The sequence below is a fragment of the Castanea sativa genome, chromosome 2 (assembly GCF_040712315.1).
Source record: "Castanea sativa cultivar Marrone di Chiusa Pesio chromosome 2, ASM4071231v1".
NCBI lineage: Eukaryota > Viridiplantae > Streptophyta > Magnoliopsida > Fagales > Fagaceae > Castanea > Castanea sativa.
The window spans coordinates 8,842,140-8,907,518 of record NC_134014.1 but is presented as its reverse complement, the minus strand read 5'-3'; the positions used below and the strand labels follow the sequence as shown (position 1 = coordinate 8,907,518).

Genomic DNA, 65,379 nt, shown 5'->3' with positions numbered 1-65,379 from the left:
CCGACACCAAAGAACCCGGACTTCATGGTACAGTTAGGGAATGGCACGGTCAAGACCAATGGTTAAAGGGGTGAACCCCTGCATGCCCCTGAAGCACCGGTGTTGAAGAAATGTCAAAAATGAAGGATGCTAATTCCGCATTAAAGACCCCGCACCTACCACCCCCGCATTAATGGGGAGGTGACACTTGAACAAAGCTGGAAGGAAACTTCTAGTTACCGTTCAAAGGCACTAAGAAAAGAAATATCTAGGCTAAGGGAGGAATCGTGGGGCAACACGTGTATAAAGTATTAAAAAGAGGAGTATTTAAGGAGGGACCTGGAATGTAAACGGACGGAACTTTTTTGTAACCTAAAAAGACAAAAGACAAAGGGAGAGATATAATATAAGAACAGCTCTCGGCTTACGTCCGAGGAGGCCCAGTTACAATATTCCTTGTTGTTTTCAATTGCTTGCAATCTTTAGTTTGTCATTTAATCCTCATATACTTCTAACCTGGGTTTCAAGCCCACACTCTACAAATTCTTATTGTTTAAGGCTCATTGGGCCTGAGCCCATAACTATTCTTGGGTCCAGGTGCAATTGTGCACTTACACTCACGATCACGAACATGTTCACAAAGACATACAATTTTTAATCTATTCTTGTTTAATAGTCAAGTTTAAACTTGTTCTTCAGCTTGACTTGTTTCTTATACCAAAAAAAGAAGAAGAAGAAGAAGAAGAAGAAGAAGAAGTAAATAAGCATTTTCTTGAACTGAGCTACAATTGCTCAATAAACAACTTGATTCCCCTCATGAAGATTCTAAAATAATTCTTGGTAAACTCAGAACAAAAAGGTCAGTCTAAAACATATCATAAACAAACAATTTTCCCCATAATCTGACAAACAAGTAATATGCAAATTACAATGAATCTAGAGGTACTGCAATTTTTTTTTTTTTTTGGGTCAGAAGGAGTACAAGAAAGAAACTAAGAAACACTCATCTCAGTACAGCGCCTAGCCACACTTGCCCCACCCCAGTAAGATCAGTCTCAACCAAACCAACCATATCCTCAGGGGGACTCTTGAAAACAATGAAACTCTGGTCTTGAACCGTCCCCTTCCTCGCCATGAAGTCCGCACATGTATTGACTTCGCGAAAATATGGTGTACCAACAAAATAAGAAAAGTTTATGTTCCTTCATGCGTCACCCATTTTACGACTCTACAGAAATAACTATGCAGGATCCTCAAAAAGATACATCAGCTCTTTTAAATAATAATAAATAAATAAAAAATAAAAAAAAAGAGCCCAACCAAACGTCTGGTTGGAAGAAATTGCATAACAAACGCCCTTTAGATGGTTCTCTTCTCCAAGCTCAGTGAAACAAGCACCAAGCACTTGGCAACAGTTTGGATTGGATCAGCTGCAACCTTGGACCTGATTTGAAGTAAGTTCAATACCAAAGAATGAAATGGAAACAAGTAATTGCTTGGTTAGCTTGAGAGATCCAATTTCACTTTCTACATTCAGTAGGTAAGAAGTTTGCTCCAAAAAATTTGTGAGTTTATACAAGAATAAGTTTTCAGGACTCTCAGAGAGTTTTGCTCCCTCCTCCTGATTTCCACCAAGCTAGTGATAGGTTTTTGAGACTTAACAAGCCAATTGACTCAATAGTACCACCATGTATATTTGTGCTTTGGTTTCACAAATTGGATTTAGGTGCAGTTATTAATCAATGAGTTATGTTTATTACACACAAGCGTTTTAAACTGAAATTATGACTTCAAGTCACTTTACGATTTCAGTTTAAAATGTGCGTGTAAGTTTGTGTGTGTAAGAGTCATTTCCTTTAATCAAATGAGATAGCTACCAGCATTTCTCCCCCTCTCACCACCCCAGCAAAGAGAAACAAAAAAAAGCATAACATGGACATACGTACACACAAAGGGATGAACCTCACATTATGAGCAATCCAAATAGCAGCAATATTAGGGAAGAACTATTTGGCCCAACTAGCACCGTATAGAAGCTCCATAAATCAAAGGAGATGTTACAATTCTAAGGGGGTTCACTCACAAACATGAGAAAACAAAATTCTGTCTTATAGAAAGGATTGCACTCCATATACAAGACCTCACAGCATATTCCATATAAAATAGGAGCGTCATACAATTACTTTTACTCAAATGGTATCTCCTTCTCTTATAAGATTAAGATCGAAGGTGATGTTGTGACCCACCAAATGCAAGTGTAAGTTACCAACAAAATAGAAAAGAGAGACAAATTGAACAAACAATACATCACTGAGCTTCTACAAGAGTAACTACATAAAATTACAATAGCTGGGATCATTCAACACAATAAAAACAATGGGAACAAGTTAACAGTCACATAAATTATAATAGGGTGTAATTTTTTTTTTATTTTAAATAAAGGATTTGAACATTAGCCTAAATTAATTGCAACCTTGGACAAGACTAAAGCAAGTCCAAGAACAATGGGTTCAACTAACACAATATGAGCAACATAAAACACTTGGATCCATGATTTAACAATTATAATAGCCGCACCCAAGGCTCTCCTCCACTTTAATAATTGTCTGGATACGAGTTAGCACCTTATTTTTCTTAGAAACAACTAGCGGGATACATATCACTTGCTCAAGCACACATAGCACTGTTTCTGTACACGGTAAATTTATTAGCACGAATTCTTATCTGAACAACTCATAATACACCGTTTTGTTTTCACCTAAACTACTTCTGGATTGTGTTATAAAAGACTAGTGTCACACTTTGTGTGAACAGCTGTAAGTCTTCTCTCTCTCAGCTGCACTCAGACTTGGACTAAAGCAAGTAGAGGATGAAAAATTCAAAGGGATTTTAAGTAACAAATAAGGAAATGCAAACAGGTACACTCTGTAATCATTATGCATTTGCTGCATGATGCGCATCCCTCTTAACCAGCTCCCACTTTTGTAATATCCAAGTTTTATCTGTATACATTCTGCAGATGAAAGAGACTTCCTATTTAATAGTTCACAAACTTGAACAAGAACAGGTCTTCATCACCCTCTTACATGGTAGTCATAATGAGATCTCTATTACTAAAGCATTTGATACCAGAATTAGGATAACACCAAAGCCCTTAAAATCACTCTCTTCTCTGAGCTGTGGGCTTTTAGGCACAACCATAGACTCCCCTACTCGTTCATTTCATACTATTACAGGTTGCTTGGCATGTCAGAGTTGATAAAGTCCATTTTTTTCAAGTAGAACACAAAGTATTGTTCTAAAAGGATCTCAATTGTGCAGAATTTTTCACTCATAATAAAATTTAGCTGTATATAAAAGATTGGGTTGAAATTTAATTAAAGGGCAAAATGCCAACTTGCTTACTGCACAGAACCTGCTAAGAGAGTTAAAATAACAACTGTCCAATTGAAAGTCAAAGTAAGATGTGATGGCAGAACATGGTCCAACTAGGCCTCATGATATATTAAGTGACTTGTAAACAAATTTAAATCCCTCTCCCAACTTACAAGAAAGCTGGTTGCTGGATTTGTCCACTTGGTTGACATGAATTTGACTCAAGCCATTAAGATGAACAGCTTAGAAAGCAAGTATTTTTCCAATTATATTCTCCTGTAGAACAAAAGAAATCCATGTACTTTGTGCTGCTCTTTCTTGTAGCCATCTGAACATGCAGTGCATTCCAGATAGGTGCCATAGAAGAGCTTTGCAAATCAAAACAATGTAAAAAATTCTGCAAATCCTGAGAGACTTTGCTCACAAACATGCTAAACAGAATATTGTTATGTATCTTGGAATGCACACAATATGTGAGACTTCACCATTGTATCAATATATAATCAGTATAACTAACTTGAACTAGCAATATCACAGTCTCAAAATTGCATGCACCAACACTGCAACACCATCAAGTAACAAATGCATAGATAGATCACATAGAGCTAGATGCCCTTTTTTTTTTTTGATAGGTAGAGCTAGATGCCCTTTTTATGGCAACAAGATGAAAGAAATCAAATTTCAGTGACAAAAGTTCCACAGATAAATCATATTTTAGTTACAAAAGTTCAGCAATGGAACTAGTTGCAGACTTATGCCCATGTATAAAGCAAGAACAGATCACAATATCCTAGCAGATGATTATGCATCACATTTTGGAACTCGAGTTTCAATGGTTAAACAAATTAAAAAGAACTCACATTTCCAATAAAAAAATATGGATTAATTTCAATCTTGGAGCTCAACTAAAGCAAGTAATCCAACAAGCTATTCTCTTCTCATTTAGAAGAATCCAATTTTCCCCGCTATAGCTTCAACAGATCAGAAGCTTCCTCATGAGGCATAACAAACTTCTGCATAAATGTCTTTTCAGAACAAACAAAACACGTACACATTTGAAAATCCTTCTTTACCAAACCTCTTGATAACAAAACTTGAAAAACCAAAACCCTAGTGGGGTAAATTGCTTGGCCAGGGAGTTTTTGTCTTTTTATTTTGTTTTGTTTGTTTATTTATGTGAAATGCTAACAAACCTCCTTAGGGTATTGGTTAATAATCCATTTAAATAAAGTTTTTATGAGAAAAAAAAAAACAATTAAATTTGACAGCTTTTTTATTTCCTATAAAAATTGTATAAAAACTTTCCTAAAATAGATTATTAACCAATACCCTAAGGGCATTCATTAACATGACCCTTTATTTATTTATTTATTTTTGACAAATTACAACTTACCCACCAGTGGTTTGACCAAAATTTTTAGTTACCTATATGTAGTTTGAAATTTGGCACTTTACCTACTTGAGATTAGCCCAATTAGAATTTTGTAACTCACCTCTATTAAAAACAGAGCTAAATATGTAATTTTGTTTCACTTTTATGTCGCTCTTTTCCAAAAACACAAATATATATATATACACACACACACACTCAAAAGAACAAATAAGATAAAAAATAATCTAAGAGGACAATTGTATCATAAGATTTCAAATCACATGTAAGCAACTTAAATTTTGGTCAAACCTCAGGTGGGCAAAGTGTCAAATTTCAAACTATGGGTAGGCAACTTAAATTTCGGTCAAACCACAGATGGGAAAGTTGTAATTTGCCCTTAAATCTATTATATTATAGAAATCTCATAGGAGAGAACATAAAGTTCAACCATGTAGCGCATTTTTTTAGATTTCTTTATTTAGGTTTACACATCGATAGTTGGTTCCAGTTAGCTCAACTGATAAAGTCTCTGATACTTAAATAAAAAATTTAGAGTTCAATCCTCGCCTATACAAAAAACCGATTGAGAATTAACTAATGGAGTAACTATATATATTAATTATATGTAGTTGATTAGTTATACTTCAATTATTTATATTAGACTTATCAAAAAAATATATTTATATTAGAAGAATTTAAATAATTATTTCTTTTGCTAACAACACACTACCATTGGGCCCCACTAATACACCATAATTACACTTCTGCCACTAAAACTCAAAATTTAAGATTTGGAAACTCCAAAATCTTGTTCTCAGTTTCATTACTCAAAAAAAAAAAAAAAAGTTTTGAGTAATGAGAACATGACTAAAAAATTATGCCAAACAATCATTTCTTGCATGGGTCACACATATTTTGGGTTTTGGGTGATGAAAATTAAGTTATATAACTCAGTTTTCATCAATCCAAACACTCATTTTGACAAAAATTGACACAAAAGGCATAAAAAAAAATTAAATATTTGTGAATTCACTAAAATTACTCCTAACCGTTTAGATTTCTTAACTTCTTTTAGTGATATTATATACATAACCAATATTGTAGTATTTATTCTATGTAATTAAAAAAATTACTAATATGATAAATAAACATATTTTTCATATTAATTACTTTAAGTGGTTCATTAATTATTTAAGTATTATGAAATTTTGATATCAGTTTTCTAAGATTTATATTATAAAAAATTGATTAGAAATATGGCACTCCTGCACAAAATTGATTACTAAAGATTTTTACTCTTTCGAAAATAGATGATAATAATTAATAACAAAAGTGTAGTAATTAATAAGTCATATTATTTGAATTATTAGATAGATTGATTGCCATTTAAGAATTTACAAAAATTAGATTCACCTACTTGTATTGTTAAAAACTATATATAATCTTTACAATGAAATGAACTATCTATATTATTGATAAATTATGAATAATATGAGAATTTTATTTAGAAACTTACACAATCTAATACTAAGCCTAAATTAATATATTTTTAAACATGAATACTTATAAACATAATAATATTATATGTATTTAAATCGAGCCTTATACTACCACCGGGTCTTCTGGCCTAAGTGGTACCCAGTTCTCCTAGTGACCGTCAACTCAGGGGTTCTATCCCTTGCATAAACAATTACCCAGCCAAAAAAAAAAAAATCAAGCCTCATACTCACGAACATATTCAAAAAGACATAATTTTTAATCTATTTTTGTTCAATAGTCGAGTTTAAACTTATTCTTCGGCTTGACTTGTTTCTTATACAAAAATAAATAAATAAACATTTTCTTGAACTGAGCTACAATTGCTCAATAAAGAACTTGATTCCCCTCATGAAGATTCTAAAATAATTCTTGGTAAACTCGAAACAAAAAGGTCAATCTAAAACATATAATAAACAAACAATTTTCTCCATAATCTATCAAACAAGTAATATGCAAATTACAATGAATCTAAAGGTGCTGCAAAATATGTTGTACCAACAAAATAAGAAAAGTTTACGTCCCATCATGCGTCACCCATTTTACGAATCTGCAGAAATAACTTTGCAGGATCCTCAAAAAGATACATAAGCTCTTTTTTTTTTAAAACGAGCCCAACCAAACGTCTGGTTGGAAGAAATTGCATAACAAACGCCCTTAAGATGGTTCTCTTCTCCAAGCTCAGTGAAACAAGCACCAAGCACTTGGCAACAGTTTGGATTGGATCAGCTGCAACCTTGGACCTGATTTGAAGTAAGTTCAATACCAAAGAGTGCAATGGAAACAAGTAATTGCTTGGTTAGCTTGAGAGATCCAATTTCACTTTAAAGATTCAATAGGTAAGAAGTTTGCTCCAAATAATTTGTGAGTTTATATACAAGAATAAGTTTTCAGGATTCTCAAACAAACGAGTCACTCTCCTCTTGACCAACAGTCTCAATAACAGAAATTGAATAACATAAGACCATGAAATGATTCTATTCTTTAAGCACAGGCTAACAGTGAAAAAGGACCTGGGGTTTGGCAAGATATTGGAATTTTAATTAGCGGCACTCTGGACTCAAACTAAAGCAAGATTCATATTAACGGATTCTAATGGATAAAGTAACTCAAAACAAGGGAAACTTGATCCTTAATGCGGGCTATAACAGTATAACTACTTCATATCACTCCTTACTTGATACATATCCTATTCTGTAGTCATTCTGGAGAAATCAATCTTTCCTTGTATAACTGCAACAATTTAGAAGCTTCCTTCTCATAAGGCATCACAAACTTCTGCAGAAACAACTCCTCCGCATACTCAAACACAGCGGGCAAGTAAAACAATTTCTTAACCAAACCTTTCGATTGCAAAACTTGAATAACCGAAGCCCTTGGAATAAGTCGCTTCTCCAAGCTAAGAGTAAGGAGTTGTGGGCGCTTGACAATAAGGGAAGCCTCCAAGCCCATTTGGTTGACCAAAAAATCCATCACCCGCGTAATCTTATCCTCAGATGCCCTAATACAATGTGGGCTCCTTCCAAATGCTACAAGAATCTCTTCCTCAGACAAACCCCACCTCTTATAAGCATTGACCTTCCTCTCCCAAGTGGATTTATTCATTCCCCCCATTGCAAAAATAGCCAAAATAAAACTCAACCCCAAAGGATCAAATCCCATTTCCTTGACTTCCTCTACAATCCCTTTAAATCGAATAGCACCTGTCGTAATAAATCTAGGATATTTTTTAATTGAGGCACATATATTTGATTCAGGAACTCCATTTGCTCGCAGAAGATTGATATTAGGAACCACATGAGTGTCGAGTTTAATGATGAGAATACCCGGAAAACGTCTAACAGTAGCATTAGTGTTCCCATCAGTTCCAAGCAAATTCTTAAGGAAAACAAAAGAAGGGATTATTTGGTTTTTCAAGCTTCGTTTCAATATTCGTGAATTTCTAGATAAGACTGTGGCAATGTCAGAGGTTGTAAAGCCTTTGGAGTGGAAAAACTCCAATTTGGGCAAAAGGGTCTTGTGAGGATCTGATACCAGCACTTTTGGGTGTTCTCTGATGGCGTTTGAGATTTGGGTTTGTGAGAAACCATGGTGCTTGAAAAAGCTAATGACCAAGTCTGCTTTATGTGGGTTTTCAAAATTAACATATTTGGAGGCTGATAGAGCAGCATCTGGTGAGAACCCACATGAGTTTATGAGGTATGAGACAGTGAATGAGTGTTGATTTGAAGTTGAAGTGCTTGAAATGTATCTTAGTCTGCCAGATGATAATAATAAAGCTATGTGGGTTTCAACAGTACAACAACTCCCATGGTGAATAGCTTTATAGAGAAAATTCAACATGTCATATAAGCGGTACTGGAAGAAAAACTCACCTACTGTATAGATTCCGTTTCAGAAGAAGACCTCCGCTGTGGCTTGTGAGTGAATGAGCAAGATTCCCAAACCGCCAAGGCCAAAGCTTTGCATTGCGTTTAGGGTTCTCTACTTCTCTCTCTTGTCTCCAAAGTGCACCGTTTTGATATCCTCTGTCCCAAAAATGTACCGTTCGGGACATGTTTCTATTTGTCCAATGAAATACTTCGGTACGGTACCGGATTGTTCTGCCACACCATTTTGGGTTATTATTTATATAAAAAGTAAAAGATTATTTGAGAACTAAAAATGTATAATATTATTTTTAGTCTAAGAGTAGAGCCACCTCCTTGGATTCAAATGATATCCTAAGCACATTTGTGACGTCTAAAGTTGAATCTCACCTCACTATTTCCATTTTTTCTTTTCTATAAAAAAGAATAAAGAATAAAAACAAAATAGAAAACAAAAACTACTTATAAGATTTAGACTAATGCCAAGCATTACCAATCAGTCAAACACTTTGATTTTTTTGATAATTTAATATTGGGAATGAAGAATTTAAATCTTGAACATTTTTGTTACTGACACTATAAAATGTCAATTGAGATACAAAACTCTTGGCCAATTATTTATGATTTCAATGGACTTTTAGTAAAGAATGAGAAGATCAAACACCCATCTGTTCTAGATATTTGGTATTCCTTAATACCCCGACATTCACTTCGGCTCTGAGGTGCAAGAAATTATTTGTGTCCCATCTTGTCGTGAGTTAGGAATTGGGTCAATCATTTCAATTTTCAACTGACCTTTTTTAAAAAACTTGTTAGGCCAATCCCGGGCCTTGTGGATCCTGTCAATTCATGGGCCAATTCAAAGAGTTTTGCTTCCTCCTCCTGATTTCCACCGAGCCAATTATAGGTTTTTGAGACTTACCAAGCCAATTAACTTAATAGTACCACCATGTATATTCGTGCTTTGGTTTCACAAATTAGATTTAGGTGTAGTTATTAATCAATGAGTTATGTTTATTACACACAAACATTTTAAACTGAAATTATGACTTCAAGTCACTTCACGATTTCAATTTAAAATGTGCGTATAAGTTTGTGTGTGTAAAAGTCATTTCCCTTAATCAAATGAGATAGTTACCTGCATTTCTTCTCTCTCACCACCCAGCAAAGAGAAACAAAAAAAAAGCATAACATGGACATACGTACACACAAAGGGATGAACCTCACATTATGTGCAAATCAAAATCAAAGGAGATGTTACAATTCTAAGAGGGTTCACTCACAAACATGAGAAAACAAAATTCTGTCTTATAGAAAGGATTGCACTCCATATACAAGACCTCAAAGCATATGCCATACAAAATAGAAGCGTGATACAATTACTTTTACTCAAACGGTATCTCCTCCTCTTATAAGATTAAGATCGAAGGTGATATTGTGACCCACCAAATGCCAGTGTAAGTTACCAACAAAATCAAAAAGATAGACAAATTGAACAAACAATACATCACTGAGCTTCTACAAGAGTAACTACATAAAATTACAATAGCTGGGATCATTCAACACAATAAGAACAATGTGAACAAGTAAACAGTCACATAAATTATAATAGGATGTAATTTAAAAATAAATAAATAAAGGATTTGAACATTAGCCTAAATTAATTGCAACCTTGGACATGACTAAAGCAAGTCCAAGAACAATGGGTTCAACTAACACAATATGAGTAACATAAAACACTTGGATCCATGATTTAACAATTATAACAGCCGCACCCAAGGCTCTTCTCCTCTTTAATAATTGTCTGAATGCAAACGAGTTAGCACCTTATTTTTCTTAGGAACAACTAGCAGGATATATATCACTTCCTCAAGCACAAATAGCACTGTTTCTGTACACGGTAAATTTATTAGCACAGATTCTTATCTGGATTTGTGTTATAAATGACTTGTGTCACACTTTGTGTTAACAGCTGTATGTCTTCTCTCTCTCAGCTGCACTCGGACTAAAGAAAGTTGAGGATGAAAAATTCCAAGGGATTTTAAGTAACAAATAAGGAAATGCATACAGATTTGGGTTCACTGTGTAATCATTATGCAATTGCCGCATGATGCACGTCCCTCTTAACCAGCTCCCACTTTTGTAATATCCAAGTTTTATCTGTATACATTCTGCAGATGGGAGACTTCCTATTCAATAGTTCACAAACTTGAACAAGAACAGGTCTTCATCACCCTCTAACATAGTAGTCATACTGAAATCTCTATTACTAAAGCATTTGATACCAGAATTAGGATAAAACCAAAGCCCTTAAAATCACTCTCTTCTCTGAGCTGTGGGCTTTTAGCCACAACCATAGACTCCCATACTCGTTCATTTCATACTATTACAGATTGCTTGGCATGTTAGAGTTGACACAAGTCCATTTTCAAGTAAAACACAAAGTATTGTTCTAAAAGGATCTCAATTGTGCAGAATTTTTCACTCATAATAAAATTTAGCTGTATATAAAAGATGGGGTTGAAATTTAATTAAAGGGCAAAATGCCAACTTGCTAGCTGCACAAAACCTGCTAAGAGAGTAAAAATAACAACTGTCCAATTGAAAGTCAAAGAAAGATGTGATTGCAGAACATGGTCCAACTAGGCCTTATGATATATTAAGTGACCTGTAAACGCAAATTTAAATCCCTCTCCCAACTTCCAAGAAAGCAAGTAACTGGATTTGTCCACTTGGTTGACATGAATTTGACTCAAGCCATTAAGATGAACAGCTTAGAAAGCAAGTATTTTTCCAATTATTTTCTTCTGTAGAACAAAAGAAATCCATGTACTTTGTGCTGCTCTTTCTTGTAGCCATCTGAACATGCAGTGCATTCCAGATAGGCGCCATATAAGAGCTCTGCAAATCAAAACAATGTAGAAATTCTACAAATCCTGAGAAAATTCACTCACAAACATGCTAAACAGAATATTGTTATGTATGTTGGAATGCACACAATATGTGAGACTTCACCATGGTATCAATATATAATCAATATAACTAACTTGAACTAGTAATATCAGTCTCAAAATTGCATGCACCAACACTGTAACACCATCAAGTAACAAATGCATAGAAAGATCATGTAGAGCTAGATGCCCTTTTTATGGCAACAAGATGAAAGAAATCAAATTTGAGTGACAAAAGTTCCGCAGATAAATCGTATTTTAGTTACAAAAGTTCAGCAATGGAACTAGTTTCAGACTTATGCCCATGTATAAAGCAAGAACAGATCACAATAGCCTAGCAGATGATTATGCATCGCATTTTGGACCTCAAGTTTCAATGGTTAAACAAATTAAAGAGAACTCACATTACCAATAAAAAAATATGGATTAATTTCAATCTTGGAGCTCAACTAAAGCAAGTAATCCTACAAGCTATTCTCTTCTCATTTAGAAGAATCCCTTTTTCCCTGCTATAGCTTCAACAGATCAGAAACTTTCTCTTGAGGCATAACAACTTCTGCATAAATGTCTTTTCAGAACAAACAAAACACATATACATTTTAAAATCCTTCTTTACCAAACCTCTTGATAACAAAACTTGAAAACCGAAACCATAGTAATCAATCGCTTTTCCAAGTTCCGAGTATTTCATAATGACGGAAGACTCCATGCCCATCTTGTTGACAAGAAAATCCATTACCCTCATACTCTTGTCTTTAAGCACCATCATACACCACGGATGCCTTCTAAATGCCAATGAAATCTCATGCTCAGCCTCAGACCAACCCCATTTCTTATAAACATCAACCTCATTGACCACATAACATGTAATGCCTTGGCAAACTTCATCATCAAAAGGATTGAATCCTATTTCCTTTACTTTCTCCAAAGCCTCTGTAAACTGAACGGGATTGACCCTCAATGCTCTTGGTTGTGCTTGGGGTATTCCTACTCCGTGCTTGGATGCTTGCTGCGTTCGGATGTACTTATCTCAACAAGGAAAAAGATGGCAGAAAGATATCAAGGATGTTTGTTGAAATCATAAAAGAAGAACAAAAAGAGGTCCATGTTTCTGAACCAAGCCCTATGCATTAATACTCATGCCAAATTAGGAAGCCTATTGAAGCAAAGAGGGAGCTAGTCCTCAGTTACATGCTGGAAACAGGTGTAATTGTGCATGTGTTCGATTATACTGAGACTAGATAGAAGGTTCTAGATCAAAGCCCTTGGTCATTTAATACAACACAATTATTTTTGAGAGGAGCTTGGACAGAAAGGGAGTCATCTGTGCCTACAAGTGGAAAAATGTGAAGCTTCAGTTCTGGTTAGCTCACTTGTTTATCAAATTTGCTGGTCTATCATACTAATAATTTTTCTAAGGACAGGCTTCCAGCTTAAAGAATTTCCATTGTGTAGCAATGGAGCTAATATTAATCAAAAGGTGGAAAAATATTGCCATAGGAATGGTAGTTGTCTAGTAGATTGTTGGAAGGACCTTCAAGTCTGTGGAGTGGTTTAGTTTCTATTTTATTTTTCATTTCTCCTTCTCCTTCAGAAGCTATGAGGTTTTTCTGTCTAGGGGTGTTTTCTATTTATTCTTCATCAATCTAAACAAAAATAATTGAAGAAAAAACTTAAAAATTAAAACTCCTTGATAGCAGTTAACGATTTTGTTCGCTGTGTAATAGATACTTCTTAATTATAACCTTCTATCTATGCACACCTTTAAAGATATTTGCGTTTACAATTATCAAATTAAAATATGAAAATTATAACTTCAAGATTACCAAAATTTCCGTTATAGGATTCATTTAGATGGAATTATTACAACTTATCTTCACTTTTGGCACAAGTTGGGCTTTTACAATTTTTATATTGTCGAAGTGAATGTTATTACATCTCACTTGTAAGTTTTAGCCCTCAGAAAAAGATGCTTGGCAAGAGCTGTTGAGTAAAATAAAATTATTGGTAGAGGCTAGCTTTAAGGCTCAACCTATGTTAAGCCAAGGGATACAAACCACCTTGAGGATTCAAGGTGTTTGTCCCTAATCTAAGACCATTGACACAGATTCAAACACACCCTTGAGATGCAAAGACAGTTTCAATGAGTTAAGTAAGGGCATTACTGTTTCTATGACTTTGGCAAGTTAGGACAGGATATTATCTCAGTTTGGCAAGCGTCAAATAAAATTTATTCATAAATATAATAGCTTTCTGCCCCCCAAAAAAAGAATAAGAAAATCTTGTTCAAATCTAGATTACAACCACCACAATTGTATTGGCCAAGAACAAAACTATTAGCAGCCTTTGTGACAAAACAAGAAAGGGTGGTAAATGATCATCTGTGCCAAGTGTAGTAAAGGCCCTTTATGATCATCTAGCTACCAAAAACTTGTGTCTTGTCACATCACATGCAACATTTTGTCAAAACAATTGCAAATCTGAATTAAATAGACACACACAAAAGAAGAAGAAGTGGTAGTAAGTTTAACAACTTACTTAACAGTTGACAGTCAAAAATAGTCTCCAATTTCCATCAAATAAACTTGTACTCTTTAACTCCACCCATTTTTGTCTCCAATCTCCATCCAAAAAAGTTGGTTTCTAAATCCAACCTACTTAGAGTTGTTGCCAATATGGTGCTCTTCTTGGATAACATCAGGAGGTGATGAAACCTACAAATATACCACCAAACATGTTTAAGTATGGAGAGGAGGAGGAGGGGACTAACGCTTAGGTTGTAACAAAAAACATAAGGAATATATATACCTGATTTAAACCATATAAATATTGAAAGTAGTGTCCAACAACATAATCTTGAGAAGTTATATCCTTATGGGAGTCAAATCCACTATTACTCTGTAATACATCTGCATGAATAGCTTCACCATGGACCTTTACGCAACCTTCCATACTCTCGGAATAACATTTCTTTCTCATCTCTTGCAAATCTTTCAATAAATTTTCAAAACATCTTTTGGCATGTTCATACATCATCTCACTCTCTGCTGCAAGTGTGGAAATTTCACGAAATTTATGACTCAAATGAGAGTAGCGCTTTCCTATCGATTCTTGAGTATTACCTTTAATATAAATGCCACGATAGTCCTTGATAGAACCTACCTTTGCATCTTTTGTCCATCTTTTCAATATATAATGGGCTGGAAGTCTCCTAATATTTTTCTTGTCAAAAACTTTCAAAGCATGGACACATAGAATTCCTATGAAGTTGAACTTCATGCAACTGCATTCCACAATAGTTGCCAAGGCTTCATATTTAACTAGGTGCTCCTGTTTTCTCTCCCTATACGTGACTTTGTATTCTTTGATAGTATCAGATTTACTAACCCTATAAATTTTACAATCCCCCATCTTCAAATATTCATCTTGAAACATTGGGAATATTTCTGGGGTGTAAAACTCTACAGCATGTCCCAACATCTCTAAATCAACTCGTAAAACAGGTTTTGTTCGCCTCATTTTGAACTCTGCTTGTAGTTCTTGATGTCGCTTATCAGCCAAAACTCTAGAGTATTGTCCCGAAAAATGCACAAAATCAAGTTTAACATTCAAGTATTTCTTCAACACATTATTCATTGACTCACTGCGTTGGGTGCTTTTCATATCAGCAGTGAACATATGCCGCCCATATACCATGGCCCATTTCTCCTTCACATCAAATATCCCACCTAACCATTTATTATCAACAAGAGCATATTTCTCAAGCATATTATCCCATGCAACGAGCCATTCATCTTCATCTTCATAACCATACACACAATCACTAAAATCATTTGCAAATTCTTGAAATGAATCAAATACATGACTTAAATGCATAGTGGCCTCCTGATAAATATGCCATACACATAAACGATGATTCGATTCAGGAAAGACCTCAGCTATTGCTTTAGCCATTGCAGTAGACTGATCTGTAAGTATAGTTCTTGGTTGCTTCCATGACATTGCACTCAAAAAAGTTTCAAACAACCATTTATATGACTCTATTGTTTCACTATAAAGTAAAGTCGCACCAAAGATAATTGTTTGTTTGTGATGATTAACCCCAACAAATGGAGCAAAGTGTCGATCGTATGTGTTTGTTCGAGAAGTTGTGTCAAAACATATAACATCTCCAAAATGTCCATAATCAACTATTGATCTAGCATCAGCCCAAAAAATGTTCATGATTTGATTATCATCATCAACTTGTATTGAATAAAAAAAAGATGGATCTTCTAATTGCATCTTACGAAAGTATTCCATCACAGTACAACCATCTCCTTTCTTCAAAGCCGTCTCCCTCTCATTATGTACAGAATTCTTATAGTCAACATTCATAAACTCAAGATTTTCACCACCCCCTGCTTGCATGCTCAATGAATCAATGGCTTGTGTTATTGATATTCCAGGCCTCTCTACATCATTTGCAATGGCTTTTTGAGCAGGTGCAATTTCTCTCTTTGATCTTGACATATGTTTTATTGGCGAAGAAGCAAGCTCGTGATTATGTTGTTCATGAAAAGAAACAACTTCTAACATACCATCCTTTTGGAGTTGACAAGTCATTTGTGCTAAACAACCCACTCGTGAAACTGGGCGGCGAAAAGATACTTGTTCTCGGCGTTTGTCAACACTTCGCTCACCCTCTTTTGAGCAACAAAATGTTCTCCTTTTAAGTTGTCCCGTCTTTGCTCGCTTTACAAATTGTTTCCTAACACTAAAGCCAATCCGTTGAGCATATTCTTTGTAAAATTCATATGCACTATCATCACAATCAAACTTCATGCCAACTTTTGATACTTCTACATTTTGCTTGTCATGTCTACTCGGAGTGTTTGATCTGCTTGGACTTCCATGAGTAGGTTCAACTTGAGCCTTCTCATGTTGATCAACTATGACAACACTCAAATCATTTTCCAATACAGAGCTTTGGCTAGAATCCATTATCTATAGTCAAGATAGCACATTCAATATTCAGAACCCAATCAAGAAAAGAAAGAAAGAAAAAAAAAGTACTCCAACTAACAGACAGCTTAATATATAAACAGTCAGAGTATAACCCATCAAAAAATACTCTCAATTCATTACTTACAAACACTAAGCGTTTTAGAATGTCTGAATCCAGAAACCCAAAAAAAGCACCTATTTAACTACCTGGGTTGCTTGTATTTTCGAAAATCAAGTCAAAATGAACAACAATATCAAAAACCCACATTCATAATCAAACACGACTCATTCACAAACTTTTTTTATTTTATTTTATGTAACTACAAAATAATTGAAAGAATCAATGATCAAAATTCAAAAGAATAAATCACAAGCCAATACATAACATATGAATAGTTTTAATGGAAAACCAACCTCGGAAAAAAAAAAAAGACTGATCTCTCTGTCTTCGTCCGCGAAAGGCTAATCTCCACACTATGAATGAGCAAAAACTCGAAACCCACAAACCAGTCCGAAGCAGTAACTCCTGATAAATTCAAAAGCCCTCATTTTTTTGGTTGTTTTGAACATTGTCTTTTGAAAGACATGAAAACTGCTATTTAAACAGAATTTATGTATTGGACTTGGATCAGATGGGCTTGGCCATAATGGACCTTTCCCTAACCCAAATATATATATATATACAAGTTTAACTACAATTTGTTGGAACTGTAATTTTTATTTTATCCAAATTAAATTTAATCATTTCGTAGGATTGTTTTGACTAATAAATTATATAGTTGAATTTAATTATTTTTTCAAAAAGATGTGCTACATTTATTAATAAATTCAAATGATTGAATTTAATTGAGAATCTTATGTGGTAGATTTCAGTTAGTTCAACTAGTAAAGTCTATGATAGTTATATAAGAGATTTGGGGTTAAATTCTCTCCTACACCAAAAATTGATTGACTTCTTGGTCTGATGATAAATAGTTATCATTAGAAACAGATATCATAGGTTGAAACTCTCTCACAAAAAAAAAAATCTTATGTGTAATATACAATATTTAAGAAAATATAACGAACTTTACACAAAAATTAATTTAATATCTTGTTGCACAGACCACTGCCCTTTTTTTTATAAGCACAAACCATTGCCTTGATACTCTTGCTCATGCAAGCCATTCAACTGAACATTGGCTTCCATATAAAAAAATTAAAAAAAAAACCTGAACATCGACATTAGTACCTCTCACTAAAAAAGGCTAGTTCTACGTAAATGAAACACGATGTTGAGCAATGTAATCTTCCCTAATCCTGAGAAATATTATATGGAATTTTCTGTTTCTTTTATAATTAATTTAATACTAGGCGGACTCGTTTTTATACTTGAACTCTAGGTTTCACTACTATTTATGCTTTCATAAAAAATGTAACTAGAAATGTAACTGGCTTATAATTTCATCGTTTCAATTTTTCAAATTTGGTCCTATTTGGTCCATTCTGTCCACTTTCGTCTTATTTGGTCTTATTTAATCTACTTCAGTCCACTTTGGTCCTATAAGGCCCACTTCGGTTTATTCTGTTTATTTTGGTCTTATTCGGTCCTATTTTATGCACTTCGGTCCAATTTGGTCCACTTTGATTCTATTCGGTCCATCTGTCCACTTTAGTCTTATTCGGTCCACTTTAGTCTAATTCTGTCCATTTTGGTCTTATTCAGTACTATTCAATCCACTTCGGTCCACTTTGGTTCTATTCGGTTCATTCTATTCACTTTCGTCCTATTCAGTCCATTCTGTCCACTTTGGTCTTATTCAGTCCTATTCGGTTTAATTCGGTCAACTTTAGTCCAATCAAGTCAACTTTGGTCCTATTTGATCCAGTTTGGTCTTATTCACACCTATTCGGTCAACTTTGGCTCTAATCGTTCAAATTTGGTCATATTCTATTCATTCGCTCTTATCTAGCCCACTTCAATCCATTCTATCCACTTTGGTCTTATTCAGTCCACTTTGATCCAATTTGGTCAACTTAAGTCTTATTCTATTCACTTTAGTCCTATTCACTCAAGTCCTATTATATTCACTTTGGTCCTATTTGGTCCACTTAAGTCCATTTAGTTTCTTCAATCCATTTTTGTGCGCTTGCATAATGGGAGAAGATGGGTTTGGAATGAGAGCACATATTCTAAATTCAAATTTGTTAAATATATATATATATATATCTTAAACTTGTAATATTAAAATCTTAAACATAACATTTATAATTATTTCACTCTTATTGAGTCACGTTAACATAACATTTCGATTCACTTTAGTCTGGCTAATTTAAGTGAAAGTCTTTCTAAAATTGAAATATATGAATATACAAATGTAATCTTTTGAATAGTTACTCATTTGTTTTAATGTCATTATTTTTAAATGAATTACATAAGGTTGATTATACCTTCAAGCAAAAGATATATATATATATATATTTATATAAGTTTTATGTAATGAAACATATAACGTATTTTGCATTCACTATTTTTTATTATATTAGTTTTATATAATCACTATTTAACCTATAAATTTTACATTATATTCTTTTATAATAATTATATTACATTTTCCCATGCATAACATGAAATATTTAATAGGGAAAGCTAATAAAATGTATGCACATGAGAGCGTTACCTGCATTTCTCCACCTCCCTTAACCCAGCAATGAAAAAGAAAATGAATCCGTTCACACACAAAGGGATGAATCCCACATAACAATCCAAAATAACCGCAATATCAAGGAACATCTATCCATCCCAACTAGCACCATATGGAAGCTCCATAAATCGAAGTAGATTTTACACTTCTAAGAGAATTCACTCACAAACATGGGCAAACAATTTTTAACAAAATGCTGGGTTTTAGAAAATGAATTGTACGCCATATACGACTCACAGCAGCTTCCATGTAAAATTGGAGCAGAATACAATAATTTAGCTCAAATGGCCCCTCCTTACCTAACAAGAGTAAGGCAAAAGATGAGGCTGTGACCCACTGAATATGAGTGTAACTTACAAATAAAAAACAGACAGCCAAATTGAACAAACAATACTTTGATACCAAGACCAATAGACCACTGAGCCTCTACAAGAGTAACCACAAAAAATTAGTTACAGGGTAGTATTCAAGATAGCAATAATCAGTTCATCTTGTTAAAATGAAAGATCGATCATGAGAAGAAACAATTGAGGATCCATGATGTAAGCAATTACAATAGCTGGGATCATGCAACACAATCACATAAAATAGAATCGGATGTCTCTAGACAAAACAGCAAAGGATTTAAACTTTAGCCTAAATTAGTTGCAGCCTTACGCATGACTGAATGAAGTTCAAGAACAATGTGTAAACAATAAGAAAAACACAAAGCACTTACATCCATGATGTAAACAATTATAACAGATGCATCCAAGTCTCTTTTCCTCTTAACAATTGTCTGAATACAAGAAAGCACTTTATTTATTTTAAAACAACTCAGCATGATATATGTCACTTGCTCAAGAACACATGACACTGTTTTTGTATTTGCTAAATTATTTATCACAAATTCATATCTGAACAACTTGTAATACACCTTTCTGTTTTCACCTAAACAACTCATGTCACACATTGCATTAACAGCAGTAAGTCTTTACTCTAGCCAAAAAATTCCCCAGCTCCTCAACAACCCACCCCTCCCCCCTTTGCACGCACACGCACTTTCTCTCATAACTGGACTTGAACTTGGAACAAAGCAAGTTTGAGGATGAAAAATGTAACTAACAAATAAAAAATGCAAACAAATTAGGTCACTGTGTGATCATTATGCAATTGCTGCACTATGCACTTCCCTTTTAACCAGGTCCCACTTTTGTAACATCCAAGTTTTATCTGTATATATTCTACAGATGGGAGGACCTTCTAAATGACAGTTCCTGAACTTGAACAAGAATGAGTACCAAAGCCCTTAAAATGAGTCTCTTTTCTGAGCTGTGGCTTCTCGACCACAACCAAAGACTCCAATACTCGTTCATTTCATACAATACTCGTTCATTATGCAGGTCCATTTTCAAATAAAACAATAAGTTTGGTTCCAAAGATCTCAATTGTGCACAATTTTTCAGTTATAATAAAATTTACTTGTATATAAAAGATAGGGTTGAAATAAAGGGCAAATGTCAACTTGCCTAGCCACTTAAATTCTGGTAGAGTTAAAATAACAATTGTCCAATCAAAAGTCAAAGTAAGGTGTGATGGTAAAACATGGTCCAACTAGGCCTCGTGATAGGTTTAGTGACTTGCAAACACGAATTCAAAACACTATCCTAACTTACTTTCACCACAAGAAAGCTGGTTGCAGGATTTGTCCACTTGGTTGACATGAATTTGACTCAAGCCATTAAGATAAACAGCTTATATAGCAAGAACTTTTGCATTTTGTTAAATTCTGTAGAGCAAAAGAAATCCATATACTTTGTGCTGCTCTTTCTTGTAGCCATCTGAACATGCAGAGCATTCCAGATAGGCGCCATATGAGAGCTCTGCAAATCAAAACAACATAAAAATTCTGCAAATACTGAGAGAATTTGCTCACAAACAAGTTAAACAGAAAATTGTTAGGTATCTTGGAATGCACACAAATTATGAGACTTCACCATAGTTTTAATATATACTCAGTGTAACCAACTTGAACAAGCAATATCAGTCTCAAAATTGCATGCACCAACATCACAACACCATCCAGTAATACAATTGCATACAAAGAGCATGTATCAGGGAGCTAGGTGTCTTTTTTATAGCAACAAAATGAAAGGAATTAAATTTCTGTGACAGAATTTCCACAGATAAATTATATTTTAGTTACAAAATTTCAGCCATGGAACCATTTGCTGAATTATGCCCATTTATTAAGCAAGAACAGATCACAATAGCCTAGCAGATGATTATGCATTTTGGAACTCAAGCTAGAACGTTCAAACAAATAAAAGATAACTCAAATTACCAAAAAAAATTAATATGGGCTAATTGCAATCTTGGAGCTCAACTAAAGCAAGTAATTTAACAAGGTTATTCTCTTCTTATTTTGAAGAATCCAATGATCCCTTGTATAGCTTCAACAGCTCAGAAGCCTCCTCCTCATGAAACATAACAAACTTCTGCAAAAACGTCTTTTCAGGGCACTCAAAATACGCATGCATTTTAAAATTCTTCTTCACCAAACCTTTTGATAGCAAAACTTGAAGAACCAAACCCCTAGGAATCAATCTCTTTTCCAAGCTCAAAGAAACAAGTATTGAGCGTTTCTGAATGAGGGAAGACTCCATACCCATCTTGTTGACAAGAAAATCCATTACCCTCATAAGCTTTTCCTCAGACACCGTCATACACCATGGATGATTTCTAAATGCCATAGAAACCTCATCCTCAGTCCAACCCCATTTCTTATAAACATTGAGCTTCCTTTCCCATGTCGATTTGCTCATTGACCGCACAGCATGTACTGCCTTGGCAAACTTCATCGTTGAAGGATTAAATCCCATTTCTTTTACTTCCTCCACAGCCTCTCTAAACTGAACAGGATTAACCCTGAATGATCTTGGCTGTTTTTGAAGTATAGAAATGACAATCGACTCCGGAACTCCACTCTCTCTCAATGTATTAATATTGGGCACCACATAAGTTTCAAGATAATATGTAAACATACCCGGACATCGTTGTATAGCTTGAAGAGTCTTATCCTCAGACTGAAGCAAACTTTTAAACAAATCAAAGGAAGGGATAATTTGTTTCTCTAAGCTTCTTTTAAAAAGATCAGGGAACACAGTAAACATTTTTGCGAGGTCAGGACTAGGAATCCCTTTAGAGGAAAAGAACTCCATTTTGGGCAAAAGGGTTTTCTCAGGATTACATGTGAGCACTCCTGGGCGTCTTCTAACAAGATTCGAGATCTGGGTTTGAGAGAACCCACGGTTCTTCAAAAATTTAACCACAGCATCTGCTTTTTCAGAGATTTCGAAATGAACATATTTGGAAGCTGAAAAAGCAGCTTCTGGTGTGAACCCAAGTGAGTTTATGAGGTAAGAGACAGCAAATGGTTGCTGATTTGAAGTGCTGGAGACGTAGTATTTCAAAGATAAAGATGGGTTTTGAAGAAAACCCAGTTTGTGAATTAGTGTTGGAGATCTACTATTAATGTGTTTCTCACCATTTAGAATGGTTTTGCAGAGACAATTAAACATGGGTATTGAAAAACGCACCTGTTTAATTGTGTAGAGGCAATGACTTCTGTGCCTGACTGAATTTTTGAACTCCACAAGTAGTAGAAAAACTGAAAAAAAATGGAGCTGGGAAGGGATTTTAACTAAAACCCCCTTGAGGAATTGAAAAGAGGTCTATGGTTTTTTGACAAAGAACACGCAGAACAGACGTCGTTTGTGACCTATGCAAAGAACACCCAATATTTAATTTGAATGAATTCTGTAATTCTTTTTCTATTTGTACTATTTGTACAATTTGTTATGTTATTTTATAATCAATTGATTTTTTAGACTGATTCTCAAAAAAAAAAAATTTAGACTTTTAAAAGTGGGAAAAAAAAAACTAAAAAAAAAGGACAAAATTGAAGACAAGTTAAACTTAGAAGGTGTAATTAACCATTTTTAAAAAAAAAATTCAAAAAAAAAAAACTCAAATTTTCAGTTTTGTATATTAAATTAACACAATTTAAAAAAAAAATATACGCAAATCAGTATGTTCAATGTACACAATTTTTCAAAAAATATACATAATATAGTACATTAAACTTACTTAAATTTTCAAATAATGTGTATAATTCTATATATTCAATTTACAAAAAACTTTAAAGAATGTGTACAATTCAATATATTCAATATATATAATTTTTCAATTCTATAAATACTATGTACACAGTATTTAATATAATGTACACAATTACAATCAATAGGCACAATTTTTCAAAAATATATACAATTACATAAATTCTGTGGGGGTGAAAGGACTCAAGTGGGCATATGGGTCTTTGGACTGTAACATGGAGGGCCGACCTACTCCAGAATTAAACTCTATGAATTGGCCCATATGCCGAGGATCCGAGGATACAGCCGAGAACGAGCTTCTCCGCGGATAAATCCAAGAGAACTCAAAACTTCATTATGAAGGTCAAGGTATAACTCTGGAAAGACTAATGGTTAAAAGGGGATACCCTAAACCTTCTAGATGTACCAGTGCTGGAGAAAATATCAAGTGCAAAGGCTGCCACCTCCGCATTAAAGGCTCTGCATCTACCTCCCTGGCCGCATTAATGGGGAAGGGACCCCTGAACAGTAGGGCTGAAACTTCTAGTCACTGTCCAAAAAAGCATCAGGGAAGGAAGTATTTAAGGGGGGTGAAGGCCAAAGGGAAAAGGAGGTCGGGAACTAAGAAAGAAATTAAGAATTGTAACCTTTAAAGAAAGAAAGAGAAATAACATAGAAGTAGTCCTCGGCTCACACCCGAGGAGGTCTATTTGCAATTATCGTTTATTGTTTACAAGTGTTTGTAACTTTTAGTCTGTCATCAAGTTCTCAGTACTTCTAACCTAAGTTTCAAGCCCACACTCTACAAATTTCATTGTTTAAGGCTCATTGGGCCTGAGCCCGTAGTTGTTTTTGGGTCCAGGTGCAATTGTGCACTTACAAATTCAATGTACACAATTTTATTTAATAAATTCACATGATTTTTAAAAAAATATACACAATTCTATACATTTTAAGTACTCAAATTTTCAAATAATTTACATCATTTTGTTTTTTCAACATATATAATAGTTCAAAGAATTTACAAAAAAAATTCAATATTATTGTGTGGGTCTTTTTTGCAAATGTTGGGCTAGGTCGCTTGCTGCTACACTAGGCCCAAAGATTTCTAGATCAAGGAGTTGGGACCGGTTGAAGAGCAACTCTCCTTGGTCCAGTTTGTGCGCAAACGATGCCCCTGTTAATCAGGCTTTAATCACATACCCATGGCAGACAGAATTATTACATTAACTATGGCAGGCATATACAATAATGAAAATTCCTTTACGATTCAGACAAAAGTGAATAATGGGCTTTGATAAAGAATGCCCGTTTTATGAAATAACAACAAGAGGGTAGGTATTGAATGAACAACAATAAGCTTATTAAAAGAAATAAATATCAATCTGCCGCATCAAGTTGCGTTGTCAAATCTAAGTCAAGAAGGGGAATCACCTTTTCAACGCGATTAACCTCTATGAAGGAGAAATTAACTACTTTGAAGGGGCGAGTCTGAATGACTTGTGTTTAGTTACTAGAGAACATGGGTTGGAAAGGGAAATGGAGATTGACCCATTCGGTGCATGCTTACCACTTTGCTCTCTCTATTTTTATTACTCTTCTCTCTATTCCTTAGTTCTTTCCTTTTGTTCTCTTCGTTTTTACTCTCCTTTCTATTTTCTCTAATTCTGTCTCTCTTTTCCCTTAGTTTTTTACTCTTACTTCCTTTTTAATTCTAGTGATTTTACCCTCAGAGGTTGTCGTTCCTCCTGCCGTGCACAACAAAGGCTCCTTATATAGTGCCAGTCGTGGCGGGCTTTTACCATTTTAGCTCTTAATCGTTTTTGTCTGGTGCGGGTGTCCTTGCCGACCATTACTGACTGGCCAGTTACCCAGCCAGCACCACTTACTTGCGCTGGCCGTGCCATCCCACCTCACCAGACAAAGAAGGCTCTTTTGTTTGTTTGCCTGTTGTGGCATTCCTACCTGTCACAGTGTAAGTACTTTCCTTCTCTCCATCCCTCATGGCATGCACCTAGTGGTTCCAACTCAGCTTTACCTCTTTTGGGTGATATGTCATCCCAGCAGGATATTGCCTCCATAAGAGCTTAAGCAGGAAACACGAAAATGGGTTTTTCCCCCTCCCCATCGCCAGACCATGCCCTCTTACCTTTGACCCATGACCCACCATTTCCTGTATTGGCTGAGTACAAGCTGGTGGTGTCTAGGCCTTGCACGGCCCTTACCTCCATGCTCGTCCAAATTCTGTCTGCTGCTCATGTGTTTGCCGCGGTCTGAAGGTACCTCTGCCTATTTTGCCATTCGTCTTTGACTTCTTATAGCGTGGCCTGCTTTCCCTGACTTCTCATTTATGACCTGCTTCTTTACGGGCTGGGTTTTGCCCGATCATGGGCTTTTCATGCTTTATTCTCAGCCTTGTTATTTGCTTCCTGCCACATCATTCTGTTATGCCTGCTGTGAAGTTTGCGCGACCCAAGTCTACTGGGCCTCTTCGGGCTTTTCCATTCATTCCTTCTTTGAAGGCCCAATAAACTCATTGGGCCCTTTACTACTTGCGGGCTCCCTCGTCCCACCTACTCTCCTTTGGCATCCTTGGCCCGTTTACTTTCTTGAGGCATCCTCGGCCCTTTCCAATTCTATGCTTCTCATGGGCTTTCACTAACTTCTTGGACTTCCCTAGCCCAAGTGCCTCATACTTCATCCTTGGGGCTCATGGATTCTCCATTACCCCTTACTCTCTTTACTTACATTGCTTTGGGTCTTCTGTGACAACCGTGACCCATTCTCACTTTTCTACGTCCATACTGCTCATGGGTTTGCTATTTCTTTCTTTCGGGCTTTCTTAGGCCCATTTACTACTTCAGGGTTCATTTGTTTGCTTTACGGACCCATGATCTATTATTCCTACCACTTGGGCTTAATGGCATTTTCATCCCACTCTCTTCTGCCCATGTCTTTGGGCTTTTCCTCCTAATGGGCTTCTAAAAAATGAGCATCTACAATTATATATTCAATATACACATTTTCTCAAAGACTGTACACAAGTTTTAAATTTCATACATTCTTGCATATACATAATGTTGTACATTCAACGTATACATTTTTTTTCAAGAACTGTACACAAGTTTTAAATTTCTTACATTCATTGCATATAATTTTTCAACGAATATTCACAATTTGGTACATTTATTATACATAATTTTTCAAAAATATTACATGAGTTTGTATATTTGATGTATACAATTTTTCAAAAATTGTACACAATTATGCATATTTAACTACAAAATTTTTTAAAGAATGTACAAAATTTTGCATATTCAATTTATACAAATTTTCAATTATATACATTCAAGGTATACAATTTTTCAAAGAATGTTACATTCAATGTGCATAAGCTTTCAAAGAATGTATACAATTTTTTACAATCAGTGTACACAATTTTTAAATAATATAAACAATTATATATACTCTATGTAAACAAATTTCCAAAAAAATTGTACACAATAGAGATATCAATAGTTAGTTGGTCATTACATTGTTAAAAATTAAAGTTCAATTATGAGAAGAAATTGAGGATCCAAAATGTCAGCATTTACGATAGCTAAGATCGTGCAATACAATCAGAACAATTAGGCCAAGTAAACAATCACATAAATTAGAATAGGATATCTCCAGCAAGCCAAAAAAAGAAAAGAAAAGAGAATAGGATTCAAACATTAGCCTAAAGTGATTGCACCCTTGGACATGACTGAGCAATTAAAGGAACAATGGGATCGATTAACACAACAAGGGAAACATAAAGCACTTGGATCCATGATTTAAACAATTCTTAACAGTTGTATCCAAGGATCTCTCCCTCTAAACAATTGTCTGAATAGAAGTAAGCACTTATTAATCATTAGTTCAGAAAAATCACAGCACTGTTTTTGTATATGCTAACTTATTTAGCACAAATTTCTCTCTATTAGCTGCAGTCAGACTTGGGCTAAAGCAAGTTGAGGATGAAGAATTCAAAGGGATTTTTAAGTAACAATAAGGAAATGCAAACAGATTTGGGTTCACTGTGATCACTATGAAATTGTTGCAATATGCACTTCACTCTTAACCAGCTCCCAATTTTGTAATATCCATGTTTTACATTCTGCAGATGGGGAACTTCCTATTTAACAATTCACAAACTTGAATAAGTTTTCATTACCCTCAAACATAGCAGTCATACTGAAATCTTTGGATAAAACTGAAGCCCTTAAAATGACTCTTCTGCAAGCTCTAGGTTTTCAGCCACAACCAAAGACTCCCATGCTCTTTCATTACTATTTCAGGCAGATTGGCATGCTTGAGTTGCATTATGCAGGTGTTCCAACAAGGGTTTGAACTGTGTAGAGTTTTCCACTCGTAATAAAATTTAGCTGTATAGAAAAGATGGGGTTAATATCTTATAAAAGGGCCAACTGACAACCTGCCTAGCAGCAATTTCCCAGTAAAAGCGTAAGACAGTTTAATTAAAAACTGTCCAATTAAAAGCCAAAGTATGTGATGGCAAAACATGGTCCAGCTAGACCTCTTGAAAGATTGAGTAATTTGCAAATATGAATTCAAAACCCTCTCCCAACTTACTTTCACCCCGAGAAAGCTGGTTACTGGATTTGTCCACTTGGTTGAGATGGTTTTGACTCTAGGCATTAAGATAAACAGTTTACAAAGCAGGTACTTTTGCAAAACTTTTTTTTTTCTTCTGTATAACAAAAGAAATCCATGCACTTGGTGCTGCTCTTTCTTGTAGCCATCTGAACAAGCAGTGCATTCCAGATAGGCACCCCGTAAGTGCTCTAAAATCAAAACAATGTACCAGCTCTGTAAATCCTGAGAGAATTTGCTCATAAACATTTAATACAGAATGCCGCTAGGTAATTTGGAATGCACACAATATATAAGACTTGAGACTTCACCGTAGTTATAAACTCAGTATAACCAAATTAAACAAGCAAAATCTGTCTTGCAGTTGCATGCACCAACATTACAACACCATCAAGTAATACGATTGCATAAAAAGATCATGTTCAAGGAGATAGATGCCTTTTTATGGGGGAAAAAATGAAAGAAGTAAAAATTCACTGACAGAAGCTCCACAGATAATTCATATTTTTAGTTACAAAAGTTCAGCAATAGAATTAGTTGCAGAGTTATTCCCATAAATAAAGCAATAACAGATCACAATAGCATAGCAGATAATTATGTGTCTCGTTCTGGAACTCAAGCTTCAATGGTCAGACAAATAAAAGAGAATTCATATTACAAGTAAAAAGAAAATGGATTAATTGCCATCTTGGAGCACAACTAAAGTAAGTAATCCAACAAGGTTATTCTCTTCTCATTTTAAAGAATCCATTTTTTCCTTGTATAGCTTCTGCAGCTCAGAAGCTTCCTCCTTATGAGGCATAATATACTTCTGCACAAATGTCCTTTCAGGACACTCAAACAAAGGATATATATTGAAGTCCTTCTTCACCAAACCTTTTGATAACAAACCTTGAAAAATAAAACCCCTTGGAATCAACCGCTTTTCCAAGCTCAAAGAAACAAGTCCTGGGCATTTGATAAAGAGGGAAGAATCCATACCCCTCTTGTTGACAAGCAAATCCATTACCCGCATAATCGTCTCCTCAGATGCCATCATACACCACGGATGCCTTCCAAATGCCAAAAAAATATCATTCTCAGACAAACCCCATTTCTTATAAACGTCAACCTTTCTTTCCCATGTTGATTTGCTCATAGCCCGCAATGCAAATACTGCCAGAGCAAACTTCAACCTGGAAGGATTGACAAGTCATTTGTGCTAAACAACCCAGTTGTGAAATTGGGCGGCAAAAAGATACTTGTTCTCGGCATTTGTCAACACTTCGCTCACCCTCTTTTGAGCAACAAAATGTTCTCCTTTTAAGTTGTCCCATCTTTGCTCGCTTTACAAATTGTTTCCTTACACTAAAGCCAATCCGTTGGGCATATTCTTTGTAAAATTCATATGCGCTATCATCACAATCAAACTTCATACCAATACATAACACATGGAAGTTTTAATGGGAAACCAACCTCGAGAAAAAGGCTGATCTCTCTGTCTTCGTCCGCAAAAGGCTAATCTCCACACTATGAATGAGCAAAAACACGAAACGCACAAACCAGTCCGAAGCAGAAACTCATGATAAATTCAAAAGCTCTCGATTCTATGTTGAAAAATCGAGTCCAATAGACTCGATTTCTAATTTCTTCCATAGTTTTGAAAATGTACTAACTAACAAAATGGTTTGAAAATCAGTGTTATTTTGAAAAAAAAAAAAAACCCTCATTTGGATTTTGGTTGCTTTGAACATTGTCTTTTGAAAGACATGAAATCTGCTACAAATTTATGTATTGGACTTGGATCAGATGGGCTTGGCCATGATGGACCTTTCCTTAACCCCAAAAAAAAAAATTAAAAGATAAAATTTCTTGGTATTGTAATTTTTAGCTTATCCCAATTAAATTTAATCATTTCGTAGGATGTTTTGACTAATAAATAATAAATTCTATCTTGTATTAAAAATAAAAAAAATCATCTTTTCAAAAAGATGTGCTACATATATTAATAAGTCCATATAATTGAATTTAATTGAGAATCTTATGTGTAAAATACAATAGTTAAGAAACTATAATGAACTGTACACAAAAAATTAATTTAATATCTTGCAGCACAGGCCACTGCCTTTTTTCTATTGATAAGCATAGACCACTGCCTTGATGCTCTTGCTATTGTAGGGCATTCGACTGAACATTGGCGTTAGTATCTCTCACTAAAAAAGGCTAGTTCCACATAAATAAAACATGATGTTGAGCAATGTAATCTTCCCTAATCCTAAGAAATATTAGATGGAATTTTCCGTTTTTGTTATAGTTAACTCACTACTAGCTGGACTTGTTTTTGTACTTTTTTTTTTGTTTTGTTTTGGCTTTAGAAAAATGGGTTGAGGTGGGTGACCAGTGTCAATGTGGCTTTCCTACCTAAGCGTGACCAAAGTATACCCGCTCCCAGGCAAAACCCCATACTCCCTCATTTTTATACTTGAACTCTAGGTTTCACTACAATTTATGCTTTCATAAAAAATGTAACTAGAAATGTAATTATCATTGTAATTGGCTCATAATTTGATCGTTTCGAATTTTCAAATTCAATCTTATTTGCTCTATTATGTCCACTTTGGTCCTATTCAATCCACTTCGGTCCAATTTAGTCTTATACGGCTCACTTTGGTCTATTCTATTTACTTTGGTCTTATTTGGTCCTATCCAATCCACTTCGGTCCACTTTTGTTCTATTCGGTCCATTTTGTTTACTTTGGTCTTATTCGGTCCACTTCAGTCCTATTCTTTCCACTTTGGTCTTATTCGATGTAATTCAATCCACTTTGGTTATATTCAGTCCATTCTATTCACTTTAATCCTATTCAGTCCTATTCAATCCCTTCTGTCCTATTCAGTCCACTTTGGTCCTATGTAGTTAAATCTGGTCTTATTATGTCCATTTGGTCCACGTAGATCTAATTTAGTCCTATTCGATCTATTCGGTTCACTTCGGTCTTATTTCGTCCATTTTTCCACTTTGGTCTTACTTGGTCTTATTCAATCCACTTGAGACTATTCATTTCACTTTGGTCCTATTCGGTCCATTTGGTATATTCAGTCCTATTCGGTCGAATTTGGTCCTAATCGGTCCAATTTGGTCCTATTCTGTTCATTCGGTTCATATCAGTCCATTCTATCCATTTTGGTATTATTCAATCCATTCGGTCTTATTCAGTTCATTTTGGTCCTATTCGGTCAACTTAGGTCCTATTCAGTTCACTTTGTTCCTATTCAGTCCACTTCAGTCCATTTGGTACATTCAATCCATTTTTGTGCGCTTACATAATGGGAGAAGATAGGTTTAGATTGAGATCACATATTCTAAATCCAAATTTATTAATTAATATATATATATATATATATATATATATATATATATATATATATATATATATAAAACTTAAATTTGGCTAATTTAAGTAAAAGTCTTTCTAAAGATGAAAGGTATGAATATACAAATGAAATCTTTTGAGCTGTTACTCCTTTGTTTTAACATCATTATTTTTAAATGAATTGCATAAAGTTAATGATACCTTCAACAATATATATATATATATATATATATATATATATATATATATATATATATATATATATATATATATATATCAGCCTTTTATTTTGTAATTATATGGCCTCAGTCGGCATTTCCCTTAGTTTGTAACTTAACAACCAACTTGATTGATAAAATAAAATGTAACTTGGCCGGTCGAAGTTGTAAGTTACATTTTATTTTATCAATCAAGTTGGCTGGTAAGTTACAGACTAAGGGAAAGGTTGACTGAGGCCATATAATTACAAAATAAAAGGCCGACTGAGGCCATCTGGCTACAATTGTAAAAATCGACTGAGGTAATACAAGTGTAGTGAAGTGCCATCTAATTACAAGTGCTGGGTTGTAAAGAGGAGGCAAAGCTGAGTAATCCTAGAACTGAGGTAATTGGAACTGCAATTGGACCTCTTCTAAATGGACCTACTTCAGAATGGAGTCCTAGCTACCTTATATAGCCAAAGGAAGCTTTGGAGTCTTCTGCCAATTGCTGAAATTACGGAAGGGGAATTGCTTTTAATTACCAGTGAAAACCTTTTCCACCGAAAGCTATCCATTTCTTCTGGAGTTTAGTGCTGACCACTGTTCATGAATAGTAATCGTTATTGTTCATGAATAGTATTTTTGTCTTTTGTCTTTTGTCTTTATCAGGCTTCTTTTGTTCGGAACTGTTCATCAATAATGACAGGTACTGTAGATGAATAGTGACTTATCTGGAATATTAACTGTACATCAATAGTGACTGGCACTGTAGATGAATAGTAGCCTGTCTAGAATTATTCTAAATAGTGACTTGTGCTATCCAGGGTTAATTGCTATCCAAATTATAACCATCATACGGATCTTGGGAATCCTAGAAGGGATCAATCGGACTGCGGTTAACTGAAGCTTCTGAAGAGGCAGGAGAAACCTTTCCTTCTAACTCTAGTTGTTCTGATCGGTGAATCAACTGCTGAGCAAGATCTTTTAATTCTATGCTAGATTTTTCGTCGATCTGGACGGAGTCTAAACTAGACTGGGATCTTGTGACCATTCTCTGAACTGGAGGAGGAAAGTCTGGAACTGATTGATGATTTGATCAATCTTAAGGCTATCCATCCACGTTGTCATTTCTTTAATCAGTATCATAAGCATCTGATGAGTATCCATCATAAGGAGTCCATAAAGGATCATCATTGTTATCATGCTCATGATAAATTGCATATTGGTTGCATAATCCACAGTATATCAATAGTTCATAATCTGGTTCCATTGTAATGAATTGACTGGGATTAATATAACCACTCCTGTGGAAATCTGGGATTGTAGTGGAGTAAGGCTTGGTAGTAAAGACAGAAATTCTTCCCGTGTTTCCTACATGATGATAATCTTTCCATAGATCTTGAACAGTTTCAAGGACTTCATTGGTGAAGTAATTTCTCTAACAATCTGCAAGAGCATATGGATTATCGTACGACAAGTAGGAGTTTCCTTCATACCAGGGGCCTTGGTGAGTGTACCCATTGATGAGTACTAAGTGGTTGGAGGGTTGGACATTCATCCAGTTGTTTCTATCCTATAGTGGGATTGTGCTCCAGCATCTAATAGAAACAAAAGGACTTTTAATCTGAGTCACAACCTGTTTGATGATTTGTGGAAACTGGATGATCTGATGATGGCTTGATAACTTAATCATTCTTATGAAGCCATATTCAAACATTCTCGACAACCAGCTAGGATCCCATTCCGTGTCATTAGACCCAGTTCATAAGAAGTCCTGGAAAGGGATGCTTTTGTTCATATACTCTGAGACTGCTCCCAAAGTAGTCTTCCTAATTTGCTTGGACAAAGATGCCATCTGTGTCATCTGAATTGTCTCCATAGACTGGGAAAGTAGTAGTAACCAATATTTTGAAATGTTCAAACCATTTGTCAGATGATTCAAACATTGCCTTGGATCCTAAAATACTTATTTGTATCTCAGGAAGCAAGTTGGCAACAACACTTCTTAAAGTAGCTTGAGTCTTAAGACTAAGTCTTGCATAATCAGTGCCTATAATAGTCTTTTTATCCATGGAATGGATATCCTCTTTGCCAGAGAGTTGACTAGTGATTGCCTCATTTCTTGCCTCAAGGTTAACTAGGTGGATTTCTAGTGCTTTAAGGGTTCTTTGAAAAAAGCGATGGAGTGAAGGCTGATTGGAGGTTATCAAGGATAAATTTAATGGAGGGTGGTAAATCTGTATAGGCTCCATCATTGAATTGTAAATTCCTGGATAAAACTTCCTTTAAAACAATGACCATGTCACCACTGGAATATGTCACCTCTACCGAGACAAATTCCTGAAGGGATGTTGATCCTCTTTGGTTTCCCTTAGAGGATGCACCTTCATGCGTTACAAAAGACTGTCCTGCTGGAAGCCTCTTGTCTTAAGGATAGCCCTTTGCGGGTGCTTTCTCCTTGTTTTTCTTCTCTGCCGAAGAAGTCATTATCTACTTACTAGTGATTTTAAAAATTGCTTTCTCCTTAACCTGCCAAGAGATATTTGGACATGTTGAGATTTTCAAATGATTGTTTAAAAAATTCTTATTCTTGAAAACAAAGGATGCTGAGAAGCAAATACGTTTATGATGAATGAATGATGATTTTTGGGATTGAATGGAGCCAAAAGGATCATCAATTGAAATGAATGAATCAAGGTTCTCAGCTTGATCATTTAGGATGGTAGGAAAATCAAGGTTCTTTGCTTGATTGATACCAGATGAAGTTGTTGGTAGAAATGGATCAATGTTCTGGGCAAGTACAATGGGGTGTAATGGATGAAAGAGTTTGGGTAGTGACAGTACTGAGAGTTTTGGAGACAGAAACTTTCTAGAGGGTGCTCATCTCACAGGATTCTAGGCTCCTAAGGAACTTAAACTTTACCGGCTGACCAAAAGGATGGGTAGTGATTCCTTCACTATCTGTGATGAAAGGGTATAGCATACACATAAAAGGGTTTCCTAAGATGACCCTATCCGTCATGTTTTTGACAAGGACAAATGTGGTCTTGAAACATATGTTGTCCTGACAAATATAGGCTTTTGGGAATTTGAATTCAATCTGCATTTTTCCTCCACTTGCGGATGTCAATCTCTCTGTAGTTTTCTTGAAATACTTGGAGGGAATGATTCCTTCTTGAATGCAATTGAGATCAGCACCTGAATCTATTAAGGCTATGACCTTGAATTCAAAATCTTTGCTAATGACAATCCTAACTTTGGAATGCCATTTCTAAAAGTTAATCCTACTGATAGTATCTAAGAACTTCTCACTGGACGATTCTTGGGCCATATCAGCTGTAGGGTTAACCGTTTCATCTACTTCTTCATCAAAAGGATTCTGATATGAGGGACCTTCCTCATTGCCTTAATGAGAAGTGATTTCCAATTGTTGGACTCTTTGGTTGAGGAAATTGTGATCAACCCTAAGAATGGTTATTGCTTGTTTTAGGGTTCTAATTTCTGATTTTGTCTCCTTAGCTTCCTTTTGAAGGTCATTGATCGTGACTTCCTTCTTGGACTTGGTGAGCCTATTGTAGATTTTTTCTAAATCTACTTTGGGTTGCTGGATCCTTAGTTCAGGTTTATTGGTTTCCTTTACTAAGGTTTGGTGAAATTGGATAAGCTTCCGAGCTTTGATGACTGGGTCTTCAATTGCATCTATAAGGTCTAGAAGATACTCTTCTTGCTTAATGAGGACATTGATAGTTTTGTTCCTACAACAACTATCTTTACAAGGTATGGGTTCATCTGGGCCACTAGAGGTATTGGAGGAGGCTCTAGAGGTTTCATAGGATGTCTGATATAACTGTTGGATCTCTTGGTCACTAGAACTACTTGATGACTCACTATTAGAATGGTCAAGTTCTAATAACTTAAAGATCTTATTCTTGTTGGACTGGTCATTAACAAGGGTGTTGATAAGGGATTTGGCCTTCGCTTTACACTCTTTTCTAAAATGACCTCTTTTTCCGCAATTGAAGCATTTTCCTGATGCTTGTGGAATGGGTTCTCCTATTCTCTTAGACTTTCCTTTCTTATAGAAATCAGTAGTCTTGTACTTCTGTTTTCTATAATACTTGGATTTGGTTTTCTTCCTATGGAATTTCTCAGAGGATTCCTTTCCTCTGTATTTGGATTTCCTTTTGGAAGGGTTAACTGAGGGTAAGCCATACTGTGTACAAAAATGTCCAATTTCGTACTTGGCTTTGTTCTTGTTGACTTGGTTTTGGATTTTCAGATCTCTGCACATCTTCATTCCTTCACTTCGAATGGTGCTAGAGATATCTCCATAGGTTAGGTTATCATAATCTATGACCCCTAAGGGGCTGCAAAGGGTTTCTTTGACTTTCTGGCCAAAGAGTGTGGGTAAGTCATCGATGAACTTCTCCTTCCAATATGGAGAGTTACAATCGCTCTTATGCATGACTCAGGTAGTAAAGACATCTTCGTACCACCTGTAGTCACCTAGGGTTTTGCATCTAAGGTTACTCAACTGTTCATAAATCCTAGGTGTGATGTTGCTGGGTTTTCCTACGAAGTGTTTCATAATCGTATAGATCAAGGTTTTGACTCCATCAGGAATTCCTCTATCTATGCTATCAAAGATGGGGGTTCCTTCCTCATCTTTTTGGATTGCATGCTTGATATCTTCCTTAGATTTTTCTGTTAGGCAGTTATTCCACCATTGCAGAAGTTTTCCTGTGAATCCTAAAGCTATCATCTCAATGACCTCTTTGTGAGGACGACCTTCGTCCAAGTAGTTATTAGCTACCATGGTCATATGCTAGATCTTGTTTAGGATTTCCTGTTCTGATAAACCATCTATGTTCTATTCATAGAGTTTACCAAAGGATACTGAGAATTGGTTACTAACATTCCTTTCCTCGAACTGGAGGTCAGGGGGTGTTGGTCTAGGGTACCAATTCTTGGTTAAACTGGTTGGACTTACTTTGGGGTGGTAAAGCCTTTTTACCTGTAAATCTTGAAACTGGTTTTCTAGTTGTTCTATTTCTTTGTCAGACTCTTGGAAGGCTTGACTAGAACTACTAGAGGTTGTATAAATGTCTAGGACATTGAGCTGGGGATTCTTACTGGTAGAAACCAGTGAAAGGGTGACTGGTTCTTTCTTCACTAGTTCTTCTAGTTTCTAAGCGACAATTTCTAAGGCTGTTTTGTCCTTAGGTCTGAGGCTAGTGTGTCTGGTTGTAGGTAGCTTGACTAGAGGCTTCTCTAAGGTTTGGATAGGCTTGCTAGAGTTTCCTGGCTGGAGGATAACCTAGTTTTCGATCCTATCTTCTATCCTATCAAGTTGTTTTCCTATAACATCTAAACATTGGTTGGTGTAGTTATTTTTCCCTATCACCTTTTTGACTGGTTTTTCCTCAACTATGGGAACCTTGAAAGGAGAGGCTACTACATCATTGTTACAGTGTTTAAAGGTTATGGCTTCTAGGGGTGGATGGCTGGACCGAACAACTTCTTTAGTTGGTCCCTCTTTGGTCCAAGCTTTGGTAATGACATAAGACTGTTTGTGCCTTTGAAAATAGTTTTCAAAGTATTCAAAGAAAGGGACATTGTTGGATATTTCTTTGATGAATGCTTTCCATCCTTCCAAAACTTCTATCTTTTGCTCTCTAGTATGGTTGGCTCTATAGGCTTCTCTTTTGACTCTATTTTCTTCAGAATCAAACTCCTTTCCTAAAGCTACTAGGTCAGGGGTGAAGTTTCTTCTAATTACCATGAGCTGGTGATCTATTGGGGGGTACTGGTGTTCTTGCTGAAATGGTTGTTCTATATCAGTCCCAAATGGGGATGGAGGGGATTGTTCTCTGTTGTCTTCCTCATCGACAACTGAGTCCTATTTGGTTGTGTAGCATGGTGTGCTAACCTGAGATCTGGTCCTAACTCCTTGGAGTTCTAACCCTAAATCTCTTCTAGACTTTGGGCATGGTGCCAAAGGTTGGGTTGAGCTACACTGGGATGCAAGTTTATCCCTAAGAAGAATAGGTGAGTGTCTAATGGGTTGGTGTAGATCTATTGGGGATCTAAACCTTGATTCTTCTAGAGGTGATCTAAATCTGGATTCATCATATCCTACAGGGGTTCTAAACCTAGATTGGTCAAAGCTTAATCTAACCGTACCATCGGCTAGCTGTTGGACGAAATCTAAGTCTAGATTCTGATCTGGATCTTGGATTTGTAGATGATGATTCTCATTCTCTAGAGTCCAGTTTGTTGGAAAAGTGACCTCAAACCACTTCAGGGTTCTTGGGACCTGAATCTTGGCTTTAGGGTCAGTGGTTTGGATGAGAATGGTTTCTCTCATCTTTCTTTTATCATGTGCTTGAACGTTCATGTTCGTTCTAATGCACTTGTAATAAATCCTATATATCAAGGCTAACTGAGAGGTTCCCTGCACCATGAGGGTTCCTTGGGTCTTGATATTTAAGGTGAGAGTTTTCATGATATGCGGGTCATGAAGATGAACTGTGAAATTGGGAAAACAGTTAAAGTGAATTGGTCCGTTACTAAGACTGGACTGGATGGTTCCTAAGAGGTTGTCATCAAATCTTATGTGACGAGTATCTCTGAGGGCCATAAGGATTGAACAATTCAAACCTTCTCTGATCAAGGGTTTAACTTTGACTTGGACTAAACCTATGTGAAGGTAATTGTGTCCTTTTTTCTTATTTGCTTCTATAGCAGATGGTGATAACAAGTAGCATGTCTCATACTCCTTGTTAATTCCATAAACTTGTTCTATAGTTATAACATGGTAATCTGTCTTGAAAATTCTTTTCAAGGACCATAAGGACTTATAGATCTGGTTGGTGGGACTTTGGGGATATTCCAATCTCCTAGTTTTAGATCTACATCTAATAACTCATAAGACTCAGAATTAATAATTCCAGCATCTTGTGGAATCTGGGGAATCTCTAGGAGGGATGATCTAGAATTGGTAGAAGAGTAACTTCTAAACAACCTATTCATTGTTCTGGATTAAAAGCTTAAACAAACAATCACAACATAATCACCTCTATCCTCAAACTTCTGGATCTAACCTTAGATCTGAAACAGGGTATACAAACAAGACAATCACCTTATCTTGTGCAAACGCAACCTCCTATTGCCACAACCACTCCAAACTGCAGGACCACCCTAAAACACCTGACACACGGCTAACACGGGCTGACCAACACAGACCAGAAGGGTACCGGGACTTACTGGATTAACAAACAACATAGATCTAGTCTTACGAGTCTCAACAGTACACATCTGCAACAAACTTTGGGGTTAAACACAGAAACAAGAAGCAGCAGATTACTGGGATGTAAAGGTTAGTTTAAACAAATGATCACAGAATAAAAAACAGATATATTAAGAAGGAGGCTCAACCTACCAACGATATAGACAGAAGAAGATGATGAAATGGAAACAGATGAAGAATAAATAAATGGGAACGGAAGAGTTATCATGAAATAGATGTAAAACAAAATATGGGGAATGGGAGATATATCCATGAAAATAATTATAATGCTCAAAATAATTGGATAACTGTGGCGGTATAACCAGCCAACTTGATTGATAAAATAAAATGTAACTTACAACTTCGACCGGCCAAACTTGGCTCTGATACCAAAAGGGGCGTAAGTTACAGACTAAGGGAAAGGCCAACTGAGACCATATCAAAAGGGGGTTAAGTTACAGACTAAGGGAAAGGCCGACTGAGGCCATTTGGTTACAGTTGTAAAAACCGAATGTGGTAATACAAGTGTGTGTATATATATATATATATATATATATATATATATATATATATATATATATATATATATATATATATATCTGTGTGTGTGTGTGTGCGTGTGTTTTATGTAATGAAACATATGACGTATTTTGCATTCACTATTTTTTATTATATAAGTTTTATATAATCACTATTTAACCTATAATTTTTACAATATATTCTTTTAAAATAATTATATTACATTTTCCCACACGCATAACATGAAATTTGTGACTAGTCTATATATCTAAAAGCTGAAACGTAGCATTTATTGTTGCTACGCTCTAGTTGAGCCACATCAGCGTCAATGTCATTATCTTTTTTATTTTCAATTTTCCTATTATTTTTTTAACATTACTCATTCACTCTTTTTTATTTATTTATTAATATTTACACTTTCTCAAACCTTTCTCATTCCCTTACCTTTACATCTCCCCACTACCCTCTACTTTAATATCATGCTTCATCTTTCTCTTTATCTCCCTTTATTTTGTCTTTTCTTATTCTCACTCTCTTACTATAAATTTGTCATTTTTTTCTTTCATTTTATGCATAGTTTTCTCTATAAAAAAAAATGTTATTTCTCTCTCTCTCTCTCTCAATTATTTGGTAGTTTTTTTTTTTAGTTTTGGTGATTTTGAGCCTTTATGATTATTTAGTGTAATTTATGGTCCAATTTACAAATGATTTGATAATTTATGCACGATACAAGCTTAAAATGATAATTTCTATCATTTTTGTTTGTTGCAACATGGTGTCTCCAATGCAAAATTGATGAATATTAAAATTTCAGGTACATGGGTGCTCAAGAAGTGTTGGTACATTTGCAATTCAGATAGCTAAATACCATGGAGCAAGTGTGTTTATTACTACAAGTCCAATATCACTTTTCTTCTAATGCATAAGTTTGGTTTCCAAGTATTCCAATATTTTTAGATTGTGAGTGGCAATGAGTGATGAAAAAATGGTTGTTTGCAAGGATCTTAGGGCTGATGTGTGCATCAATTACAAGATAGGAGACTTTCTTAAAATGGTAAAGGAAGAAACACGTGTATTTTTTTTTTTAAATATTGAAACCTCAATTTTTCTCAATGTCTACAGAGATTGATGTTTTTCATTATTCTTTTTGCAATGATTATTAGGTGAAAAGAAAACAACTAACTAAATGTTCAATGGCAGGAGTTTAAGTTATTCTGCTTCTTAGGCTCTAAAGACTTTTCTTAATTTTTTTTTGTCCATTTTTCTTTTTGGATTCACAATTATGCAATTTTGTTCTCTCACCATATTTCATTATCCTTTATTTATTCATTATATTTTTGTTTTACATTTCATGTGGCATATCTGCTATAGATAGCTCCACATCTAATGGTAAAAGTGATTTTGTGGGGATAAATGTCCTATTGAGAAGTGATTTTTTTTTCTTCTAAGTAAATAGTTTCTTAGTATATACTTTTTTTATACCATTTTTCAACTTTCCATCTATTACTCCATCAAGCCAAATCTATTTCCATTTTCTATTCTCTCTCTCTCTCTCTCTCTCTCTCTCTCTCTCTCTCTCTCTCTCTTAATTAATGTTTCCTAACTTTTCAACTTTCCATTTACTATTCTATCAAACTCAATATGATAATAGTTCAAACTCCCTTCAAGTCTATGACTCTCCTTCTCCTCAATCAAGTAGCTATGAAAACCATTCAATTGCCACCCAATTAGTATTAAAAAAAAAAAAAAAACTACTGATTTGTTGCGTGTGAATATAAATAAATAAATATATATATAGTGAGTTTTTTTTTCTCTCTCCTATTCTCTAGGTATTCCCGATTAATTTTGTTGGCGATGTGCCATCGAGGATCTCAAGTGCCAACAACATTGGCTCCCATAAACCAACCAAAAAAACTCTCAAAGCTATGGTGAAGAATATAGTAAAAGAATTGTAGTAGGGTTTGGCTACTATAGTTTATGTGGTCGTTAACCAATGTTTAAAAAGTTGTGTCACAGATAGAAATGTATATTCAATTTTCAAGTAAATTGTAAATGTATTCACCATTATGGATAAAGTATTCCCTTTGTATATGCATAGCATAAATCAGTTTTTTTGTACATACATATTAGTTGTAACATGAATATTGATGCATAACTTAGTACAAAATATGTTACTCTTTTTTTGGTTTTGTATTGTAACAAATTTAAATATTATTATGGGATGCCTTTGCTGGAGGACTTTGCCTCAAAATCCATGAAGATCAATTGGATTTAAGAAAATCCAAGAAGACGTATGCTTGGTTAGCTATCTAAAGAAATTGAATTTGGATAAAATATGAAGAAGACCAATTGAATTAAATTGAGTTCCCTTTCATAAATCCTCTCTCTTCCTCTTATTGTTTTGATTTAAATTTTGTTTGAGTTATGACTTAGTTATTTTGAAAGTGAGAATTTGAATTTATATCAAAATACAATCTTGGCTATGTATGAATGTGCCTATTGGTTATTTTAGTAATATTAAGTGTAATTTTATAATGAGTTTTCATTATCATGATAGTATCGTTTAACAGAATGAGAAATTTAAATAATATATTTGAAACTAAAAAATTTTATTTATGAATAAAAAAAAATTGGGAAAACATAACGCAGTATAACATAATTTAGAAGAATATTAACCACCTAAAACATGGATAAATATCAATCGAATAAACCCAAAAATAATAGAATGATTTATTTGTAGAGATGATGGAAAATAATTTTAAAAAATTGTTTAATTTTTATGGAAAACTAATTATCTTCAACAAATTTAGGAGAACAAATTAGACATAATATCATAATTACAGAATACTTATCTATTCCCACGCATTGCGTGGGTCTGCAACTAGTTATATTTAATAGGAAAAGCTAATAAAATGTATGCACATGAGAGCCTTATCTGCATTTCTCCACCTCCCTTAACCCGGCAATGAAAAAGAAAATGAATACGTTTACACACAAAGGGATGAATATCACATAGCAATCCAAAATAGCAGCAATATCAGGGTACATCTATCCATCCCAACTAGCACCGTATAGAAGCTCAATAAATCGAAGTAGATGTTACACTTCTAAGGGAATTCACTCACAAACATGAGCAAACAATTTTTAACAAAAATGCTGGCTTTTAGAAAAAGAATTGCATGCCATATACGATTCACAGCAGCTTCCATGTAAAATAGGAGCAGAATACAATAACTTTAGCTTAAATGGCCCCTCCTTAACTAACAAGAGTGGCGAAAGATGAGGCCGTGACCCACTGAATACGAGTGTAACTTACAAACAAAAAACAGACAGCCAAATTGAACAAAAAATAGTTTAATACCAAGACCAATACATCACTGGGCCTCTACAAGAGTAACCACAAAATATTAGTTACAGGGTAGTATTCAAGATAGCAATAATCAGTTCATCTTGTTAAAATGAAAGATCAATCATGAGAAGAAAATATTGAGGATCCATGATGTAAGCATTTACACTAGCTGGGATTATGCAACACAATCACATAAATTAGAATCGGATGTCTCTAGACAAAACAGAAAAGGATTCAAACTTTAGCCTAAATTAGTTGCACTGTTACACAACTGAATGAAGTTCAAGAACAATGTGTAAACAATAAGAAAAACACAAAGCACTTACATCCATGATGTAAACAATTATAACAAATGCATCCAAGTCTCTCTCCCTCTTAACAATTGTCTGAATACAAGAAAGCACTTTATTTATTTTAAAACAACTCAGCATGATATATGTCAGTTGCTCAAGAACACACGACACTGTTTTTGTATTTGCTAAATTATTCATCACAAATTCATATCTGAACAACTTGTAATACACCTTTCTGTTTTCACCTAAACAACTCATGTCACACATTGCATTAACAGCAGTAAGTCTTTACACTATCCAAAAAATTTCCTGGCTCCTCAACAACCCACCCCTGCCCCCTTTGCGCCCGTGCGCTTTCTCTCTTAGCTGCACTCAAACTTGGAACAAAGCAAGTTTGAGGATGAAACACGTAACTAACAAATAAAAAATGCAAACAAATTAGGTCACCGTGTGATCATTATGCAATTGCTGCACTATGCACTTCCCGCTTAACCAGTTCCCACTTTTGTAACATCCAAGCTTTATCTGTATATATTCTGCAGATGGGAGGACCTTCTATATGACAGTTTATGAACTTGAACAAGAACGAGTACCAAAGCCCTTAAAATGAGTCTCTTCTCTGAGCTGTGGAATCTCGACCACAACCAAAGACTCCAGTACTCGTTCATTTCATACAATTTCAGGTAGGTTGGAGTGTTTGAGTTGCATTATGCAGGTCCATTTTCAACTAAAACACAAAGTTTGGTTCCAAAGATCTCAATTGCGCACAATTTTTCAGTTTTAATAAAATTTACTTGTATATAAAAGATAGGGTTGAAATAAAGGGCAAATGTCAACTTGCCTAGCCACATAAATCCTGGTAAGAGAGTTAAAATAACAATTGTCCAATCAAAAGTCAAAGTAAGGTGTGATGGTAAAAAATGGTCCAACTAGGCCTTATGATAGATTTAGTGACTTGCAAACACAAATTCAAAACACCCTTCTAACTTACTTTCACCACAAGAAAGCTGATTACTGGATTTGTCCACTTGGCTGACATGAATTTGACTCGAGCCATTAGGATAAACAGCTTATAAAGCAAGTACTTTTGCATTTTCTTTTTTATTCTGTAGAACCAAAGAAATCCATGTACTTTCTGCTGCTATTTCTTGTTGCCATCTGAACATGCAGTGCATTCCAGATAGACGCCATATGAGAGCTCTGCAAATCAAAATAACATAAAAATTCTGCAAGTACTGAGAAAATTTGCTCACAAACATGTTAAACAGAAAATTGTTAGGTATCTTGGAATGCACACATTATTATGAGACTTCACCATAGTTTCAATATATACTCAGTGTAACCAACTTGAACTGGCAATATCAGTCTCAAAATTGTATGCACTGACATTACAACACCATCCAGTAATACAATTGCATACAAAGAGCATGTATCAGGGAGCTAGATGTCTTTTTTATAGCAACAAAATGAAAGCAATTAAATTTCTGTGACAAAAGTTCCACAGATAAATTATATTTTAGTTACAAAATTTCAGCCATGGAACTATTTGCAGAATTATGCCCATTTATTAAGCAAGAACAGATCAAAATAGACTAGCAGATGATTATGCATTTTTGAACTCGAGCTACAATGTTCAAACAAATAAAAGATAACTCACATTACCAATAAAAAAGTAATATGGGTTATTTGCAATCTTGGAGCTCAACTAAAGCAAGTAATTTAACAAGGCTATTCTCTTTTCATTTTGAAGAATCCAATGATCCCTTGTATAGCTTCAAGAGCTCAGAAGCCTCCTCCTCATGAAGCATAACAAACTTCTGCAAAAATGTCTTTTCAGGGCACTCAAAATACGCATGCATTTTAAAATTCTTCTTCACCAAACCTTTTGATAGCAAAACTTGAAGAACCAAACCCCTAGGAATCAATCTATTTTCCAAGCTCAAAGAAACAAGTATTGAGTGTTTCTTAATGAGGGAAGACTCCATACCCATCTTGTCAACAAGAAAATCCATTACCCTCGTAAGCTTTTCCTCAGACACCGTCATACACCATGGATGGCTTCTAAATGCCATAGAAACCTCATGCTCAGTCCAACCCCATTTCTTATAAACATTGAGCTTCCTTTCCCATGTCGATTTGGTCATTGACCGCACAGCATGCACTGCTGTGGCAAACTTCATCGTCGAAGGATTAAATCCCATTTCTTTTACTTCCTCCACAGCTTCTCTAAACTGAACAGGACGAGCCCTGAATGCTCTTGGCTGTCTTGTAAGTATAGAAATAATAATTGACTCGGGCATTCCGCTCTCTCTCAATGTATTAATATTGGGCACCACATTAGTTTCAAGATAATATGTTAACATACCCGAATAACGTTGTAAAGCTTGAAGAGTCTTATCCTCAGACTGAAGCAAGCTTTTAAACAAATCAAAGGAAGGGATAATTCGTTTCTCCAAGCTTATTCTAAAAAGATCAGGGAACCCAGTAAACATTTTTGCAAGGTCAGGACTTGGAATCCCTTTAGAGGAAAAGAATTCCATTTTGGGCAAAAGGGTTTTCTCAGGATTACATTTGAGCAGTACTGGGCGTCTTCTAACAAGGTTCGAGATCTGGGTTTGAGAGAACCCATGGTTCTTCAAAAATTTAACCACAGCATCTGCTTTTTCAGGGATTTCGAAATGAACATATTTGGAAGCTGATAAAGCAGCTTCTGGTGTGAACCCAAGTGAGTTTATGAGGTAAGAGACAGCAAATGGTTGCTGATTTGAAGTGCTGGAGACGTAGTATTTCAAAGATAAAGATGGGTTTTGAAGAAAACCCAGTTTGTGAATTGGTGTTGGAGATCTACTAGTAATGTGTTTCTCACCATTTAGAATGGTTTTGCAGAGACAATTAAACATGGGTATTGAAAAACGCACCTGTTTAATTGTGTAGAAGCAATGACTTCTGTGCCTGGCTGAATTTTTGAACTCCACAAGTAGTAGAAAAACTGAAAAAAAAAATGGAGCTGGGAAGGGATTTTAACTAAAACCCTCTTGAGTTATTGAAAAGAGGTTTATGGTTTTTTGACAAAGAACACGCAGAACCGACGTCGTTTGTGACCTATGCTATGTAAAGAACTCCCAATATTGAGTTTGAACGAATTCTCTAATTCTTTTTCTATTTATATAATTAGTTATGTTATTTATGATTAACTGATTTTTTAGACCTTTAAAAGTGGGGAAAATAAAAACAAAACTTTAAAGGCAAAATTGAAGGCATGTTAAACTTAGATGGAGTAATTAAGTTCTTTTTTAAAAATAAAAAAAAACTTTCAAAGAAATACTCAAATTTCCAGTTTTGTATATTAAATTAAAATAAAATTTAAAAAAAATATATTCAATATACACAATTATTCAAAAACTGTACATAATTATTGTTGGGACACAATTTGTATCTAAGCCCAAAAGAGGAAGGGGATAGGCCCAAAGAGCCCAATATAATGAATTTGTAGAGAGTGAGTTTGAAATCTAAGTTCTAATGAGTTTGTATATCAATTGTAGTGGGCCAAAATGACAATAGAATAAAAATGAAACAATTTTATCTAAGGAAAATCGTCCACGGACTCAATTCGAGGAGGTTGGTTCTTCTATATATTTTACTTAATGACAAATTACAAATATTGTTCTTTAGTTTACAGTGTTTTTCCCTCCTTTTTCTCCAATTCCTTTATCTTAAGAGTCTTTTCTCCCTTTTATACCATCCTTCTTCCTCTCTCTACCCTCCACGTATGGATCAGATTGTTGGTCTGGATACTTGTCCCATTAGCACCTTCCTGAAACCTTTGGAAGTAGCTGTAAGGCTGAACACTGCTGCTCAGGTATCACTTCCTCATTAATGCGGCCAGAGAGTTAGCTGCAGAGCATTCAATGCGGTGGTAGCAGCTTTCTCTTAGATATTTCATAGCATTTCCTTGTCTTGTGCTCTCACTATGTATATCCTTACCTACAGAATCTCCTAGAATGTTGCTTCTGGGTGGTAGCCTGCGCCTTCTGACCTCTGCTTCGTTCAGCCGAGGAGACATCTCTCCTCGGACCTCTCTTCGGACCATTGTAACTTGACTTCTTTCTTTATTCATCAAAGCTGACCTAATGACGCTTATCCCGTCCTCGAACAATTAGGCATCCTCGAACTGGGCCCTCAGCCCAATATACACTATTGGGCCTATTATCCCTACAATAGCCCCTCGAAATCCTCCGTTCAAACTCCTCATGAGAAAAATGGGGATTTCGAAATTACCCCAATTATCCTAATCTCACCTTATATTAGTCCTATCTGAGTAAATACATTTTTAACTGCCCAACGCACGCTCTTGACGCTTCAGCATCCGAGACGTGCCTTCATTAAATTTTTGCGGCTCCATACTTCCCACGTTCTACGGCGCAATACAGATCAACGGCTAGGGATTTTCTTGAACTTCGAGCAGGAATTTTCTCGCTTATCTTCCTGCTTGATACAAATATCGTTTGAACGCTTCCTTTCCTTCACTTTTGCACTCATAAATATCAAGAGCTAGTCCGAGGAGAGTTTCTTTCTACATGTAAGTCCTTTCTTCCCTTTTTGCTTGCTTTTCTTTCTACTTTGCTTTACACAATCTCTTTTTCTCCTTGGCACCCCCAATCTTCTTTCCCCAACCCAGTATTTTCTTTCTTTCTTTCTTCACCCATGGGTAGATTCGCTTGTTTGGTAGACTCTAAGGAAAATATAGAGAGCTTTAAAGCCACATATAGGATTCCACCAGGAGTCTCGATTAGATAATGTAAGGAAGGGGAATGGCACGAGAAAAGGCAGGAGGGAGAAGTAGTAATCCCAATGATTATCTTTATAGAGGGAGGGATGAGAATCCCCATAGGCATGGTCACTAGGGATTACCTTAGGGCTTATAGATTAGCTTCTACCCAATGTGCCCCAATCATGTTTAAAATTGTAGGTTGCGTAGACGCCTTTAATGAGAAAATGGGCTTAAGTCTTACCCATCACGACGTCAATTGGGTCTATAACCTCCATCACTTAAAAGGGCAGGGATATTACCTAAAAACTAGGTACCTCGAGTTTAGACTCATTTCTTGCCTCCCTAATTCAAATAAAGACATGAATAAAGACTTTCTAATCATCTCCGGGGAGTGGCACGATGGCCTCCCTTGTCCAACAAGAGAAGGGAAACCAGGTGGGGGTATAGGCTTAGGTTTACAGTTTCAAATTAGTCTTTTGTTTTTCTTTGCCATACTCTGTATTTATCTTTCCTTGTTGGTGCTATTCTATTATTGACAATTTTTATTTTCTTAATGGTTTTCCTAATAAGCACGCCGCAGAATCGAACCGAACATAAGCCTCGTCAACAAGCAAAGTCTAGACCGAATACTCCAAGCTGAGGTGTTTGTCCATACAGACGATCAGCTACGTGCAGTGCACTTGATACTCGATTACACCTCGATCTCATCCAGCTTCCAATCAATAACGAATGTAATAAAAGCGAAAGACCCATGCCTGCCCTTAATCAACGTCCTCGTCCCTAGTTTCCTCAACCTAGGTTCGGGACCACAAGGTGTATTGAAGGTAGAACCCTTTCTTCAATACAAAGCCGAGGACGTAGCAACCCCCTCACAGCTATCCACTTCAAAGGGAGAAAGGAAGAAGAAGAAAAATAAAAAGAAGTGGTTGAAGTGACTAATTCTAAGGACGAGTTTGTCGTCTTCGACCAGCCTCAGCCTTCAGAGCCTCAGACCCACGAGCCCTATCACCTTCCCTCCGCCCAAGCAAGCAGCGCTCAAGGAGACACAAGCATTCTTAAGGTGATGGGAATACAACGCAAACCCAGGGGCAGCCTGATGGAAATGATGGAGTCCCAAGTTGGGAGTAAGGCGCCCAAGGCTGCCAGTCAAGCTAAACTCCTTCCTCTCCCTACTTCCCATGATATTCAGCAGGAAGCTGCAGACAAAAATAGGAAAAGGGACTAGAGGGGGAAGGACATGGTAGAAAAAGGCAGGGATGTTTCCTCCAAGGAAACTGAGCCTCAAAGAGGGGTCAAGGTAGCTAAGACTACCCAAACCAGGTCACAGACTGATGTGGTACTTGGAGAAAGAGAACGTGACCTTCGCACCAGGGTACCAAATTAGAATCCCCCCTTGGTGTTGGATGAGTCCCCTTTCCTTGCAAACTCCTCCATTAGGGACCCTCAGCAAAGGAAGGCCGGGTACGTAGCAGATGCTATAGAATAAGCTTTGCTACTACCCAACGACATGACCTAGCTGAGGACCCTGAGGAAGCACGAGGTGTTTCTAGGTCTGAAGAGAGACCTCACCAAGGTAAGCTAAGTCTGATGCTTATTATTTATTCATTTATTATTATTATTATTATTATCATTATTTTTATTTTTATTTTTATTTTTATTATTATTATGATTTTTTATTATTATTATGATTTATTATTATTATTATCATTTATTATTATTTTTATTATTTTTATTTTTATTATCATTTATTATTATTATTATCATTTTTTATTATTATTATTATCATTTTTTTATTATTATCATTTTTTATAATTATTCTTATGATTTTTATAATTATTATTATTATGATTATGATTATGATTATTATGATTATTATGATTATTATGATTATTATTATTATTATTATTATTATTATTATTATTATTATTATTATTATATTTATTATTATATTTTTTACTATATTTATTATTATATTTTTTACTTTGCCTTTACTTACTTGCTGTGTTTCATATGTAAGCGATCCAAGCCACTTTTAGGGTTGAGGAGCTGGTAGACTACTCTCACTGGCAATACAAGGATGAGGAAGGAAGGAGGATTGCTACTGTTGAGGCCTTCAATATGGCCAAGAAGAGCCTAAAAGAGCTGAAAACCCAACTCTCTCAGTCCGAGAATGAGAGAAAAAGCGCAGAGGCTGCACTGGAAGGGGCAGAGAGACAAGCTAAGACCCAGCGCAAGCAACTCTGCCAAGTTGAGAAGGACCTTGCTGCTGCTGGGGAGGAAATCAAAAGAAAAAGCTAGAGGATGCTAAGAAGGCCAAGGACTAGGCCGAACAGGATGGCTACAACATAGGGGTAGCTGATACTGAGGAGGCCTTTAGGTCCAAGGTGATGGGGGTGTGAAGGGTGTACTGCCTCCAGGTGTGTAACGAGACCCTCAACCAGGTAGGGGTTGAGGCCTCCTTTGCACTAAGGAGGGCAGAAAATGTATACTAACTCCCTGCAATTCGAGCACCAGGCTCCTCAGCCTTTCAGGAGGATACTACCCTCACCGTTGCAAGCCCTACTGAAGAGGTTCTGACCAAGGACCCTCCTCCTCCCAGCAGTCCTCAAAAAGGGGCAGAGTAAACTGGCATACCTGAGAAGGAGCAAGAAGCCCCCAAGAACGCCCCCTCCGAGATGACAAAGCCCTCGGATGCACCCAAGGATTCTTCCAAGGAAGGGGTGGCTGCTCAGAGCCATGAGCTGACTCTGGTAACCTTCCCCATCCCTGCCAAGGAAGATCCGAAGGGCAAAGGTGTGGCATCCTCAACAACAGCAACCACCCAGCCTGCCAAGACTCCAAAGGACAAACTCGTAATAAAGATGAATTCATGAATGGTCCTCCTTTTGCTGTTTTGTTTTGTTTTTGTTGTTTTTGTTTTTTTTTTTAATTTGTAATACAAGTAGACTTTTTATAAGTAAACTGCCTTTTTCTAAGGCACAGTTCAATGAAAAATATATATATTTCTTTCATAATTGTGATACATGTGTCTTTCCTTTGTATAGTTTTTGTTTTACTTAACACTTAACTAACATGACAATGAGATATGACCCCATTTGGTTATCTGCATAAGTGGTGATACAATTACCACACCTTCTTAATTAATCAACAGAACAGATTAAAACCTACTAAGTCCACAACATTAGTAAAACACACCTTTAACTTCAAAATCCATACATCACAACAGAGCATTCATCCACATCATTCCCAATAAGCTTAATGACCTTGAGGAAATAATCAAATATTGACCATATAACATATATGTTTGACATACTTACAAATGTTTTAAGTGATGCTCATGAACTTCCATTTTTTTAAGTCATTTTTGTGGAAATCTCCAAGGTATGTGATCCGAGGAACCAAGCATAATCAATGTTCTGTTTAATACTTAGATAAGATAACCTGAAGTATTAATTTACTCAAAGTAGATGGTCCGAGGAACCAGACATAACTAAGGTTTTGTTTAACACTTAGAAAAATGATGAAAAATATCAATTTACCCAAGGTATGTGGTCCGAGGAGCCATGCATAACCAATGTTCTGTTTGATACTTAGATAAGATGACCTGAAGTATTAATTTACCCAAAGTAGATGGTCCGAGGAACCAGACATAACTAAGGTTCTGTTTAACACTTAGAAAGATGATGAAAAATATCAATTTACCCAAGGTATGTGGTCGGAGGAGCCAGGCATAACCAATATTCTGTTTGATACTTAGATAAGATAACCGAAAATATTAATTTACCCAAAGTAGATGGTCCGAAGAACTAGATATAACTAAAGTTCTGTTTAACACTTAGAAAAATAATAAAAAATATCAATTTACTCAAGGTATGTTGTCCGAGGAGCCAGGAATAACCAATGTTTTGTTTGATACTTATACAAATAAGGAATGTAACACGTAATGCAATAGATGATATACAATAGAAAAAACTATCATTAATAATCATATCTTCGCATATTATTTACATTCCAGAGGCGTGGTACAACATTTTCATCTAGATCTTCAAGATAATATGCCCATATCCTAGCTACCGATGTGATGCAATATGACCCTTTCCAATTAGGCCCTAATTTTCCCTATGCTGGATTCCTTGCATTACCTAAAACCTTTCTTAATACCATATCCTCTGGCGTTAATGGCCTTAACTTCACGTTTGAGTCATATTCTTATTTGAGCTTTTGCTGATAATATGCCAATTGAACCATGGCGTTTTCCCTTCGTTCTTCAACCAAATTTAAGCTCCTTTCCAATAATCCATCGTTGCTGCTCAAAGTGAAAGAGCTCGGTCTCTAAGTTGGGAAATCGGTCTCGAGAAAAATCACAGCCTTGGCCCTGTAAGTCATTGAAAATGGTGTCTCTCATGTGGATCTACGGGACGTAGTCCGATATGTCCAAAGGATGTGCTGCAACTCTTCAACCCATTTTCCCTTCGCGTCATCCAATCTCTTCTTAAGCCCATTCACTATTACTTTATTGACAACCTCAGCCTGTCCATTCCCCTGCGGATACACCGGGGTGGAATACCTATTCGTAATACCCAGATCACAACAATATCTCCTAAAGGCTTTGCTATCAAACTGAAAGCCATTGTCCGAGATGAGGGTATGAGGAATTCCAAACCGGGTGACAATGTTTTTCCAAACGAACCTCTTCGCGTCCAAGTCCCTGATATTTGACAATGGTTCAGCTTCAACCCACTTGGTGAAATAATCTGTACCGACCAGCAACCATCACCTATTTCTTGTTGCCTTAGGGAAATGTCCTACAATATCCAAGCCCCACTGAGTAAAAGGCCAAGGACTGGACAGAGGATTTAGGACACCTCCTGATTGATGAATATTTAAAGCAAATCTTTGGTATTGATTACATTTCTTCACATACTCTTGTGCTTCTTTCTGCATGCTCGACCACTAGTATCCTTGGGTAAGGGCTCTGTGAGATAAGGATCTGCCTCTTGAGTGGCTTCCACAAATCCCTTCATGTAGCTCTTCTAGAAGCAATTCCACTGGCTCAAGGTGTATGCATAGCAGATACGGTCCAAAAAAAGAACGTTTATACAGCTTTTGGTCCTCGAATAGCCAAAATCAATGAGCCTTTCTACGTACCTTGTCCGCTTCGGACTTTCCCTCAGGTAAGATATCTTCTATAAGGAATAGCACTATGGAGTCCATCCAACTAGATCCCGCCCTGATCTGATGAACTCGGACCATGTCACCTTTCATCTCAGTAGACTTGCACAAGTCTTCAACAAGGATAACTAGAGGTAAGCTCTGCATCGAGGATATTGCGAGGGTGGCCAGAGAATCAGCATGGTTATTTCTGCTTCTAGGGACTTACACTAAGGTGAAAGACTCAAACTTTGACTGTAAATGTCTCACTTGATTTAAGTATTCTTGCATTCTCAGATCTATGGCCTCCAATTCTCCTTCCACTTAGCCAACAACCAATCTTGAGTTTGAGAACATCTCCACTATTTTTCCTCCCATCTTCTGGACCATAGTCATCCCAACCAATAGGGCCTCATATTCAGCTTCATTATTTGTGGCTAAGAAACTTAGCCTTAAGGATTTTTCAATAAACTATAACTAGTCCCACTCCTGATCCTCTTTGATTTGACGCACCATCAACATACACCTTCTAGGATGTAGGCTCTTGCAAGGAAACCATGCCAACTGATTTTTCATCCATGTTCTGCTTGTCTTCTTCTTCTTCTATAGGAGGTTTAGCAAACTTGGTCACTAGATTTGCCAAAACTTGACCCTTAACAGAGGTGCGAGGCATGTACTTAGTATCAAAAGCCCCTAAGATGGTACCCTATTTGGCAATCCTTCCAATGTAGTTAGCACTTCGAAGTAATGATTTGAGCAGAAGTTGGGTTAAGACAACAACTGTATAGGATTGGAAGTAGTGGGGGAGTTTACGCGTAGCATGCACCACTGCTAAAATGACCTTTTCCAATGGTAGGTAACGGATTTCTGCCTTGTGCAATGACTTGCTCATGTAATAAACAAGTTTTTGCACTCCATTATCGACTAGTACCAATACCAAACTAATAGCATGGAAAGCCATAGCAATATAAGTAAACAAAACCTTATCCTCCTCGGGCCTGGATATAATAGGTGGCCGAGAAAGATATTCCTTAAGCTGCTAAAAGGCCAAAGCTCATTTCTCAATCCATTCAAATCTCTTCCACTTATTCAACAACTGGAAGAAAGGACTACATCTGTCCATGGATCGAGAGATGAATCGGTTCAAGGCAGCAGTCGTTCTCGTTAATTTCTAAACTTCTTTAGGATTCCGAGGTGGCTGTAAGCTGTTAATTTCCTTAACCTGATCAGGATTGACCTCAATTTCACGATGAGTGACCATATAACCTAGAAATTTACCTGATCCCACCCCAAAGGAGCATTTGGAAGCACTGAGGTGCAATTTGTGTTTCCTTAGTATCTTAAAGATATTTCCCAGGTCTCCCACATGCTCGGACACCATCTTACTCTTCACTACCATGTCATCTACATAAACCTCAATATTTTTACCTAGTTGTGGTTCAAACATCCTGGTCATCATCCTTTGATATGTAGCCCCTACATTCTTTAAACCAAAAGGCATCACTTTGTAGTGATAATTTCCTGTAGGAGTGACAAAAGTTGTTTTCTCTTAATTATCCAAAGCCAGAGGTATTTGATGATATCTTTGGAAGACATCTAGAAAACTCATCCGAGGATGCCCAACAGTGGCATCCATCAATTGATCTATGCGAGGCATTGGAAAGGGGTCTTTAGGGCAAGCTTTATTCAAATTTGTGAAGTCCACGCATACTCGTCGTTTCCCATTCTTCTTTTTCACTACCATTGTATTAGCCAACCATTCAGGATAAAATACCGCATTGATAGCTCCTGCTTACTTGAGCTTGATCACCTCCTCCTTGACAACCTTAGAATGCTCCTTAAATGAGCGTCGAGGTGGTTACTTCCTTGGTATGACAGTTAGGTTGACATTCAAATAATGACAAATGAAGCTCGGATCCACTCTCGGGGCCTTGTAAGCATTCCAAGCAAACACATCAATATTTTCCCTAAGAAAAATCAGTAACTCTTCCCCCTCCTAAGGAGGCAGTTGAGCTCCAACCTAAAAATACTTCTCTTTATCGTTACTTATAATAACCTTTTCTAGCCCTTCCCACTCTTCCAGCTCCATTGTACTCTCAGATAACACTGATTCTTTTGATTGCTACAAACTTTGTTCATTTGATGTCAAGGACTCTCCTTCAGCTTAATGCCTAATTACGGCCACCAAGCACTACCTAGCCATAGACTGGCTTCCTATCAGCTCTTCAACCTAGTCACCAGATAGATATTTCACCTTCAAATGCAAGGTAGAGGAAACAACCCCCATGGCATGAAGCCAGGGTCTTGCCACGATGGCCGTATAGGGAGAAAACGCATTCACCATTATGAAGTTCACCTTTACCACCTCTGACCCAACTCGCACTAGTAGTTTGATCTGCCCTATTGGTATAACTACCTTTCCATCAAAAACCTACTAAGGGTGAACATAACTGGTCCAATCTCTAGGCTTCAGCCTCAACCCCTTATACAAGTCAGGGTACATAATCTTAGCCCCACTGCCTTGATCAACCAATACCCGCTTCACATCATACCCCATATCCTGAGGGTAACCACCAATGCATCATCATGTGGCTGTAAGGTACCGGTCTTATCCTCATCAGAGAAACTCAACGCTGGATGGACCTCCATCCTACTCCTCTTTGGCTCAGGGTAAGATGTCCTTACAGGTGGTTGGGCTATGGATAATACCCTAGAGTAGTGAGAACCAACTCTTCCCGGGGCAGCAAGAATAACATTGATTGTACCCAGAGGTGGTTTTGAAGAAGCATCCCTCTGAGATCCTGATCCTGATCCTGCTTGGCTTCCCTACTCATTGGGATGATAAAGGAATTACTTTAACTTGCCACTTCTAACTAGCTACTCCAAGTGGCTCCACAGAGTTCGACAATTCTCGATAATATGTCCTCGCTCTTGGTGGTACTGACAATGAAGGCTTTGGTTGCGCCTTGTGGGGTCTCCTCCCATTTTATTTGGCCATTGAAAAAATTGTTCATTTTTTATATTTTCTAAGATTTGATGCACTAGTTCTCGAAATAACACATTAACCGCTTATGATGCAGCAGTAGCCTAAGACTACCCAGAAAAATCCCGCCGAGGACGATTATTGTTGTACTTATTCGACTGGAAGTCCCTCATATCCTGAGAGACCACCTTCGCTTTGCCTTTACCTAATTGTTGGTCCTCCTCGACCCACTTATACTTGTCAATGCGGTCTATGAGCTGATGTACATTGCTAACCGGTTTCCCTGTTAACGATTTCCTCAGACCGTGCTCAGCAGGCAGGCTGACCTTAAAAGTTCTTATGGCCACATCATCAAAGTCCCCATCGATCTCATTAAACATCTCCTAGTATCTGTTTAAGTACGTTTTTAGGGTCTCCCATTCTCGCATAGTCATAGACAGCAGAGAATCTAAGGGTCGAGGAACCCTACTGCATGTAATAAAGTGAGATCTAAACGCCCGGGTGAGTTTCTTAAAGGAATCAATAAAACCTGCCCCCAGGCCATCAAACCACCTCATTGCCACAGGTCCCAAACTGGATGGAAAAGCTTTGCACATCAAAGCCTCATTCTTGGAGTGCACAACCATCCTCTGGTTGAAGTGGCTCACATGCTTCACAGGTTCTGTTCGACCATTGCACATGGTGAATGTTGGCTGAGTGAATCGCCGAGGAAGTCTTCCTCCTTCAATTCTACGCGTGAATGGTGATTTAGAAATTTGGTTCAACGCTTTACGCATAGCGTCATTCCCCAGGCCTCTGCAAGACGAATTCCTATTCCTATGGTCACAAGGGTTGTTATCTTCATACGCGAATGATTCACTAGGGGGAGTCCTTGACCTGGGCTTGTAACTGCTATCCCACCATCATCAGAAGAATGGTCAGAAATGGAAGGAGTTTACTTCCATCGTTCGTGGAGCAACTTCCTCTTCAAATGATTAATCTCTAATTGTATGACCCTGGCATTATCCTTATGAGAGACGTGGCTTCCACCCCGAGATTGGCTCGTGCCAGTATGGGTGGTGTGCACACTCCCCTCCCAGTCCCTTCCTTGTTCAAGACTAATGGAATGATCTTGACGTTAGGACCTCATAGATTTCACCTGGTGTGGACCTGAACCTACCATAACTGGACGTTAAACTCACTAAAACACAAGGATTTCCCACAGACGGCACTAATTGTAGGGACACAATTTGTACCTAAACCCAAAAGAGGAAGGGAATAGGCCCAAAGAGCCCAATATAATGAATTTGTAGAAAGTAGATTTAAAATCTAAGTTCTAATGAGTTTTTATATCAGTTGTAGTGGGCCAAGATGACAATAGAATAAAAATAAAACAAATTTATCTAAGAAAAATCGTCCTTGGACTCAATCCAAGGAGGTTGGTTCTTCTATATATTTTATTTAATGACAAATTACAAATATTGTTTTTTAGTCTACAGTGTTTTTCCCTCATTTTTCTCCAATCCACTTATCCTGAGGGTCTCCTCTCCCTTTTATACCATCCTTCCTCCTCTCTTTACCCTCCACGTATGGATCAAATTGTTGGCCTGGATACTTGTCCCATCAGCATTTTCTTGAAGCCTTTGGAAGTAGCTGTAAGGTTGAACACTACTGCTCAGGTATCACTTCCTCATTAATGCGGCCAGAGAGTTAGCTGCAGAGCATTCAATGCGGTGGTAGCAGCATTCTTTTAGATATTTCATAGCCTTTCTTTATCCTATGCTCTCATGATGTATATCCTTACCTATAGAATCTCCTAAAACATTGCTTCTAGGTGACAGGCCGCGCCTTCTGACCTCTGCTTCGTTCAGCCGAAGAGACATCTCTCCTCGGACCTTTTTTCGAACCATTGTAACTTGACTTCTTTCTTTATTCATCAAAGCTGACCTTCTTAACGACGCTTACCCCGTCCTCAGATAATTAGGCGTCCTCGGACCGGGCCCCCAGCCCAATATACACTATTGGGCCTATTATCCCTACAATTATGTACACAATTTTTCAAAAAATATACATAATATAGTACATTAAACTTACTCAAATTTTCAAATAATGTGTATAATTCTATATATTCAATTTACAAAAAAATTTAAAGAATGTACACAATTCAGTATATTCAATATATATAAATTTTCAATTCTATAAATACTATGTACACAGTAATTAATATAATGTACAAAATTATAATCAACACACACAATTTTTCAAAAATATATACACAATTTAAATTCAATGTAAACAATTTTATATATTTAATTCACATTATTTTTCAAAGAATATTCACAATTCTATACATTTTAAGGACTCAAATTTTCAAATAATTTACATCATTATGCTTTTTCAACGTATATAATATTTCAAAGAATTTACAAAAAATTTCAATATTATATATTCAATATACACATTTTCTCAAAGAATTGACACAATTTTGTACATTTGACATACTCAAGTTTCAAAAAATATACATAATGTTGTACATTCAACGTATACATTTTTTTCAAAAAATGTACACAAGTTTTAATTTTCTTACATTCAATGAATATAATTTTTCAATGAATATTCACAATTTGGTACATTTATTATATATAATTTAAAAAAAAAAAACATGAGTTTATATATTTGATGCATACAATTTTTCCAAAAATATACACAATTACACATATTCAACTACAAAATTTTTTAAAGAACGTACAAAATTTTGTATATTCAATTTATACATTTTTTTCAATTATATACATTCATGGTATACAATTTTTCAAAGAATATTACATTCAATGTACATAAGTTTTCAAAGAATGTATACAATTTTTTACAATCAATGTACACAATTTTTAAATAATATAAACAATTCTATATATTCAATGTAAACAAATTTTTGAAAAAAAATGTACATAATAGAGATATCAATAATTAATTGGTCATTACATTGTTAAAAATTAAAGTTCAATCATGCGAAGAAATTGAGGATCCAAAATGTCAGCATTTACGATAGCTAAGATCATGCAATACAATCTAAACAATTAAACCAAGTAAACAATCACATAGATTAGAATGGGATATCTCCAGCAAGCCAAAAAAAGAAAAGAAAAAAAGAATAGGATTCAAACATTAGCCTAAATTAGTTGCACCCTCGGACATGACTGAAGCAATTACAGGAACAATGGGATCAATTAACACAACAAGGGAAACATAAAGCACTTGGATCCATGATTTAATCAATTCTTAACAGCTGTATCCAAGGATCTCTTCCTCTTAACAATTGTCTGAATAGAAGTAAGCACTTCATTAGTTCAAATAAATCACAGCACTGTTTTTGTATATGCTAACTTATTTAGCACAAATTTTTCTCTATTAGCTGCAGTCAGACTTGGACTAAAGCAAGTTGAGGACGAAGAATTCAAAGGGATTTTAAGTAACAATAAGGAAATGCAAATAGATTTGGGTTCATTGTGATCATTATGAAATTGTTGCAACTGTATCAAAGGATCTCCCCCTCTTAACAATTGTCTGAATAGATGTAAGCACCTCATTAATCGTTAGTTCAGAAAAATCACAGCACTGTTTTTGAATATGCTAACTTATTTAGCACAAATTTCTCTCTATTAGCTGCAGTCAGACTTGGACTAAAGCAAGTTGAGGATGAAGAATTCAAAGGGATTTTAAGTAACAATAAAAAAATGCAAACAGATTGGGGTTCACTGTGATCATTATGAAATTGTTGCAATATGCACTTCGCTCTTAACCAGCTCCCAAAGTAATATCCATGTTTTACATTCTGCAGATGAGGAACTTCCTATTTAATAATTCACAAACTTGAACAAGTTTTCATTACCCTCAGACATGGCAGTCATACTGAAATCTTTGGATAAAACTGAAGCCCTTAGAATGACTCTTTCTTCGAGCTTTAGGTTTTCAGCCACAGCCAAAGACTCCCATACTCTTTCATTACTATTTCAGGCAGATTGGCATGCTTGAGTTGCATTATGCATGTGTTCCAACAAGGGTTTGAATTGTGTAGATTTTTCCACTCAAAATAAAATTTAGCTGTATATAAAAGATGGGGTTGAAATTTTATAAGGGCCAAATGACAACTTGCCTAGCAGCACATATCCTAGTAAGAGTCTAAGACTGTAATTAAAAACTGTCCAATCAAAAGCCAAAGTATGTGATGGAAAAACTTGGTCAAGCTAGACCTCTTGAAAGATTTGAGTAATTTGCAAATATGAATTTAAAACCCTCTCCCAACTTACTTTCACCCCAAGAAAGCTGGTTGCTGGATTTTTCCACTTGGTTGAGATGGTTTTGACTCTAGGCATTAAGATAAACAGTTTACAAAGCAGGTACTTTTCCAAAACTTTTTTTTTCTTCTGTATAACAAAAGAAATCCATGCACTTAGTGCTGCTCTTTCTTGTAGCCATCTGAACGAGCAGTGCATTCTAGATAGGCACCCTGTAGGCCGTAAGTGCTCTAAAAATCAAAACAATGTAACAACTCTGTAAATCCTGAGAGAATTTGCTCATAAACATTTAAAACAGGATGCAGCTAGGTAATTTGGAATGCACACAACATATAAGACTTGAGACTGCACCATAGTTTTATTACAAACTCAGAATAACCAAATTGAAGAAGCAATATCACAGTCTCGCAGTTGCATGCACCAACATTACAACACCATCAAGTAATACAATTGCATAAAAAGATCATGTTCAAGGAGATAGATGCCTTTTTATGGAAAAAAGATGAAAGAAATGAAAATTCACTGACAAAAGCTCCACAGATAGTTCATATTTTTAGTTACAAAAGTTCAGCAATAGAATTAGTTGCAGAGTTATTCCCATGTATAAAGCAAGAACAGATCACAATAGCAAAGCAGATGATTATGCATCTCGTTCTGGAACTCAAGCTTCAATGGTCAAACAAATAAAAGAGAATTCACATTACAAATAAAAAGAAAATGGATTAATTGCAATCTTGGAGCTCAACTAAAGTAAGTAATCCAACAAGGTTATTCTCTTCTCATTTTTGAAGAATCCATTTTTTCCTTGTATAGCTTCAACAGCTCAGAAGCTTCCTCCTTATGAGGCATAATATACTTATGCACAAATGTCCTTTCAGGACACTCAAACAAAGGATATATATTAAAATCCTTCTTCACCAAACCTTTTGATAAAAAACCTTGAAAAACAAAACCCCTAGGAATCAACCGCTTTTCCAAGCTCAAAGAAACAAGTCCTGGGCGTTTGATAAAGAGGGAAGAATCCATACCCATCTTGTTGGCAAGCAAATCCACTAACCGCATAATCTTCTCCTCAGATGCCATCATACACCACGGATGCCTTCTAAATGCCAAAAAAATATCATTCTCAAACAAACCCCATTTCTTATAAACGTCAACCTCTCTTTCCGATGTTGATTTGCTCATAGCCCGCAATACAAATACTGCCAGAGCAAACTCCAACCTGGAAGGATTGAATCCCATTTCCTTTACTTCCTCCACAATCTCTCTAAATGAAACCGGGTTGACCACGAATGCTCTAGGCTGGTATTGAAGTAGAGTGACAATATTCGACTCAGGCACTCCATTGTGTCAAAACATACAACATCTCCAAAATGTCCATAATCAACTATTGATCTAGCATCAGCCCAAAAAATGCTCATGATTTGATTATCATCATCAAGTTGTATTGAATAAAAAAAAGTTGGATCTTCTAATTGCATCTTATGAAAGTATTCCATCACAGCACAACCATCTCCTTTCTTCAAAGCCATCCCCCTCTCATTATGTACAGAATTCTTATAGTCAACATTCAGAATCTCAAGAGTTTCACCACCCACAGCTTGCATGCTCAATGAATCAATGGCTTTTGTTACTGATATACCAGGCTTCTCTACATCATCTGCAATGGCTTTTTGAGCAGGTGCAATTTCTCTCTTTGATCTTGACATATTCTTTATTGGCAAAGAAGCAAGCTCGTGATTATGTTGTTCATGAAAAGAAACAACTAATAAACTTACCATCCTTTTGGAGTTGACAAGTCATTTGTGCTAAACAACCCACTTGTGTAATAGGGCGGCAAAAAGATACTTGTTCTCAGCATTTGTCTACACTTCGCTCACCCTCTTTTGAGCAACAAAATGTTCTCCTTTTAAGTTGTCCCGTCTTTGCTCGCTTGACAAATTGTTTCCTTACACTAAAGCCAATCCGTTGAGCATATTCTTTGTAAAATTCATACGCGCTATCATCACAATCAAACTTCATGCCAACTTTTGGTACTTCTACATTTTGCTTTTCATGTCTACTCGGAGTGTTTGATCTGCTTGGACTTCCATGAGTAGGTTCTACTTGATCCTCCTCTTGTTGATCAACTATGACAACACTCAATTCATTATCCAATACAGAGCTTTGGCTAGAATCCATTATCTATAGTCAACATTCAATATTCAGAACCCAATAAAAAAAAAAAAAAAAGTATCCCAACTAACAGACAGCTTAATATATAAACAGTAGAGCTTAACCCATCAAAAAATATTCTCAAAACATTCTTACAAACACTTAAAAGAGTTTTAGAATGTCCGAATCCAGAAACCAAAAAAAGCACCTATTTAACTACCTGGGTAGCTTATATTTTCGAAAATCTAAGTCAAAACGAACAACAATATCAAAAACCCACATTAAAGAAAATATGAAAAACCCACATTCATAATCAAACACAACTCATACACAAATTTTATTTTATTTTATTTTATGGAACTATAAAATAATTGAAAGAATCATAGTCAAAACTCAAAAGAATAATTCACAAGCCAATACATAACAAATGAAAAGTTTTAATGGAAAACCAACCTCGAAAAAAAGGCTGATCTCTCTGTCTTCGTCCGCAAAAGGCTAATCTCCACACTATGAATGAGCAAAAACTCGAAACCCACAAACCAGTCCGAAGCAGAAACTCATGATAAATTCAGAAGTACTGGATTCTATGTTGAAATCGAGTTCAATAGGCTCGATTTCTAACTCGTGTTAAATCAGTGTAATTTTGAAAAAAAAAAAATTCCTCATTTGGATTTTGGTTGTTTTGAACATTGTCTTTCGAAAGACATGAAAACTGCTACTTAAACAAATTTATGTATTGGACTTGGATCAGATGGGCTTGGCCATGATGGACCTTTCCCTAACCCAAAAAAATTAAAAGATAAAATTTCTTGGTATTGTAATTTTTAGCTTATCCAAATTAAATTTAATCATTTCGTAGGATTGTTTTGACTAATAAATAATAAATTATACAGTTGAATTTAATTATCTTTTCAAAAAGATGTGCTACATTTATTAATAAGTCCACATGATTGAATTTAATTGAAAATCTTATGTGTAAAATACAATATTTAAGAAGTTATAATGAACTGTACACAAAAATTAATTTAATATCTTGTAACACAGACCAATGCCTTGATGCTCTTGCTCATGTAGGCCATTCGACTGAACATTGGAGTTAGTATCTCTCACTACAAAAGGCTAGTTCTACATAAATAAAACTTGATGTTGAGCAATGTAATCTTCCCTAATCCTAAGAAATATTTGATGGAATTTTCCTTTTTTGTTATAGTTAACTCACTACTAGCTGGACTTGTTATTGTACTTCTTTTTCTTTTTTTTTGGCTTTAGAAAAATGGGTTGAGGTGGGTGATTAGTGTCAGTGTGGCTTTTCTACTTGAGCGTGACCAAAGTATACCCGCTCCCAAGCGAAACCCCATACTCCCTCATTTTTATACTTGAACTCTAGGTTTCACTACTATTTATGCTTTCATAAAAAAATGTAACTAGAAATGTAATTATCATTGTAATTGGGTCATAATTTTATCGTTTCGAATTTTCAAATTCAGTCTTATTTGGTCTATTCTGTCCACTTTGGTCCTATTCAATCGACTTTGGTCCTATTCAATCCACTTTGGTCCTATTCAATCCACTTCGGTCCACTTTAGTCCTATACGGCTTCCTTCGGTCTATTCTGTTAACTTTAGTCTTATTTGGTCCTATCCAATTCACTTCGGTCCAATTTGGTCCACTTTTTGTTATATTCGGTCCATTCTGTCCACTTTGGTCTTATTCGGTCTACTTCAATACTATTCTTTCCACTGTGGTCTTATTTGGTGCTACTCAATCCACTTTGGTTATATTCAATCCATTCTTCTCACTTTAATCCTATTCAATCCACTTCTATCCTATTCAGTCCACTTTGGTCCTATGCAATTAAATTTGGTCTTATTATGTCCATTTGGCCTCGTGGATCTAATTTAGTCCTATTTAGTCTATTCGGTCCATTTTGTCCACTTCGGTCTTATTTGGTCCTATTCAATCCACTTCAGTTCTATTCGGTCCACTTTGGTCCTATTTAGTCCTATAGTCTTATTTAGTCCTATTCGGTCGAATTTAGTCCTAATTGGTCCAATTTGGTCCTATTCTGTTCACTTAGTCTTATTCGGTCCACATCATTCCATTCTATCCATTTTGGTCCTATTTGGTCCAATCAATCTTATTCAATTCACTTTGGTCCTATTCAGTCAACTTAGGTCCTATTTAGTTCACTTTGTTCCTATTTAGTCCACTTTAGTCCATTTGGTACATTCAATCCATTTTTGTACACTTACATAATGGGAGAAGATAAGTTTAGATGGAGAGCACATATTCTAAATCCAAATTTATTAATTAATATATATAGATCTCAAACTATCTTAAATCTTAAACATAACACTTATTATTATTACACTCCTATTGAGCTAAATTAACGTAGCATTTTGGTTCACTTAAATTTGACTAATTTAAGTAAAAGTCTTTCTAAAGATGAAAGGTATGAATATACAAATGAAATCTTTTAAGCAGTTACTCATTGTTGATGCTTATTTTGGGAAAGCTCAGCAGCAGGAAGAAGCCCAACTACATGGGCAAGAAGAGAGTTAATGGATTGAAAGAAAGAAACTTATCAAGCCGGAATGACAGGAATGATGAGTCTTAGGCCCATAAAGTGAACAAATGGGCCTTGAGAAAGCAAATGGGCCAACGGGAGCCCAAAGGAAGAAGCAGTAAACCCATGAGCATTATGTGATGTAGAAAAGTGAGAATAGGTCACAGAAAGCCCGAAGTAATGAAGTAAGAAAGTAAGGGGTTTATGGAAAGCCCATGAACCCTAAGGATGAAGGATATAGTAATTGGGTTAAGGAAGCCCAAGAAGAGTTAGTAAAAGCCTATGGGACTGTAGAGTTGGAAATGGGCCGAGGACGCCCAAGGAGGGAAAAGGGGCCGAGGATGTCCAACAAGGAAAAAATGGGCCAAAGAAGTCCACAAACAATGTAATGGATCCAAGAAGCCCAAAGTAGGATGAGTATGAATCCAATAATCATAATGGGACATTATAAC

At 35.9% G+C, this 65,379-nt stretch overlaps 5 protein-coding genes and 2 long non-coding RNA genes across 9 annotated transcripts; all 7 read right to left on the bottom strand.

Moving 5' to 3' along the window:
- Window positions 1–6,489: 6,489 nt before the first annotated feature.
- Window positions 6,490–8,877, bottom strand: LOC142623237 (uncharacterized). Its single transcript, XR_012842084.1, has 2 exons — window positions 8,638–8,877; window positions 6,490–7,005 (listed from the first exon to the last, which is right to left on the bottom strand). It is a non-coding gene; the product is annotated as an uncharacterized LOC142623237 (long non-coding RNA).
- A 1,255-nt stretch (window positions 8,878–10,132) lies between these two features.
- On the bottom strand, window positions 10,133–23,035 carry LOC142625658 (protein FAR1-RELATED SEQUENCE 5-like). Of its 3 annotated transcripts, XR_012842391.1 has the most exons (7): window positions 22,831–23,035; window positions 20,908–21,114; window positions 19,229–19,551; window positions 16,983–17,094; window positions 14,391–16,568; window positions 14,121–14,296; window positions 10,148–11,532 (listed from the first exon to the last, which is right to left on the bottom strand). XR_012842391.1 is itself a non-coding variant. In XM_075799331.1 (6 exons), exons 5-6 carry the CDS (start codon window positions 16,563–16,565, stop codon window positions 14,237–14,239), a joined length of 2,235 nt encoding a protein of 744 aa, XP_075655446.1. In that variant the 5' UTR covers window positions 16,566–16,568; window positions 16,983–17,094; window positions 19,229–19,551; window positions 20,908–21,114; window positions 22,831–23,035; the 3' UTR covers window positions 10,133–14,236. The 3 variants fall into 3 exon arrangements, 1 of the variants encoding a protein (XP_075655446.1); XM_075799331.1 differs by having other exon boundaries at window positions 10,133–14,296; XR_012842392.1 differs by lacking the exons at window positions 20,908–21,114; window positions 22,831–23,035 and having other exon boundaries at window positions 19,229–20,878.
- LOC142625659 (uncharacterized) lies at window positions 21,344–22,837 on the bottom strand. Its single transcript, XM_075799332.1, has one exon. It carries the CDS (start codon window positions 22,810–22,812, stop codon window positions 21,652–21,654), a length of 1,161 nt encoding a protein of 386 aa, XP_075655447.1. The 5' UTR covers window positions 22,813–22,837; the 3' UTR covers window positions 21,344–21,651.
- Window positions 23,036–28,759: 5,724 nt separating the features above from the next.
- On the bottom strand, window positions 28,760–32,630 carry LOC142624841 (uncharacterized). The gene is made up of 3 exons (XM_075798580.1): window positions 32,471–32,630; window positions 32,122–32,179; window positions 28,760–29,201 (listed from the first exon to the last, which is right to left on the bottom strand). The coding sequence occupies exons 1-3, from the start codon at window positions 32,628–32,630 to the stop codon at window positions 28,760–28,762; spliced, it is 660 nt and encodes a 219-aa protein (XP_075654695.1).
- An 11,943-nt stretch (window positions 32,631–44,573) lies between these two features.
- On the bottom strand, window positions 44,574–45,953 carry LOC142623945 (uncharacterized). Its single transcript, XM_075797436.1, has one exon. It carries the CDS (start codon window positions 45,926–45,928, stop codon window positions 44,768–44,770), a length of 1,161 nt encoding a protein of 386 aa, XP_075653551.1. The 5' UTR covers window positions 45,929–45,953; the 3' UTR covers window positions 44,574–44,767.
- Window positions 45,954–55,491: 9,538 nt separating this feature from the next.
- On the bottom strand, window positions 55,492–56,313 carry LOC142624840 (uncharacterized). The gene is made up of 2 exons (XM_075798579.1): window positions 56,122–56,313; window positions 55,492–55,776 (listed from the first exon to the last, which is right to left on the bottom strand). Exons 1-2 carry the CDS (start codon window positions 56,311–56,313, stop codon window positions 55,492–55,494), a joined length of 477 nt encoding a protein of 158 aa, XP_075654694.1.
- Window positions 56,314–60,727: 4,414 nt separating this feature from the next.
- On the bottom strand, window positions 60,728–63,159 carry LOC142623333 (uncharacterized). The gene is made up of 2 exons (XR_012842121.1): window positions 62,815–63,159; window positions 60,728–62,391 (listed from the first exon to the last, which is right to left on the bottom strand). It is a non-coding gene; the product is annotated as an uncharacterized LOC142623333 (long non-coding RNA).
- Between the last annotated feature and the right edge of the window lie 2,220 nt (window positions 63,160–65,379).

Excerpts from the sequence above, each read along its gene's own strand:
- LOC142625658 (XM_075799331.1), bottom strand. The coding sequence starts at position 16,565 with ATGGATTCTAGCCAAAGCTCTGTATTGGAAAATGATTTGAGTGTTGTC. Across the intron at positions 14,297-14,390 it reads ATTTATATGGTTTAAATCAG|GTTTCATCACCTCCTGATGT; the intron begins GTATATATATTC and ends GTATATTTGTAG.
- LOC142623945 (XM_075797436.1), bottom strand. The coding sequence starts at position 45,928 with ATGTTTAATTGTCTCTGCAAAACCATTCTAAATGGTGAGAAACACATT.
- LOC142624840 (XM_075798579.1), bottom strand. The coding sequence starts at position 56,313 with ATGTTTAATGAGATCGATGGGGACTTTGATGATGTGGCCATAAGAACT. Across the intron at positions 55,777-56,121 it reads TAGGTAAAGGCAAAGCGAAG|GGAAGCCAAGCAGGATCAGG; the intron begins GTGGTCTCTCAG and ends CCCAATGAGTAG.
- LOC142625659 (XM_075799332.1), bottom strand. The coding sequence starts at position 22,812 with ATGTTTAATTGTCTCTGCAAAACCATTCTAAATGGTGAGAAACACATT.
- LOC142624841 (XM_075798580.1), bottom strand. The coding sequence starts at position 32,630 with ATGGTCACAAGATCCCAGTCTAGTTTAGACTCCGTCCAGATCGACGAA. Across the intron at positions 32,180-32,470 it reads AGAAGCTTCAGTTAACCGCA|TGGTCAGCACTAAACTCCAG; the intron begins GTCCGATTGATC and ends ATTCATGAACAG. Across the intron at positions 29,202-32,121 it reads GGTGGAAAAGGTTTTCACTG|GTTGAAGTTTGCTCTGGCAG; the intron begins GTAATTAAAAGC and ends CAATCCTTCCAG.